Source organism: Coffea arabica, chromosome 2c (assembly GCF_036785885.1).
Source record: "Coffea arabica cultivar ET-39 chromosome 2c, Coffea Arabica ET-39 HiFi, whole genome shotgun sequence".
NCBI lineage: Eukaryota > Viridiplantae > Streptophyta > Magnoliopsida > Gentianales > Rubiaceae > Coffea > Coffea arabica.
The window spans coordinates 49,699,908-49,771,996 of record NC_092312.1 but is presented as its reverse complement, the minus strand read 5'-3'; the positions used below and the strand labels follow the sequence as shown (position 1 = coordinate 49,771,996).

The following is a 72,089-nucleotide window of genomic DNA, read 5'->3' as shown; positions in this document are numbered from 1 at the left end:
ACTTTATTTGATCCTATGTGCCCTATGCGACTCTATGTGCTTAATTGCATGACTTTTGAATGTTTTCATTTCATTTATTTATTCATTCGTTTTATTTGTTTTAATTTTGTATACTTATTTCAATGTAATTATTTGAAAGGCAATTAAATGCCAAAGTTGCAATAGTTAGGTTATTATTTTATTTCACATTCCCTCTTTTTAGATTGTAGTAAGCTTTCCCCGAATGTAATAGTTAGGGCTTTATTTGCCTTATGTGTGACTTGCATGTCTATGTGCTATGTGTTACCGCTTTCTTAGAGTCTTGCATCTAGATATCATGCTTATGTGTTATGTGCTATATGTGATTTATGTGTTTACATGCTTTTATTAGATCTTATATGATTTATTTGATTGTAACTGATGCGTGACATCACAACACTAGTCCAATACTAGTTGTGGTCAATTTCTTGAATTCACACTAGTCCAACGCTAGTTGTGGCCCTTTGTTCCGACTTTTCTCACTAGTCCAATGCTAGTGGGAAATTGTAGACATGGGTTAGTCCAACGCTAGACCCTTAGGAATCATCCACACATTAGATCATGATTGTGTGATAAAATCACTTCATTTCATGCATATTTTCACTTTTGAGGGTCTTTTATCATTTTTTACATGACATCCCTCCTAATACGTATATCACTTCCCCCATATTTTCCCTTATATGTATATTACTTACCCCTTTGTATGAAACATGAAATTAGACTTGCATTTCATCTAAGCATTAGACCTAGGTTAGTACATTTGCTTGGTTAGACTAGGAAAACTCCCTTGGATATGGGATATGGACGAGTTTGGCTTTTCTAGTTTTAGCACGCTCGTATTCCCTCTATTAAAGGGAACATTGAAAGTCACGAGTATAAGTCCCTGCATCCATTATGATGCATTCCTTTAGGTCATACACATTTGTATATTATTATTTTCTTTACTTTTTTCTTTCTTTCGAGTCTCATGACTTGCATTATTCGTGACTTCTTCGAAAAATCTTTATTGGGCGTCACAATTAATGTGATTGGTACCAAGTAAGGTTTGAAGATACATTTCGACCCCCCGACACCCTCCTAGGTCTAGGGTATGCATTCATATAGTACATCCAAATGTGATAAATTTTTAGGTTAAAATAAGAAAATCTTTGACTGAATCACGTAACTAGCCTTGGTTAGGTTGAAAGGGTGTCTTGGATTCTTATCCTTGCCTTCCCTTTCTTCAAATGTGACTCCCGAATCTTTTTCTCTGATTTTCGTAGACTTGGAGTCGTTTAAAAAGGGTTTTCTACTTTTTTAAAAAAAAAATTCATTTTTAGATGACTTGGTACACTTTAACTCTGTACCAAGTGGCGACTCCGATTTTTCATTCAAAAAACCCTTTTTAAACTATATTTTGATCAAATCGTCGCATTTTCAAGTCCCATTTAGACCCATGTTTTCATTTTCTCTTTAAATCAAAAAAATCATTTTTTCAATCAAAAATTGAATCAAAAGTCATTTTTCTAAACTCGTCTTTTATTTATTTTTCTTATTAAAAATGGGGCGCGACAAAAAGAGGTCACTCAAAAGACCCAATGAGATACCTTTTTCCTCCTTCACTGTACAATTCATATTTTGTCCATTCTAGTACCCCCAAAATAAAATCAGTCACATTGATTGATAAATTGTAAATTGGGGCAATCTTTGCCTGAAAATGCCCGCTGTGTCTAAATAGATTCAACTCACATCTCAGTGAAAACAAAAATGTGCATTATTCTTGTTTGTTTTGAAAATTTGGAATGATACTCCAAGCGTTCGTTTCTCTACCCATATAGCTTTTATCATTTGCTCTCCCATTTGAACCTTTAAAAGAATAATTTCATTTCAACTAAGCGCCTTGATGATCACTACCTTACCTTGAAAAATTTTCAAATATCAAAAAGGGAATAGATTTTCAATGAGCATTTCGTTACTTTGGTTGTCATGAAGCGTAAGAATGATGCTTTGGCCATCGTTTCTACAATCTAAACACTATTTACCCCTTGCATCCTCATTTGAGTTAAAAGGGGTGGTTCTTTTCAAAGGCACCTATGATCGCACCCCACATTGGGGAAGGAGATTGAAAAATTTTGCGGGGGAAAGAGAGAAAAGAGAAAAAAGCAAAAAAAAAAAGCTAAAATTAAAAGAAAAGAGGGAATTGCAAATTGTGGAAAATTGATTCTATCTGGGCTTCCATTTTGAAAAAAGAAAGAAAGAAGAAAAAATGAGAGTATTGTCCGACGGATCACCTATATGGAGTATTCCTCAGTCAATTAATTCAGATATATGTAAGAAATTTCACATTAATGAAAGTTTCCTTTCAGAGTTAATGTAAGGAACAGAATAAAAGTCAGGCCTTCTTCTTTTCCAATCAAACATTCCATCTCTAGTTATCTCTTTTGAGCCTTCAGAATAAAATACTTCGTTTGGCAACCCCTGAGGATCGCAAACCCCACACTGAGGCAAGTTTGAGTTGCAAAGGAAAGAAAAGTCTCAAGAGTTGAAAAGTGATAAAGCAACAAAAACAAAAAGAAAAAAAAAGAAGAAGAAGAAGAAGAAGAAAAGAGAATCTCGCTTAAGCATAAACTGAGACAAATTTTGAAAAATTTCAAAGAATGGCAGAAGGCCAAAAAAAAAAAAGAGAACAAAATGAAAGAGAAAAGAGTTTCAATTGAGAATAAACCGGGGCAAGTTCTGATTTAACCCTAAAAGATGGTTGATACAATAATGCGATCTCAGATCATTTAAACCACTTTTGAAAAATCCGCTTTCAAACCTTAACTTTTCTAAGCACCCCACCAGACCCCATTACAAAAGCCCAAAACCCTGACTTCTGTTCTTCACAATATCTCTGTCAAGAAATTTTCTAATTGGCAAGTGATGCTCATATATTAATTCCAAGGAAATTTTTTAAATGTATTTCTGAATTGATTAGCTGTGAAATTGACACTGCTCTTCATGTGAAAATCCGCGAGGGCACCTTTGAAAAAAGAAGAGAAGAAAAAAGGAAAAGGAAAAGCGAGCGAAATAAAGGCAAAGAAATGCAAAAAGATTCGATGCTGAAAGTTCCTGTGAGTAATGATAATAGTCAAGCAAAATTCAGGATCTTCGAGTTCAAAATAGGGACAATTTTGGAAAAATGCGATCTTCGGTGCAATGTCCTTGAAAGTCTTATTCTTTAACTATCGTTTTCAAGCCACATTACAAACTCATAAAGTCCATCGCTGACTTATCCCTCATGACAACTCGAAGTAAGGATTATACTTCTGAGGAATCCATCAATCATTTGTGATCATAAGGGTATAACCAGTTTTCACATGTTTAGCTATCGTTTCTACCCATATGTTGTAAGCTTAAAGCTTATATGTTGACTAAATTTTCTTAAGAAATAGGGGTGACATACTATTTGCTTTCACTAAGATGTGATATTGAATGGATTACATACAATTTGGGTACAAGAATAAGACAGATCCCAACCTCTCATTTTTCCTTGGCCATCTCAAAAGCAGAAATAACACTCACTTGATTGGTCTTGAAAGATGAGTTAACAAGGAGTGGTGACCCATTACCCTAAGCATTGATGCTAAAATGGGGAAGGAATCTTTTGTAATTTGGTATTATTTTGAGAAATTTATTATGAAATTTGCTATATGAGTTTAGGCAAGACTTTTTATTTTTTCACATTATAGGTGGGTGTATGATTACTTCCTAAGATTCTAGGAAACACAGTTTCTTACTTTGATAAATGGAGAGTCATCCAAACAAATTTTTACAATTAAATGGGCCCACACTGGGGCAAATTTTTTGTAATACATTTGAGGATGACAAACCAATCACGCTGCTCTTTTCATGATTAGTAGTTGTGTTAATTTTTAAAATAAGAAATTTAAGTGCATGTTATACTTTGATGAACCCCTTGTGCAGGTATTCATGGTTCAAAATGATGAAAAAACATCAATTGAGGTGGAAGGCCGATGCCGGAAAAGGGAAGAAAGAAAGAATGAAAAAGGGCCTGACACTGGGGCAGATTTTGTTGAAAAGATTTTCTCATTCAAAAATAAAAAATCAAGTTTAATTTCTTGTTTCCTGACAAATCAAAATTAATTTCTTGTTTGTTTTTTAAATATCACGTTGGGCCTGGACTTTGTGCCGCCAACATCTCGTTAGGACCGGATTTTATCCCATCAACCTCGGCAGGACCGGGTTTTATCTCGCTAACCGTTTATACCTCGGCAGGTTCGGGTGTTCATCCCACTGACCAAATGAAGAATGAAGGCAGGCTCGGATATTCATCCCACTGGCCAAATGACAGATGAAGGCAGGCTCGGGTTCTATCCCACTGACCGACCGATCATCAAGGTAGGCTTTGGTGTTATCCCACTGACCGACCGATCATCAAGGCAGGTTCGGGTATTCATCCCACTGACCGACCAATCATCAAGGTAAACTCGGGTTCTATCCCACTGACCGACCAATCATCAAGGCAGGCTCGAGTGCTATCCCACTGACCGAGGCTCGGGTGCTATCCCACTAACCGACCGATCATCAAAGCAGGCTCGGGTGCTATCCCACTGATCGACCGATCATCAAGGCAGGCTCGGGCGCTATCTCACTGACCGACCGATTATCAAGGTAGGCTCGGGTTCTATTCCACTGATCGACCAATAATTTCGGCAGGTTTGGGTTGTATCCCACTGATCGTTTTATCTTGTTAAATTTTATTAGTCTCATTAAACATGGTTCAGTCTCACTAGTGAGTATTTCATTTTCATTGTCGCTAAATATGGATCAGTCCCGCTAGCGTGCATTTCATATTTATTGCCACTAAACATGGGTCAGTCCCACTAGTGTGCATTCCGTTTAAATTTCCTGTTCGGTTCAGTCCCGTTTACATTTCCTGTTCAGGTCAGTCCCATTTTAAATTTCTTGTGCGGGTCAGTCCCGTTTTAAATTTCTCGTTTGAGTCAGTTCCATTTTAAAATTTTTGATAAAGAGGTCAGTCCTCAGTCATTCAAATGGTTTGCAGCAGAATAGATACAGATAAGTATTTGGTGTCTACGTTTTTGTCTCGAGTTTATTCGAAACTCAGACAAAGAGGGGCAAACTGTAGACACCAAAATTTTAGCTTTTATTTATTTATTTAGGTGATTTTTGTTTATTTTTGTTTTATTTATTTATTTTTATTTTATCTTATTTTTATTGTTTGTTAAGAGAATTGCTTATTATTATTTAATTCATTGAAAAAATAAAAAAAAAATCAAAGGGACAAGAACAAGACACATAAGCCTACTTTGGGGTTTGAAATCTTGACCTTTCATCTTAGGTTTAGTTTTTTGGAGTGCCTTTAAAATGCAAACAGCCGCAAGCCCAAAAAAAAGAAAAAAAAAAGAAATAACAAAAAGATGGGGAGCCAAGGGAGAGGGGGCAGAAGGTTTTGGGACGGCAAAAGAAAGAAACCAGAGAAAGGAGTGATGGCTGGGGGTGGAGAGATAGACTGAGAGTAGGAGATAGAAACCAGAGATAGAAGGAGCAGAGGGGAAAAGAAAAGGGAGAGCGGCGAGCATGAGAAAAAAAGCTTCGAGAAAAGAAACCGAGGCTGGAGAGGTTTTTGGGGTGGCGGCTGATGAAGAAGGTTGGGAGAGAAATGAGAACCGAGGACAGAAAAGAATGAGAGGCGGCTAGGGTATGAGGAAGAGGAATTGAGGAGAGTCTGATAAGGGAAGAGAAAGACACGGTCAAAGGGAGGAACAACTGAGAGAGAGTTTCGTGGCAAAGCAAGAACGGAAAAAGAGAAAAACCAGACGAGAAAGAAGGTCTGGTGCTGTTCTTCGAGAATTGGGAGGAACCAAAGTTGGAATCACCCCAATCCACCATCACCCACGAATCCTTACTGAAAGAAAGCTTTGTGAGCTCTCCTTTCCCTTTAAATTGCAGTTTCCTTTTAAAGTTCAGATTTTTGAAGCTTTCTAAGCGTGTATTCCTTGAGTTTTCTTAGGACAACTGTTTTCGTTGCTTATTGTTCCTTCACTCCCGCTTCGTGTTTATCGAGAATTTGTTTTTTCGTTTGTAAAAAAAACCTATGAACTAAAAGCTGTGTTTCGGAATTTGTGTGGCTGAAGACTTGTGAACCAAAAAGCTATCAACTTCCGTGTTGTTTTCTTCCTATGAAACTGAATGCGTATGATTTGTGTGTGGTGAGTTGTGTTCTGAGTATCTTATTTGTTTTCATGGACAGGGCTGTAGCACGTTTTCTTGAATGTTTTAGTTTGATGGTGCAATCAGATGATAAGCATTTCTTTGCTGCATTTTTCTATTTTTTTTCCTTGTTTTTTTTTTACCCAAATTCTCTCTGTGGAAACCATTAAAGCTAGACAAACATGCTTGGGTTTTTTTAAAAAAATTGATGAATTGAGGATCATGTGAGTTTGGGCTGATGAAATAATAGATTTGGTTTGAGTTTCTGTATGGACATAATTGCATGGAATGAGTTGCAAAATTGGCAGCAGTAATTTGATTTAATGGCCCTCTCTGCTCTAGATTTCCTTGGTTTGCATGGTTAGTTTTTGTGTGTGATGAAGGTTTTATGCAAGCTAATGAATGTTGGGCTTCATAGCAGTGTTTAAAGTCTTTGCAAAATTTCCTGTAGTTGCTAATAAGCCGCAAAGTTGTAAAACCCAGACACCAGCAAATAAGAAAGTAAAGCTTCGACCATGCTGCGGTTTTTGATGTTGAATGATTATGGCTATGGATTGCTAAGTCCTATCTGCGTTTTGTTGAAAATGATAAGACAAGACATGTGAAATTAGACTAGATTTAGGTTCCTTAGCTAAGCTTGTTTGAGGTCTTTGTTGCATCTTCGTTGCTGCATTTTCTTTTCTCATGATTCACTGGTTTGTTCAATAGACTGTGTCTTCCAGTTGAGGTTTTGGATCTTTGTTAACATTTTGGACGATTTTGCTGGGATTTTTGAATGTGTCTTGATATGATTGTTTTGCCTTTTGTGGTGATAAGTTGGCAAATGTTTGGCTAGTTCAATGGAATAATGTAGCGAACTAAAGAAGACAGCAAACTTTGTTGCAGAAAATTTCTTCGTAACCTTGCATGAAGATTGCATGAAAAACTTTCTAAATTACAATCTAGCCTCCCCAAGTTTCTCCTTATGCCATTATGGCCCATAATATAGTAAAAGTTAATCAATTTTATCCTTTGAAATGTTTTCTTGCTTTGGTGTGTCCTCATTGTGATTGTTGGACAGAATATGCATGAGTTTTAGGATGAATTTGAAGGTTTAGTAACTTTTTCTAGATTTATGGTGTTAATTTGGATTTTAGTGGAATTTTGGAAATTTTGTTATTTAATCGTAACAAATTAGTTTTCATTTATTTTTTTTGTGAACTTTATCATTTGGTTTGGGATAGGTTTCACCTTAAGGCCTTAATTTTAATTTATTTCCTTTTAGACCCTTAATATTTGTAATTGTTGATCTTGATCCATATCTTTTGATGTTTACAAAACAAATGGACGATATTAATATTTTTTCAAGATATACTTTCAGTTTTGAAGTTATTTGATTCCATGAATAAGTGCAATAGAAAGGGGACAAAGTATGCTGAAGCTGTCGGACGCTCAAGAAGTCAGGATCGGACGTCCGATAATCGTTGCGTCACTTCGGACGCAGAAAACCAACCTACCGGACGTTCGAAAGAATTGAAGAAAATTTTTCAGTTTTACATCATACCTTCGGACGTAGAAAACCAACCTACCGAACGTCCGAAAGAATTGAAGAAAATTTCTCAAACTCACTGCCTGCTGTTGGACGCATAAAACAGGGCTATCGGACGTCCGATACTACCAATGGCTAGTTGACTGTTCAGCTACTTTCTATCCATTGGAAGCATTAATGAGGCACTTTCTTGGTCCTATATAAATAGTGGTTGGTCAGACACTTCAAACAATTTTGGCACACTGAAGATACAAAAGATCTAGAGAGATTTTAGTGAGAAAATACTCTTCAGAGAAGATTTGTAGTCTTAGTGGTGTGAGGTTCATTGTAAGCTTTTCATTTGTGAGTGAATACTTCATGAGTATAGCTCTGTGAGGGTTGTCCTGAGGGATAGTAAAACGTCCTGACTTGACCGAGTGGAGTTTGGGGCAACGAGGAGGTGAACCTTCCTTTGTACACTAGAGTGATTGTAATTTATCAATTTGAAAAAACTTGGTTGAATTAATCTACAAGCTCAAGAGGAGCTATGTGGTTAATTGGTTTGCAATTTCTTCCCTTTTATTTACTTACTGTTACATTTATGATCTTTGCATTGTTTGTCTCTTGGTTGTTTTCGATCCTTACAATTGGTATCAGAGCTTGGTCTCATAGAGATTAAGCTCAATCGGCTTGGGAATAAAAATGACAACCAATAATGCTATGTTTTTTTAAAGACATTCTGTGATTAGACCACCTATGTTTAATGGGTCAAATTATGTGAGTTGGAAAGAAAGAATGATTATTTTTTTTGCAATCTATTGATATTGAATTGTGATTTATTATTAGTGAAGATCCATATGGTGCCTCTCTTATAGATGAAAATACTCATAGATTTAGACCAAAAACAAGAAATGAACTGACTGCTATAGATAGAATTCATCTCACCTAAAATGCAAAAGCCATGAATGTGTTATATTGTGCTTTAGACTCAAATGAATCTATTAGAGTCAAAGGCTGCAAGTCAGCCAAGGAAATTTGGGATAAACTGAGAGAAATTCATAAAGGTAGTGAGAATGTTAGAGAACAAAAGAAATCCATTCTGCTTACCAAGTATGAATTGTTCAAGATAGAATCTCATGAAAACATTGATGAGATGTACTGTAGATTCAATGACCTCATTAAGGACTTAGAGGTGCTGGAAAAAGAATATTCTGTAGGTGAGAAAAATAAAAAAATCTTGAATGTCTTGTCCAATGATTGGAAAAATAAAGTGACTACTATTGAGGAGGCTAAAGATTTGAATACTATGCCTATTGAATCTCTTATTAATTTTCTAACCTCTTATGAGCTGAAACTTAAATCCAAAGTGCAAGAGGAGGAGGATGTGAAAGTAAGAAAGAATATTGCTCTGAAGGTTTCACAAGATGAAGATGATCCAGCCTCCGTGAGTGAAGATGACATGGAAGGTGATGATAATGATATTGCACTCATCACACGAGACTTCAAAAGAATACTCAACAAGAGAAGATTCAGAAAAGATGGATCTAGCAACTCCTTCCCGAATCAGTCCAACAACTTGAGAAACAAAGAGAAGCTAGAGTTCAACAAAAAGAAATCTGATAAGTGCATTGAATGCGACCAACCTGGACACTATTCAAGTGAATGTCCAGTGATGAAGAAGAAAGAAGGAAGAAAACTAAGATTCAACAAATTTCAATTCACATGGAATGAGTGCAACTCCGATGGTGAAATTGAAGAGGATGAAGAATCTGCTCAATTGGCTTTTATGGCCATTGGAGATGATGAGATAACATCTTGTAACTCTCAAGGTAAAAGTGATGATGAAACTGATGATGATCTTGAATCTTTCATTATAAAATTGCATGATAGTTTGAAAGAATCTTATGCTAGAAACAAGGAATTAAAATAGAAAATTAGTTTTTTGCTTCGAGATAATGCAAATCTTTTTCAACAAAATAAAAAGTTGAAAACTGAAAATGATTACTTCAAAAAAAGTGAGACTGCTTTACATTTTGAACTTGATAGAAAAACAAAACTTTATGAATTGTTCAAAAAAGAACAAGGTGATTTGAAAATAAGAATGAATGGTCTAAATGAGTTGCTTAAACATAAGAAACAAGTCTGTTTTCAAAAGAATATGTTGAATTCTAATTTCAACGAATTTGCTATCCATAGGAAAAGGCAAGTCAGATTTGTTAAACCCGTTTATGTGAATAACTCTTTAGTTATGTGTAATTTTTGTTATCAAAAAGGTCACATGCAAAGTGATTGCTATGTGAGAAACAATATAAAAAAAGGCATGAAATGCATGTGGATAGTTAGACATGATGCTAACTCTAACAAGTATGAGATTTTGTTAATCATTGCTATGATTCTTGTTCATAATATTTTTTTTGATATTTCTGATACTTTGATCTAAGTTTTTGAATTTTACTGAATCTGTATGATATCAAAAGGGAAAGAAAAGAACAATTCTGATCTAAAGATGGTTTGCTTTGTCAAAACTCTCTGTCATATGTTGATTCTTCTTTTGATATCAAATTTTCTGTGATATGTTGGTGATTGCTGTCATTTTTCTGTTTTTATACTCTGTTATTGTTGTTGAATTATGATAATTGATTTTTTACTCTCATTTTATGATGACAAAAAGGGGGAAAAATGCATGCTATGTGTAAAGCGGAGTTTTTCTGAAATTATAAGTTTTGGATGCGATGATTGAGGGGAAGCTTATACTTATTTTTGTTTCTTTCCATCCATTGTTTTGTCATCATCAAAAAGGGGGAGAATGTTGATCTAGATCCCTATGTTTTGATGTTTACAAAACAAATGGATGATACTAATATTTTTTCAAGAAATACTTTCTGTTTTGAAGTTATTTGACTCCATGAATAAGTGCAATTGAAAGGGGACAAAATATGCTGAAGCTATCGGACGCTCAAGAAGTCAGAATCAAACGTCCGATAATCATTGCGTCACTTCGGACGCAGAAAACCAACCTATCGGACGTCTGAAAGAATTGAAGAAAATTTTCAGTTTTACATCATACCTTCGGACACAGAAAACAACCTACCGGACGTCCGAAAGAATTGAAGAAAATCTCTCAAACTCACTGCGTGCTGTCGGACGCATAAAATAGGGCTATTGGATGTACGACACTACCAACGGCTAGTTGACTGTTCAGCTACTTTCTATCCATTGGAAGCATTAATGAGGCACTTTCTTGGTCCTATATAAATAGTGGTTGGTCAGACACTTCAAACAACTTTGGCACACTGAAGATACAAAAGATTTAGAGAGATTTTAGTGAGAAAATACTCTTCAAAGAAAATTTGCAGTCTTAGTGGTATGAGGTTCATTGTAAGCTTTTCATTTGTGAGTGAATCTTTCATGAGTGTAGCTCTGTGAGGGTTGTCCTGAGGGATAGTAAAACGTCCTGGCTTGACCGAGTAGAGTTCGGGGCAAGGAGGAGGTGAACCTTCCTTTGTACACAAGAGTGATTGTAATTCATCAATTTGAAATAGTTTGTTTGAATTAATCTACAAACTCAAGAGGAGATGTGTGGTTAATTGGTTTGCAATTCCTTTTTTTTTATTTACTTACTGTTACGTTTATGATCTTTGCATTGTTTTTCTCTTGGTTGTTTTCGATCCTAACAATTGGTATCAGAGTTTGGTCTCCTAGAGATTAAGCTCAATCGGCTTGGGAGTAAAAATGACAACCAATAATGCTATGTTTTTTGAAGGACATTCTGTGATTAGACCACCTATGTTTAATGGGTCAAATTATGTGAGTTGGAAAGAAAGAATGATTATTTTTTTACAATCTATTGATATTGAATTGTGGTTTATTAGTAAAGATCCATATGATGCCTCTCTTATACATGAAAATACTCATAGATCTAGACCAAAAATAAGAAGTGAACTGACTACTATAGACGAACTCATCTCACCTTAAATGCTAAAGCCATGAATGTGTTATATTATGCTTTAGATTCAAATGAATCTATTAGAGTCAAAGGCTGCAAGTCAGCCAAGGAAATTTGGGATAAACTGAGAGAAATTCATGAAGGTAGTGAGAATGTTAGAGAACAAAAGAAATCCATTCTACTTACCAAGTATGAATCGTTCAAGATGGAACCTCATGAAAACATTGATGAGATGTACAGTAGATTCAATGACCTCATTAACGACTTAGAGGTACTGGAAAAATAATATTCTGTAGGTAAGAAAAATAGAAAAATCTTGAATGCCTTGTCCAATGATTGGGAAAATAAAGTGACTGCTATTGAGGAGGCTAAAGATTTGAATACTATGTCTATTGAATCTTTTATTAATTCTCTAATCTCTTATGAGTTGAAACTTAAATCCAAAGTGCAAGAGGAGGAGGATGCGAAAGTAAGGAAGAATTTTGCTCTGAAGGTTTCACAAGATGAAGATGATCCAGCCTCCGTGAGTGAAGATGACATGGGAGGTGATGATAATGATATTGCACTCATCACACGAGACTTCAAAAGAATACTCAACAAGCGAAAATTCAGAAAAGGTGGACCTAGCAACTCCTTCCCGAATCAGTCCAACAACTTGAGAAACAAAGAGAAGCTAGAGTTCAACGAAAAGAAAACTAATAAGTGCATTGAATGCGGCCAACCTGGACACTATGCAAGTGAATGTCCAGTGATGAAGAAGAAAGAAGGAAGAAAATCAAGATTCAACAAATTTCAATTCACATGGAATGAGTGCAACTCCGATGGTGAAATTGAAGAGGATGAAGAATCTGTTCAATTGGCTTTTATGGCCATTGGAGATGATGAGGTAACATCTTGTAACTCTCAATTTGAAAGTGATGATGAAACTGATGATGATCTTGAATCTTTCATTATAAAATTGCATGATAGCTTGAAAAAATTCTATGTTAGAAACAAACAGTTAAAACAGAAAATTAGTTTTTTGTTTCGAAATAATGCAAATTTTTTCAACAAAATAAAAAGTTGAAAGCTGAAAATGATTACTTCAAAAAGAGTGAGACTGCTTTACACTTTGAGTTTGATAGAAAAACAAAGTTTTGTGAATTGTTCAAAAAGGAACAAAGTGATTTAAAAAGAAGAATGGATGATCTAAATGAGTTGCTTAAACACAAGAAACAAATCTGTTTTCAAAAGAATATGTTGAATTCTATTTCCAACAAATTTGCTATCCATAGGAAAAGGCAAGTCAGATTTATTAAACCCGTTCATATGAATAACTCTTTGGTTATGTGTAATTTTTGTTGTAAAAAATGTCTCATGAAAAGTGATTGTTATGTGAGAAAGAATATAAAAAAAGGCATGAAATGCATGTGGATAGTTAGACATGATGCCAACTCTAACAAGTAGGAGATTTTGTTAATCATTGCTGTGATTCTTGTTCATAATATTTTTTTTTGATATTTTTGATACTTTGATCTGAGTTTTTAAATTTTATTGAATCTGTATGATATCAAAAGGGAAAGAAAAGAACAATTCTGATCTAAAGATGGTTTGCTTTGTCAAAACTCTCTGTCATGTGTTGATACTTCTTTTGATATCAAATTCTCTGTGATATGTTGGTGATTGCTGTCATTTTTCTATTTTTATGCTCTGTTATTGTTGTTGGATTATGATAGTTAATTTTTTACTCTCATCTTATGATGACAAAAAGGGGAAGAGATGGATGCTATGTGTAAGGGGGAGTTTTTCTGAAATTATAGGTTTTGGATGCGATGATTGAGGGGGAGCTTATACTTATTTTTGTTTCTTTCCGTCCATTGTTTTGTTATCATAAAAAAGGGGGAGAATGTTGATCTTGATCCCTATTTTTTGATATTTACAAAACAAATGGATGATACTAATATTTCTTCAAGATATACTTTCAGTTTTGAAACTATTTGATTCCATGAACAAGTGCAATTGAAAGGGGACAAAGTATGCTGAAGCTGTCGGACGCTCAAGAAGTCAGGATCGGACGTCCGATAATCGTTGCGTCACTTCGGACACAGAAAACCAACCTACCGGACGTCCGAAAGAATTGAAGAAAATTTCTCAAACTCACTGCCTGCTGTCGGACGCATAAAACAGGGCCATCGGACGTCCGACACTACCAACGGCTAGTTGACTATTCAGCTACTTTCTATCCATTAGAAACATTAATGAGGCACTTTCTTGGTCCTATATAAATAGTGATTGGTCAGACACTTCAAACAACTCTGGCACACTGAAGATACAAAAGATCTAGAGAGATTTTAGTGAGAAAATACTCTTCAAAGAAGATTTGTAGTCTTAGTGGTGTGAGGTTCATTGTAAACTTTTCATTTGTGAATGAATCTTTCATGAGTGTAGCTCTGTGAGGGTTGTCCTGAGGGATAGTAAAACGTCCTAATTTGACCGAGTAGAGTTCGGGGCAAGGAGGAGGTGAACCTTCCTTTGTACACAAGAGTGATTGTAATTCATCAACTTGAAGTAGTTTGTTTGAATTAATCTACAAGCTCAAGAGGAACTGTGTGGTTAATTGGTTTGCAATTCCTTCCTTTTTATTTACTTATTGTTACGTTTATGATCTTTGCATTGTTTGTCTCTTGGTTGTTTCGATCCTAACAATATTTTTATAAGTAAGTCAAGCTTTTAAATCATTTTCTTGGTATAAGTTAGTACACGTTAAGTTTGAAGTGTATTATGGATGTGGGATCTGCTAGTGCAATAAGTGCAGTAAATTTTTGACGATTAGGTGGAATTTTGTATGAAGGGATATTGTTTATAAGGTGCTAATGGATAATTAGAGATTAGCTAGATATTTAGCCTTTGGAAGACAATAAGATAAGGGTTAATCTTGGCTAAACATTTGTCTTAAAATTATTGGACTTTTGACCTTGACCAAGGACTTTCTTACCTTTTTAGTCAAATCAAATTTTGGCCACAATTCCTTCTATTTTGCTCCTAGCTTGGCCGAACCTTTGAAAGGGAAAAAAAGAAAGGAAACTTCATCTTCAACCACCAATTTCTTGCCTAAATCTTGAGTTCCAACCATAGATTTTGCAAACCACTCCATAAAAGTTGTTCACTAGGGACGATTAACGGCTTAAGTGGAGAGATTTTTGGTGGAAAAGCACTAAGCTTCTATCTTTCTTGGAGGTTCAAGGTAACTTGGCAAGACACTTCCCTCTACTTCAAATATTTGCTAATTAGTGGCTTATGGTTGCAAAATTGGTAGTTTTATGAGAAAGTTTCATGGTTTGAAGTGATGTTGTGAAAATTTCAGCTTTATAGTGTTAATTTGCAAGACTTGACTTGAGAGTTATGGCCATGATTAACCTTGATATGTTGTGTTTAAGCTGTGGTATGAAGTTGATGATGATTATTGAGGCTTTAGTAGGTGATTTCTTGTTGTTTTGCATGAAGTTGTTTAATGTGACCAAAACTGGTACGAAACAGGGTAGCTAGAGTAGTGTTGGGAAATCTGTTGTATCTTGGTGTAAGAAGATCAAAATTGAGTTCTGTTTAATGTGACTAAAACTAGATTCATAGGGCTATAAACCATGAAAATTTCAGACTCTAGTTCTGTCTGTGTGATTTATGGTGATTTTTCAAAATTTGATAAATTTTGAGATTGTTCTGCCTTAGTTTTGTAGTTGCTGTATTGTATAGTTAAAATCTGACTAGTTTGTGGTCCGAATCTTGTAAAGTGACCTTCTAGATATATATAGCTCTTCAAATTTACTTTCTTGTGTCAAAATTTGGTGATTTTTGGACTTACAAAATCCCTGTTTTGATTTTTCCAAAGTTAGTTGCTGGAGTTGAAAACTTTATATTCAGAGAGGTTTAAGAGTCATTTGAGCAGCGAATTTGTCCATCGTTTAGGCCAAACCAGCTCTTACTCAAAACATGAAAGTTGTAGAGTATTGAGCCAGCTTTCTACCTAGAAAAGTTCAGATCAATCAGATCATCGTAGCCTCTGCAATGACCAGAACTCCTTGCTTGCAGTGAAAACCCTGATTTGCTGTAATCGTTTTCCTTATACTTCTGAAATATTCATTTTTGACCCTGAAGACGTCTGATTTTGAACCAGATGTCTTCATAAGAAATGGAGCCCTGTGTCTTAACTTCGAAATAATATAGAAATGATGTCAATATGATATATATAGCCTTAGTTATGATCAGAATACCAACACATGACAAAGCTGTCACCTATACATTTTCTCTTTTGTATTTCCTTTCTTCACTTTTCTTGATTCCATTCATTTTTCTTAGTTCAAATTAACATTTGTACTCCATATTACACTAAAACCCTTGTACTTGATGTTTTCTTGGATTTAAATGAGAAACCTTAATATTCTTTATTATACTTAATTCTTGACCCAGAACTTGATTTCTCATGGTTTCATTCTTACTTTTGAACTTTGAATTTGAAAAGACTTGATTCAAGGCTATTATGATTCGTTTTATTCTTTAGTATTCATTTGAGAATCATACACCAACCTCTTGTTTCTTCACTTCTTAAGTGTAAACACCTTAAGGTTTTGTTTTTCACTTTCATCTAAACTTGTTGGTTCTTACCTCAGGACTTGAGGGTAATCAAGGGTGTTATCCAGGAACCGAGACATATCGCACGTAACAGTGAGTGTTCCTTGCATGTGTATGTGGCTTGAATAGTTTTGCTACATGTTTACTTCATATTTATCGTGTGTTTAAGTGTTAAGTGCTCCCTATAATTGTTCCTATATAACTTTCCACCGTTTTAAGGCGAGTGTGTACTTTATCACACTCGACCTACTAAAATAACAAATTTCTACCGTTTAACCGTAAATTTCTACCATTTATCGGTTTATTTAATTATTTGCGCATGTTGTAAACTCTTTGTTGAACTGGACCCTATCCTTGGTTGTTAACCTACTCGAGCCAGGATTGGGCTCGGTCGAGTAGGTTGGAACCCTAGGTCACTGTTTTGGTATACTCAAGTATTATAACTGGAGGAATGAGGCGATGACCAGACGAACTGAGGGAATTATTGGAGTTATAAGGTGAAGCTGACTGAAATAGTTTCACTTAAATACCGTATCCCTTTAATATGTGTTTATTTCCGTAAAATAATAAATGTCTCATTTTAATATGCCAAGGTGAAATCTTGAATCATATGTGCGTTATGCTTAATTTACTTGATTTGTTAGAATTACTTGTGTGTTTTGGAACCTCACTGGGCTGTTTAGTTCATTTCACTCCTTTTGTTTTCTTCAGCATGGTTCAAGACCGAGAGTGCTTACGAATAGTACTGTGACGCCTCCACTTCTCCCTAAGGCAAACCAAAGGGTATCCGCAGAACGCCTGCCCAACTCTCGCCAAAACTCAAGCAATTTCTGTTCAAACTTATAGCGGTGCTAGATGTCAACAACCAGATAATATAAGTACAATTAGTGCGGAAGCGTTCAAGTTTAACAATATTTAACAATTACCCAATCCTTACATTGGGTTTCCATAATACAGCCCAAAATATATAATGGCCAAATGTCTAGTCAAAAGAATTGGAACCCTATTACAAGAGTACACAAAAGGGAATTTTCTCCGAATCTCATTCCAAGCCAAAATCCTGTTAAGGAAAACAAATCTACAGGGTGAGCAAAATGCTCGTGAGTCCAAGAACACATATGCAAGCACATTGTTCAAATAACACACCAAAATTTACAAATCGAGCAATAATATATCAATAATTAACGATTCACTGAAAAGTAAACAGAAACAATTCAAGGATACTGGAGCTCTCAGGAGCTATATCCTACTGGCACGATCAGGAACCTTCACGAATTGACATTCCGTCAATCGGGTAGGTTTAGTCCGTAGAACTCCACATAACCTGTCCCCTTTCACCTTACATACCCCTGTGTCAGGCCCGTCTGTTATTTGTTTAAGGCAATACTACTCTAGTATGCCAAGCGAGATCTCTTACTAGATCAAGTTTTATATTTTTTTTCCATGGTTTACCAAGGAGCCCGACCAAATCCATACCGGCTCGAGTCCAAGGATGACCAATGAGATTTAGGCGTCCCCCAAGCATATTCAGGTGTCGAGGAGATTCACTCCAGCGACGTATGCAGCCATAGCATACTATTTCAAGTCATACAAGCATGTGACATATTCAAGCAATTGAGATATTCAAACATTTCAAGTACGAGTTATTTATTTCAAGCGAGAACGAGTGCGATAAAGTACACCCTCATCTCAAATTTCAAAATCTCAAGTATTAATAACAAGTAAACATGTATCAAGTTCACAAGAGTTCAAGTAAACATGCACTTAACACTCACCAAGTAAACAAGAAAAAAAGGGCATTTGAAGTTCAAGCGCCCACCATGGGATCCTCTTGAAGGTCCTCGTGCGAGCCTGAGTAATTAATAATGAATAATCACTTGTAAATCCCAATTATTAAGAAAGATTGCACACTTGTACGATTTCAGAAAATTTCACGAAAATGATCCTTAATTATTCATAAATCGAGACTCAAAAGTGGGGTTTTAAAAACACAAGTGAAATCTGATTTTCATCTTTGAAATCGAGTGTAAAACGATCAAGTGATATCAAAGGAAAAGAGAGAGTTTGGAAAAACTCCATTTCCTTTAAGTTATGAATTTTCAGATTTATTACACTCACTTTGCAAAATCGTATCTCACTCTCTACAAGTCCAAAATTGGAAAATTTGGTTCCGTTGGAAACTACTTCCAAAGTACTAAAAGTTCTTAGAATACACTTTTCCATGATTCCAAACGGAAGATATTCAAAATTTGGTTCAAAGTTTCTGTTCTAGACTATCGAGGCAGTTTCGAGGTTGATTTTTTGCCAACTTTGGAAATTCGGCAAAATTCACAGAATTGGAACTAGCCTCTCAAATTTGAAACTCAACTAGAGTAGCAATCAAAGTTTAAAACACAATAAGCGGAACAAGAATCGGAGTTTTGAGCACCAAGATATAGTAGCTCAAAATTGCTGGACATTTGAGACAATTATGAAATTTCCAGGTTTAAAGTACCAACTTTGGGATTTTGTTCGAGTATCAAAATGAACTCAGAATGGCACCAAAATTAGCAGTATTACACTACCATATAAGGGTTATTCCTCTACCAAATTTCATAGATAAATAAGCACGAAAAATTGGTTAACCAAATCTCCAAAGTTCCAAAATTTCCAAGGCAAATCTGCATTGTGAGTTCTGTTTTCCGTTTTCAAAACGTTTGCCTTACAAAGTACCTCAAACACAGTCCATTTGTATAGAAAATATCTAAGAGGCATCCAAGACAAAATTTATGGGTGATTAACACCAAGAATTTCGAGTACAAGTCCCAAACCAAGATTAGTTAAGGATTTAGCCCAAAATGAGGAATTTCCTCATTGTGTCAGTTTCAAACTTTGGCCACAATTCACTTAATTTAACTAGGAATTGAGCATGGTTGCTGGCGTTGGAAAATACATCCACAAAGCTACAATTTTTCAGAAGAAACTATTTTCAAAATCTGTCCACAATTAGTCCACATTTGAGCCTCAAGTTATAGTTCATGTTCTGCCTTCCAGGGAACTAATGAGACAGGACAGCAATTTTTAAACGAATGGTTTGGCTCACTCAAGTGGAATCAGGACATGTATTTTATACCAATAGAAAGCTAGGAATGTCTAGTTTCCAGTGCCACAAACGGTACTCGATTTCGACATCGGAGTAAAAAGTTATAACCAAAACAAGATGACTGCCTGGGCAATCCGGGAAAATTTTTCAGTTCTGCCAAACTTTGGAAATCAACATATTTGACCAACCAAATCACGTTATTTTTCAATGAAACTTTCTACACCATCCATATAACATGTATACATTATAATCAAGCCATTAGAATCTCAAAAATTCACACCAAAGGTCATGAACATGGCAGGGGTAAAATGGTCACTTTTGCTCATTGCACCATCCTTGAGTTTCTATCAATAACCCAACATTATTCCACTAATATAAGCACTAAACCAATATTAATTTCATCATCATTCACCAAATCAGTCCATCCAATCAAAGTGGGAGTTCATACAGCCCACACAACAATTTTTCAATATAACCAAGCTACCCATATGCATGCATGATTTTAAATGCGCACTACTACTTCCATAAATCAAGTTTCTAAGGTTTGATCATCACTTACTTGCTTTGATGTTCAAGACAGAAATTTTCGGCCCTCCTTGCTCAAGAAAACCCGCGGATTGCAGCTTCTTTTCTTGGCTAGATGCAATCTCCAAGTTTTAAACTAAGTGTAGGTGAAATTTGAAGTGAATTGGAGGAAGTTTGATGAAGGAATTTGAAGAACTCTTGAGCTGTTTTTCAAGCTTGATGCCCGGCTGTCTTAGTGAGGAGAGAGAGAGTGTTTGATCAAAAGTGAGGCTTCCTTGAGAAGCTTTAATGTGTGGCCCAGGTTTACCCAAAAGTCAACTCTCCTTAGCGCGTGCGCGCGCGCGTTTTGTGCTCAATTTCTCTCGAGTTTATTTCACTAGTGCATTAAACCTCTAATGCACTTATTTTCATGTAAATATTATTCACTATTAATTGTCGAGCCCCTTTTTTTAATAAGAAAAATAAAAGACGAGTTTAGAAAAATGGTTTTTAATTCAATTTTTGATTGAAAAATGAATTTTTGATTTAAAAAGAAAATGAAAAATATGGGTCTAAATGGGACTTGAAAATGCGACGATTTGACCCAAAATATAATTTAAAAAGGGTTTTTTGAATGAAAAATGGAGTCGCCACTTGGTATAGAGTTAAGGTATACCAAGTCATCTAAAAATGAATTTTTAAAGAAAAAAGTTGAAAACACTTTTTAAACGACTTCAAGTCTACGAAAATCAGAGAAAAAGATTCGGGAGTCACATTTGAAGAAAGGGAAGGCAAGGATAAGAATCCAAGGCACCCTTTCAACCTAGCCAAGGTTAGTTGTGCGATTTAGTCAAAGATTTTCTTAATTTAACCTAAAAATTTATCACATTTGGATATACTATATGGGTGCAAACCCTAGACCTAATGATGAATCGAAAGGGGGCAAATATCTCTTAGAGGCTCGATCGGACTAAATCACATGAGTTGTGATAGCCAAGGATAATCCCTTAAGAGGTCACGAATAATGCTAATGACGTAAGAATGAGTAGGATGAATGTATGCAATGTGAAAGCATAAGCTTGTGTGAAGTGAAAAACAATAATACAAGATAATAGTGTGTAAAGTGTCAGTGTACAAATGGATGTACAAAGTAAGGTGGGTAAAGTGATAGTATGAAGTGCATATGTGCAAGTGATAGTATATAAAGTGCGAGTGGTAGAGTGAAAATGTGCAAAATGGGAGTTGTGTGAAGTGAAAATGTGGAAAAAGGGATGGAATATGAGGTGAGAGTGCAAAGTGATAGCGGATAAATGAAATACATGAACCCTAGAGGAATGCAAGTAAGATGGGTACGGGAAGACCCTAAATCGTGACTTTTGATTTGCCTTTTGGTTAGAAAAAGAATGAGCGTGCTAAGGCTATATGTAGCCACACTCGTCCATTCCCCTTACCAGAAGGGTGACTCCCTAACCTATGCAAGCAAATGAGCTAGCTTAAAAATAGGAATGCAGCCCTAAATGTGTAAGAGAAAGGTTAGGGGGGCATGCAGAAATGAGAAATGAAAATGAAATTGTAACGAAGCATGCAGATATGACACTAGCGGAAAGGGGGACGGCCCTATTGGGTCTAGCATTGGACTAGCCCTTTACTAACGCTCTCTCACAAACATTGGACTTGTGAGGGATTTGTGAGGGCTTTGTGAGGGCTCGAGGGGAAGACCATGACTAGCATTGGACTAGCCACGGTAACGTGCATTCCATCCACATAATCAGATATAGTACTAAAAGCAAGTAGATATGCAAGGCACATATTTTCACGTAACACATAGGCATGCTCATCTAGATGCAGAAGCCTAGGGAAAGCGGTAACACATAATACATAGGCATGCAAACCACACACAAAGCAAAATGAAGCAAATGAACCCCTAACTATTACACTTGGGGAGGCCCTACTACAATCTAAAGGGAAAAGGATAAAATAAACAAAATAAAATAATTAAATCCCTAACTATTACAACTTTGGCATTCAAGTGCTTTTCGAATGATCAAAATTAAAAAATAAATACACAAAAATAAAACAAATAAAGTGCATAAATAAATAAATAAATGAAATGAAAACATTCAAAAGACATGCAATTAAGCACATAAATCACGTAGGGCAAGTAGGGTCAAATAAAGTGAGAAATAAGGGATAAGATGTACCTCTCTTGAATTGGGGCCCTGATGAAATGAAACCACTTATTTGCCCTCCAAAATACAAAGAAAAGGTCAAGGTATCATTTTAATTAACGAATAATCACAAAGGATACAAATGAATCGTGAAATTGAATCAATTAAATCATATAAACAACCCACATTCAAGAAGTCAACAGAATAAAAGACTTGATTGCAAACATTAACAAAGTTTTGAGGTCCAAAATAAAAGAAAAATAAAGTTTAGGAACCTATTTGCAATAAAACCAAGGACCCAATTGAAAGAAATTAAAATCTTTAGGATCATGACATAAATATTCAGAAGCACAGGGACTGATTTGCAAATTCATTTTCTGGTTCTCAACCAAATATGCCATTGGGCCATTTTATTTATTTCTTGGGCTAAGGACTCCCTAAGCCCGATCAAAACCCAAGGAAACAGACGGACTAGCCTTCACTTCTTAACAAAACAAACACAACCAAGAGAGTGGGCTTTACCACCTAAGGCCAAACCAGAAACCCAAACAAAATAAATTAAATCCACTTTTACAAATCCAAGCAAATATTATTATTCACAACCTAAACCAAAACTATACCCAACAAGATTAGCAAATCAACTAAAATTATCAAGCCACAATTATGATCTAAAATCAAAAACTAATCCACCCAAAAGACTACTTAACAATATAAAAAAATTGATTAAAATCTAAAAGGGTGAAATTGGCTCAACTTTCCCAATTTTTGGGCCATATCAGAATAAGGGAAAACGTGAGAGGTTCAAACACAACAAAAGTAGGGACCTAATTGAAGGACTTATGAAGGTTTTGGGGGTCACAATTTGAAGCTCTGGAACTCTGGGGCTAAATTACAAAATAAAAAGCAAATGGAAGGACTGAAATTGTGATTTTAGACCAACGGTCTTCTTCTCCAACAGAACAAACATCAATCCACCATTTTTGTCCTTCTTACAACCAGAGCAAATCCGAAAAACTAGTTTTAATTCTACCCCTTTCTAATCAACACGAAAGTCACACAAACTTGTTCTCATACCATTTCAATTCGAGTTCATTCAATCCGGAAACATGAGAAACAGAGAAATGGAAGACAGCAATGCATCGAAATTTCTTAAGCGTAAAGAAACGAATCGGCCAACTCAACCGGTTTCTTCACACGAAAAATGTAAACAAAACATCTTTCAATAAAAAATTTTCAGCTCAGGCATTTCGTCGAACAGATTAGGAGCATTAAATTTCACCGACTTCCTTTGCTCAATTAAGATTATTATCAGTCCCAAAATTGTCAGAGAAGCAAGGGATTTCAGTCCAATTAAACCATAAAGCATGTGTGATAAAAAACAAATGACGGACAATCAATCAAGAAAATCGCAATGACCAATTCACCGAAGCATGCTTGGGGTTGGGGATTTCCAGAGTTTGCCCTTGAAGAAGTAAAATTGCAATTTAAGGGGAGAAAAACAGCTTACAATGTTCCTGGTGAAGCTTCGCAGGCGGCAATGGCAAGTTGCGGTGGCGGTGGTGAATTCCGGTAGCAGCAGCGGCAACAGCAACTCCTTGCCGATAGACGATGCTTGGTCTTTCCTTTGCTCTGAAGCTTTTCGCAGCCTTGCTCCTCTGCTCTTCTCCGCCACCGCGGCTTCCTCCCTGAACAGGTTCCCCATCTGGGCTAGTGACATCGACGGCCTTGGTATGGCCATCACCACCTTGCTCCGCCTCAAACCCGACGGCTTCCCTCTTGCTGGTCCGCTGTCTCCTTTTCCTTATCCGCTGTTTTGCTCAGCCGCCAATCTTTTCCTCCTCTGCCCTCTCTTTTTTTTCTCTGATTTTTCTCAAGCTCCGCCGCAACTCTCTTGTCTCTTTTCTGTTTTTTCCTTTCCCCCAGCTCGCCATAGCTTTTCTTTCTTCCTCTTTTTTTCCGATTTTCCTGTTCTCAGCTGAAGCCTTCCCTCATTTTTTCTCTCTATTCTTTTTCCTTTTTTCTTTCTTCCCCAACCGACTGTAATTCTTTTTCTTCTTTTTTTCTTGATTTTTTTTTGTTTTTCAAAATTCCTTAAGCCCCCAAGTGTCAAGACACCTAATCCTCTTAGGTGTTGTGTTGTCCAAAATACAAGGGGACACTTGTCCCAATGCATGCCCCCCACTTGCCATTTTTTTATTATTTTTCTCTTTTTTGTTCCTTTTTGTTCCTTTTTCTCTTTTTTTCTTTTTTTTTTTGAAAATTTAGTGCAACAAAAATTATTAACTCAATTAAAATAAAACAAGAGACACGAAACAAAACAAAATAAAATGAAATAAAACAAAACAAAAAACCTAAAATCGAAACAAATAAAATAAAAATTGAATTAATTAAATAAATAAAGTTCAAAACCAAAAATTTGGTGTCTACATTAATTGTTCCAAAATAAGGGTCTAAAGTCCCTCAATTAGATCGCGTGTGTGAAAACGCGTATTTCCAATTTAAGCGCTATAAAGTGAAATCTCTAAGAAATTCTTATAACGATGATACTAATAACTATCACTTGAATATTTAAGCATAAAATACCTATTTTAAGACCATTGTACAAGCCTCTAATTTTTCAAGTTTATTGTATTCTCGAATCGATTATTGATTCCAATTACTTATTCACTATTTTCACTTAACGAGCTTCCAAAAATTAAAGTTTGAAACAAGTCACTTTAAAAATATAACGAAACTATAGACCCATGTAATTAGGTCTAAAGAGGTTAGAAAATAATATTCGGGACAAACGGGCCATTAATTATTTAAATAAGCTCGAAATGAAATTTAAAATAATAAACTTTTGTGAGTCCTCACAAGTATTAAATTATTTTCTTTTGGAAACTTTAAGTTGTATTATAATAAATGACTGTAGTACATATTCTTTTGGGTTGTATTTAAGTTTGAAGGTTAATTAATTTTAAGTATGAAATGTTTTGGAGTACTTTAAATGTATATTAAAAATATTTGAAGTATTTCTAACTTTTGAATTATGGATGGTAGTGAGCCACGACAAGAGTTGGGCAGGCAATTCGCTGACTCCTCTGATTCGCCTTTGAGAAAAGTGGAGTTGTCACAGCTTACCAGTAAGCCCCCACCAACACACACGTGTGTTTCTACATATATATATATATATATATATATATATATATATATATATATATATATACACACACACACACACGCATGTGGGGTAGTGGGAGGGGTAGAATATATAAAAGGAATTTTGAAAGAATCTGCTGTGACGACCCCACTTCTCCCTAAGGCGAACCAGAGGGTTGGCGGGTCGCCTGCCTAACTCTCGCCAGGACTCATGCAAGGAAACCGACTAAACCCTTTCCACGTATAATTTCAACCAAAACAAAATTCGTCACCCGAACAATCCAAACCTTTGAACGACTAGAATATTAAGAACACATTAACTACATTTATACACTACAACTACAAAATGAAATTATAAAAGTCAAATACATCCATACAAGCCAAAATTTAGGGTTTGCACTTTTCCAGCTTCAAGTGGCAACCCAAAACAAAAGATACATAGTCCGATTCAAAACAACATTTACAAAGGCTAAAGGTAGACTTCAAGTCTCTCGAATGCCAAAACCTGTTCAGGAAAACAAATAACGTGGGGTGAGCTAAAGCTCAGTGGTACCCCAAACATGCAACCATATATACAAGTCGCAAATAATAACTTCAAACTAAATTCAACAAGTAGGAAAGCGTTTAACAACACAGAGTAGGATACAGGGGCTCTCAGGAGCCATTTTCCACGTACTTGATCAAAATTAACCGCAGTTGACCCTCCGTCAACTCTCACTATCTAAAGTTCATGTAGATTCATTATTTTTTCCTTAACACGCTCCAACCAACATACTCCCACTGGCCCCGTTCTTCTCACGAGAGAGTTTGGTATTACTCGAGTATACCTTTTTATATACTAGTCGAGGGATTCACCCAACGACGTCACAACACGTTTTTACCAAGTCAGGATAAGAGGCCCTCCCACCCTAAGGTGCGGTACATTCCCCTGCTTGATGGTTTAGTTGACGAGTCCACGCTCCAGTCAATAATTGCAAAATTTTGGTACTTGAGTTAGGATAAGAGGCCTCCCACCCTCAGGTGTGGTACATTCCCCCACTCAGTACTTAACTAGTGCAAGCAAGATATTCGAGAAAACATTTCAAGCAAGTCACCACTCAAAAGGGCTAGTGCGATAAAGTACACACTGCCCACTTCGATGGATCAGGAAAATCACTTTCCAATTATCACGTAACAAGTCAAGAAAGCACTTTAACAAGTTAATCATAGAACAAGCACGGACACTCACAAAAAATGAGGCTCAAAAGTCAAGCTGGAAATCGAAGTCCACGTCCTCGCTAAACCCTAGAAATTCAAGTTTTAAAAACTATAAGTTGTACTATACAAACCCTTGGTTTATATATAAAAGATTATCTGGTATAAAACTAGTTTATTTTCTCGGAGTAAATTAATAATTCTCTTAGAATTAAAACTAGTAATAGTGATAAAATATTTCGTATGGTTTCTTTAAAGATATTTCTTTTCTAGAGGGCAAACTAGAACCAAATTAATTCAAACAAGTTTTCTTGGCGAACAAGTTTTTAAATGCCTTTCATTTAAAATTATTAAAATCTAGTGTTTTTAACAATTTTCCTCTAAAACGACTAGCCAGGGATAATTTTAAGAAAAACTTAAAGTTTGGAAGTTAAAGCAACTATCTCCTAAAAGTAAGAAAACTAGCTTAAGCAAAGAAAAGAATTAACTAATTAGCAAGGTTTTAAAAGTCCCGACACTCGAATTTGAGCATAAACGTACTATACTCAATTTCTATAACTCGATACTAGGACAAAATATTTCCATAAAGCTTGATCAAAAGTACTTGAATTCAAAGGACCAAAACGGACTTCACGATTCCAATTTACTTATACATTATATTCCAAGTTGCCAATATAGCAAAATCACAATTCAAACATCAATTTCATTAGGGTTTCATCAATCATTAGCCCTAGATCTCAACAGATTCAATTCTAATCAAAATTAAACAAATGAAGTCCAAGATATCAAAACAATTCCAAATCACAGTTCATGGCCTTCCAAGTACATTTCGGCCAAACAACTTAAACAATTCCACCAAGAATTTAACTCTTGCAAAAATTACTCAAATGGCCAAGAGCTTCATCAATCATTAGCCCTTGACGACAAACAATCATTCCTTACAACAATCAACCAGAAATTTAACTCAAAACATCAAAGGAAGTCACGGCTAGCTTACTCATAAGCAACTCTAGAAATTCAGATTTTCCCCTTGTTTCGACAACCCAGAAATACTCCAGCAATGTCAATTCAAGATGTCCATCAAAACTCCATCTTTTACTTGCTTGAAACATTAAACACATAACTCATAATCTGTCCAACCTAAACCAAAACAAATAACACACAATTCCAGAAAATAAATTCCAAGGTAAATGTATAAGTTATAAATGATCATTTATTATTCTTTTATTTAAACCTATTAAAATCAAGTTTGACCTTCAAAATACACTTTCAGTTTCTATTCATCATTTTACTTTCGAAGCTTATTAACTTTATTATTATTATTATCATTATTATTATCCTCAAACCTACCTATCTTCAAGTTTATAACTTGTACAACATTCCAGTTAATATACTTTCTGAATCCAATATTAATTATAACTTATAAATACTCCACTCCCTTTTTAAACTAACTAAACTTTAAGTTATTTGTAAATTAACTTAGTCCACAACCTTCACCTCACAATTTATAGTTTTCGAATTACTAAGAAAGCCAATTTTAAGCGATTAGAAGTCATTTCATGAATACGGCTATAACAAATTACTTTAGAGTTTCGAAAATATCAAATAAGTTTTAACTCATTGCCATACAACCTATCTACATAAATTCAGCAACAAAACTTCAAGCTTTCATCCAATAACCTCATTTTTCACTTGATTAAATCACCCGCTACTTAACTTACATTTAATCTAACATGTATTTGGATAAGGAACATTTAATTGTAACCAATGGTTTATTCAAACTATGCACACAAATCAGTCTTAACTATCACAGCTTTTAAGCAATCCCTTAGTTATGTGTATATATATCGGCCCAATGTTTGCCTTTTCACTCAAGTTCCTCCTTCCAAGTTTTTAGCCCAATTAGACATGTTAACCACGTTTATTAAACTACAAATGAGCCTTGTACAGCACACAAAAAATTGTTCAGCTCACTTAGAGGAAAAGAAAACTGATCAGTCTATTTTTTTCTTCTCACTCGGCTGTGAAGTAAGGAACTACGCATTTCATAGCTTTTCCTCCCTAATTCCTTCAGTTTAAACCCAATTCATTGAGTTAATATACTGATTAGACTACAGAGTATCATCAAATGTCAGATCAGAGAGTTCACAGAATTGAAATTGGAAAGGAAAAATGGTTCTCACTTAATTCCCTCCCTCTCGGCTATCCTTCTCTCTCTCAACAAATTGCTTCATTTTTGTTCGTTAAAATCCACATGTAAGAATTGGTTGCTAAACTACAGAGTACCCTCAGCAAACACACAAGATGGCAGCCAAGGACAAATCAGAACAACATTGGTTCATCTCTCAGTTTTCCTCCCTCGGCATTTTTTTCCAGAATTATAGCAGCAATCTTAACACAATTTTTTTCTCTTTAATAATCTCTTCAGTTCATGCTCAAATCTTTCATGCATGTTCAGACCAAGCTCTTATATATCATATATTACAGTTTAACATAGATAATCAAGACCAAAAATCATGAAAACACAATTATAGCAGCAATCTTAACACAATTTTTCTCTCTAATAATCTCTTCAGTTCATGCTCAAATCTTTCATGCATGTTCAGACCAAGCTCTTATATATCATATATTACAGTTTAACATAGATAATCAAGACCAAAAATCATGAAAACAGCTAGGAATCTGTCCATTTTCTCTCTCGGATAAGCTGGAAAATTTTGTAGCAGAAAACTTCCCTTGGTTTCCATCCAAAATCCAACTTTTCCCCAAGTTTTCTTCAACTAAACCTCTCAAACAACAGAGACCAACATATTACATGCAAAATCTACCATTAGTTTCCAGTTTTACACTAATCACAGGCTGCAACATTAGATAATAACTCCCGGTTCTTGCACTTCAATCCTGTTCCAAGTTTTCCTCTTTAACAGATTTTTCCTTCGGTTAAAACTTGTTATTCCCTTGCTAAACTAACATGCATTCAATCTACTCTCTGATATCTAGTAAATAAGAGGTGATTACAGAATTTCTTTACCTTTTTTTTTTCTTAAATTCGATAATGGCAGATTACTCCAACTTCCTCTGTTTCGGTTCCTCTAGCTCTTGCTCCAACTATTTTCCTCACAGTTGCAGCTAATATCTGAAGTTGCAAGCTGGTTTCTCCTCTTTCACTCACTTAGCTCTCAGTTTAGGATGATAAAAGGTTGAAGAAATGGTGAAGCCTGCTGTCGGTTCTCATTCCTTCTCTCGGTGATCACTCCAGACTTCCTCCTCTTATCACTCACTCGGTTGTGGCTGGAAGGCACCAGAATTGCTCCTTCACTCTCACTCTTTCGCACAGCTTCGGAAATGAAGATGAGAAAGAAGTTTCAGTCGCTCTCACTTCTCTTCTTTTGTTCCTCTCAGTCGATAATAACTAAGTGACTGATCACACAAAGCTTCATCAGTCGGTGATTGCTAATACCGAAGCTCTCCACTCAGTCTTGCTTCAAATAATCTGATAGCTAATGGTCGCATGGTAGTTTCCCACAACTCTAGGTTAGTTTAGTCTTTTAACATTATCTCATCTATTTTACCAATCTGCAATTTTTCCTTAATTCACTCGTTAGTTCCTAATCTTATTTGTATCTCCTTAATCTCATAAATTCTCACACATTTAATTTTTAAGAAATTAACTAAACAAGTAGCTTAGCACTAAAATATGTTTAATTCATACCAATTATGGTATACACCATGTTTTTGTTTGGTTTGTACAGTTTATTTTATAAGTTTTAAATTTAAACGTTTAATTAATCTATGAACTGGTATATACTAATTCTAATGGCGAAAATGGAAATAATACATGCATGGTTTACACAAAAATTTTCTAGGGCGTTCACATACTTCCCCCCTTAAACATGTATTGTAATAAATAAAAGAAAATGGAACATGTATTAAATTTTAAATAAGGAATAAAATTTTCAAGCTCCTACACTCTCTTCCCCTTACACCATTATTCTTAAGTAAATCAGGATATTTTTAAATTCTCAATTTTTATAAAAATTCAATTAGACATTTAATTTAACCACTTTTTCATTATATGTAATATTTCTAATATCAAGGCAAATAAAATAAAATAAATGCAAAGCACACATATGATTTTGTCGAGTTCTCACATCTGCAATGCTCACAAGCCCAATGATACAGTTGAGATTACATTACCCTTTCACTCCAGTCCCAGGGGTGTTAGCGGGTTGGGTTTGGATCTGAAATTTTCAATATCCAACCTATATATCCGACGGGTTTTGATCTTAGAGTTTCAGAACCGGATCGATAGGTCTGGATCTAAAAGGTCCATATTTAAATATTCCAAAATTAAATCCAAAACCAATCACAAATCCAATCTCCAACTTAAAGAAATCAAATTACAAAACTAAATAACAAATAACTCACAATAGTCAATTCAAAATTAACCATAAATCAATTTACAAAGCCATTACTAAATTGTTAATTGAGTAAAAGAATGTATTTAAAAATATTTATATTTTATAATTATTAATATATTGGTCGGATGCGGGTCGAATACGGGTAGGAATCTTATATTCCGTATCTAACCCATTTTTGTTAGAGTAAATAGGTCCGAATTTGAGTTCGAGTATCGAAATTATTTTTCAATTCAAAGTCAAAAAATTTTTATCTAATTCAGGTGGAGTCCGAATCCGAACCCGACCCGTTGACACTTCTGCCAGTCCCACTCGCAGAAGTAGACAGGAAAATAATAAAATAAAGTAAAGAAATCGCAAGAAGCGAAAAGAAATGTGAAAATCCCATTCACAACTTAAATCCAATTAATTCAGCTCAAAATTCACAGCCAAAAAAAAAAAAACCCAGTTTCTCTTCCTCACTTCGAGAAATTTCACTCCAATCCTAGTCAAATCTGCTGTTTCTTCATCGCCGGGCGGTTAATCAAAATCGAAAGCAAAGCAAAAGTGAAGTTACTGGTGCAGCAGTTCTCTTCAGCTCGACCAATTCAATTTTGAGATGGAAGAGTACGTAAAGCCGGCGTAATTCATTTGTTTATGTGCTTTAATGGCGGTGATTAATGTAAAATAATAGTAAGATTTGCTTCGACTGTTGTGATGAGGAGACAATGCAGCTGAACTTCTATTGCACTGGTTTTCTTTACTTGTGTATTGCATTATTGAGCTATTAAATTCCTCTCATTATCATTATTACTACTGTTAATATTATTGGTGTTATTGGTAATGTTGCTGATTAGTTGGAAGGAAGTTTTGATGTTTTAATTAAACAGAGAAACAGATTATTGTTTCTCTTGAGAATGTGGTATGAGTTGTTTAAGATTTATGGATGTATCTGGCAAAATTTTGGTGTTAAATTATGGTGAGGGATAGAACTTAGGTTTAATGAGTGATCCATTATGAGAAAGTTGACTTTTGATCGCTATTTTTGTTGAAATCTGAGTAGGGAGGGTGTGGTTGGAGTTCTGCAGCGATATAGGCGGGACAGGAGAGTGCTGCTGAGTTTCATTTTATCTGGTAGCTTAATCAAGAAGGTGGTAATGCCCCCAGGAGCAGTTTCGCTGGATGATGTGGATCTGGATCAAGTCAGTGTTGACCATATTTTGAATTGTGCCAAGAAAGGTCCTGAAATGTTTAATTAGTATTCTTAAAAATATTGTTCCCTGATTTTCATTGGGAGGACTGGAATTAAGCAAGCTGTTTAAATTAATGCAGGAGAAATGCTTGACCTCTCAGAAGCTATTAGAGTGTATCATGACAGTACTTTGTTCCCAAATATGGTAAAGCTTGAAATTTTAAACTCTTCATACTCTTTTTGGAGTGTTTTTCATTTTGATTTGAGCTGCTTACGGTTGTAGCCTAATATGGAGTTCTATATTTATTGTTTTTTCTTTGAGTAAGAATAAAGCAGGTCCTGCCGATGAATTCTTTTTGGTTACGGATCCTATTTCTTCAGGTTCACCTCCAAGAAGGGAACCTCCTCTTCTCCACAGTATTATGCCATCCCCCATTTTGCCAAGTCTAGCAACTCCAAAGACTCTTGATTCTGCAGAAGATGAAAATTTGTTAAATCTATCAAAGTCCCAGTCTCTTAACTCCACACAAGTTCAAGAGTTGACTATCGATGACATTGATGATTTTGATGATGATGAAGATTTGGAAGAAGTTGATAGTCAGCGATACTCTAGACGAGTTCTGAATGATGCTGCTGATCTGGAGCTTGGATTGCCTTCATTTGCCACAGGTTAATGATTTATGAATGTTCTTGAAAACTTGTCAGTATAGTTTAGTCAATACTTGTCTTCAGCTGAAGTTGGTTAGTGCTGATTGAACACAAAATTAAAGTGCATGGTGGAGAGATGAAAGTACAAGAATCCGCCAAGAGCTTTGTGCCTATTGATGTTAAATAAACAAATATCTCGTCTGTTCATGGTAGCCAATGCTGCATATTTTACTTTTAAAAAATCAATTTTGATATCTGCATTTCTCCCCGTGTTAAAAGATGTTTGGTATTGTCTTAATCAGTCTCTGCAGTGCTAAATTAAAAGCAGCATCTTTTTAGTTGAAAGAGTTTTTTGATATTGGTGGTTTTGGCTGTTTTCTAAATGGTTGGTTTAGAACTGAAGCTTGATAAATGTTAGTTTAGTTGTTCTCTTGTGCAGCTATTAAGCTGGAAGGGATGTTTTTGACTGAAAGCGTTTTCAAAACTACATAAGATATATCTGTTTTCCGCTTGATATATTACCTGGGACTTTAAAAAGTCTGGCGCTATGCGATTTGGAGGTTAAATGTTACTAAAGTTTGCACCTTTGAGTTTTGAGCATGGTAGGAACAAAATTTATAACATTCCTGCAAAACTTTTTAGAAGGAATTTGTTCTGTGTAGTTGTGTTCATAACTGTGAAAAATAAATTATTGCTGTGGCTTTATTTGGATTGTTCAAAGTGATCACCGCTGCTGTCTTAAATTATCTGAATCATTCAACTTTTATCTATTTCAACAAATGAAGTTGCCTGGCACAAGGTCTCAATTTGAGTTTCCGTGTAATTGTCATGTTGGGTATGAATTTGAAGAGTGCAGTATCAGTGATTTTTTTCTGGTCAATATGCAAAAAGAGGAATGGCAGAAGTTTTGCTTTCCGAACCTGTTCTCAAAATAGACTCGAATAATGTTGATTATACTGTTAAAAGTGCCGACCTGTTTGCACCGTATGTTGTTTGAGAGGAAAGTATGGTAATCATTTTATTTGATTCAATCATATTCAGGGGATGGTGGATCTGTGATAAGTACAGTTCTTTAGCTAAGGAAAAGAACAAATTTGTGATGGATAATTTAAATAGTTTTATTGTACGGCTGGTGTAGGAGTAGCTTTATCATGCCACAGACAACAACGAAAACTACTTGCTGTGGGGATAGTGCCAAATTCAGGGCCAAAAGGTGGGATGATGGGAAAAGGAGCCCCTGGAGGGGTGTGTTAATTGGGAAGAAGGTATTAGGTTGAAACTATTGTTAAACTGGGGCTTCTAGTAAGTACTTAGATGGGACATCTTTGGCCTTTATATGGAGTTTGGTGCTTTCTGGTTGTGTTTTTCTTGGAAATGATTGCTAAATGGAGCTGCTTACTGAGATTAATGGGAGTGCACATCTTTGGTTTTTTTATGTTGTTTGGTGGCTTGTGGTTGGGCTTTTAATAGGAAAAAGATTAAGCTTCGTAGGTGAGGAAGTGAGGTAATGTTTTAGAAATTCTGCCATGTCCTTCCCTTTTCTTCTTCTTTAGAAATTCCTCTGAGGTTTTCTTAGGAATATGTCAATTACTCCCAAAGGATCAGCAAATCAAGGAAGATATGCACTGCGAGCTAATTCCTCAATAGTACCTAGCTTGTACTATGGGCTTGTTTTAGGTTTGATGGATGAGAGAAAGGACAGAAGAGACTGGACCAATATTATCTTAGCCGTATTACTGTCTTTAGGATCAGTTTGTTGTGATAAGTGCTTTTGACAAATTGATAGAAACTTGATTCCCTTGACCTGGTCTTGAATTGCTAGAGCACTTTGTAATGTATGGATTCCAAGACATAGATAAGTGTAAATTAGAAGCATATGACTGTTGACATGAAATGCATTTTGGAATACTTTTGAAGTCTAAATAACCACATTATATGGCAGCATATGCTATATCCGATTCATTGCCATTCAATTGCAAAACTAAGTCATAACCCTAATCTTAAAAAAGTATTTGGGTTTGTTAGCTGTTGGTTGTGCTATTTCAAAACTGATTATCAGAAAATAATTATTGAAAAGTCTTGCAAAAATGAAAACCCCTTTTTGTTTTAGATGCTTTGAAAAGCTCAAAGCCATTTCCAAAAGCATTTCTAGGCCACTTTGCAGAATCAGCTTATATCAGCTTAAAATTTGCCAAATATGCTAAAAGCAGAAACTAAAACCAAAAGAAACACACCCTGGATGGATATGATGTTATATGCTATCTTATACTTAGAAAATTTGCATAAGATCCTTGTCCATGTAAAATCATGAAAGTGTCTAATGAAGAACTGGAGCTTTTCAAAATCAATCGGCAATAAGTCGAGTGGTCCAAGATACATGTTAACGAATCTATAATTCCTTGGGAAGCTGACGGGGGATTTTGTCCATTGTTCCTTGACCAGGTCCCTTCTCTTGTGCCTTGTGCATCAAAGTCGTTAGAAGTCATAATTCATGTCTCCTTGTATAATATGATTAAGTTTTACGGGCCAAAAAACCCTCATGTTGTAAACAATTGAGGATTTAAGTATTGTGCTGTTGACAAAAGTGATTCAGATATGGGGGATTTAGTATCAGAATTGTGAAGAACTTGCTTTTGGTCACTTTTATGCTGTTAAACAAGAAATAAAAAAAAATTGGCTATGATTGCTGCTGTCAATATAAACTGCTTTGCAATGCTTTTCAGGTATTATGGATGATGATCTTCGTGAAACTGCATATGAGATTCTCTTGGCTTCTGCTGGAGCTTCAGGGTACTTTGTTTCCAGTAATTCAATTTGATGTGATAGTTATGTTTGATGGGTTGGCTTCATATGTGGAACATTTATTGAACAGGGGCCTCATTGTTCCTGTCAAAGAAAAAAAGAAAGATAAAAAATCAAGATTGATGAGGAAGTTGGGACGCAGTAAGGGTGAACATGTTGCGACACAAAATCAGCAGACATCTGGTTTAGTTAGTCTTTTGGAGACAATGCGTGTCCAAATGGAGGTAAAGATTAACTGCTTCACTCAAACATCTTGTGAACTTTTGAGGCTTACTTTCACCCTGTTGGATAAGTACATTCCCCATCCATAAATGTAGCTGTTGTTTGGGCATTTCAATATTACTGAGCATTCTTTGTATTAGCCATCTTCTGATATGAAAGAAGCCGGATAAAAGAATGTGTAAAAATCTCCTGTTCTTGCTAAAAGTTACTCATTAAAGTACCTAATAATTCTGTAATTGTGATAATGTTGAGTTGCTCCTGTGAAAGAAGTTTGGTTAGACAGCTACAAAGAACACAGACTTATAGTTGGCACTTCCTAGATAAATAATGTGTAATGAAGTCATATATTGTGTTAAAGACTGATCAAAGAGCTAACACTTCTCATCTATTATTCCCCCTTGGGAATTTTAGAAGCTGCTTAATTGAACAGTGCATGTATGAGTGCTGTTGACATCAAAAGCTTTGCCTTTATAGTTAATGGGATGATGTTTATCAAAGATCCATAATGTGTTTTCATAGTCTAAAAATTAAACAAAAGGCAGTGCAACCCCTATCGATGTCTGGTTTACTCTTAAACAGTTTAAATCTCTTTGTATTGCTTTGATTAAATGGTTCAATATTCTCATTTTCTTTAGTCCTCTTAGAGAAAGTCTTCAATTTTTGAAATGATTGTTTGGAAAGGTCTTCAATTTGTAAAATTGTTGTGTTTTAGTGCCTAATTCTTCATCTAGGCAAATATGTCATTATCTGCTTCACATAGTTCCTGTCCTTTGTGGACATATAGTGCACATGATTACGCCTCTCTTTGCATTCGGAAGTCGAAATCTCAATTGCGATGTTGAACATGTTTGCAAGGGGCTCCTGTAAAATAAAAAGTTTGTTGAAATTTGTGTTTGATTTGACCTACAAGTGTATACGCTCAGTATGGTTGGAGTAAGCACTTGCAAACATTTGGAAAAGGTGGACTTATAAGTACTGAATAGCTAAAAAGTCTTGAATCTGGGAACAAAGTTGGGGAAGTTAGAATGACCAGTTATTTGTTGTCATCAAAGTTTCTGTTAGTATGCTGTTTCATCAGTCTCGCTACATTAAGATACTAAGATATGCCCATGCAATGTAAAGATTGACGTCTAGGAATATAGTCTAGTTCAAGCATGCTCTAGAAGACAATCTAGTTGTTCCATAGGCTTCAGCTTTTTATTTTTGTGATGGAGGTGGGTTTACAAGATTAAGCTTTGCACTTGGTGATCAAAGTAAGTAGTTTTCATTAGATTATTCTCAAACTCCTCACTTGATGTTTAATCTTTGTTTCGCTTGATGGGTGGTGAGGGCCCATATTGATCTCAAACATGTTATGCAGGAGAAGCTGAAAATATGGGGCTTGCAATCAACTGTTGTTAAATCTCTTTTTATATGTGAAATTGCTATGGAATACAAGTTCGTTAACCACCTAAAACGTCATTGATGTGGTATATTTATGTCAGCTTTTGAAATTCTACATCTTGTTTCTAGTCGAACAAATGTTGTTAGGAATATATCTTTCTTGGCTATCTTAGAACTTCGTTGCTGCAAAATATCGAACCAATTTTTAAAGATTCAAGCTTTGTCTTCTAATCAAGCAAATACTATTCAAAAGTTATGTTTGTGACTCAAACTGCATAACAATCATATTAACATTACTTTCTGTGTGGCCATCTGTATCAGAGGCAACTTTCATGAGATTTCTGCTATTTCAGATGTTTTCTTTTTTTATCCATTTTCATGACATTTACAGATTACTGAGGCAATGGATGTTAGAACAAGAATTGGCCTTCTGAATGCAATGGTGGGAAAAGTTGGGAAAAGAATGGATGCTCTTTTGATTCCACTGGAATTGCTGTGTTGTATATCACGTACAGAGTTTTCTGACAAGAAGTCATATATCAAATGGCAAAAAAGACAAGTAATCTCTCTCTCTCCCTCTCTCTCTCTCTCCCTATCTCGCTCCCCCTCTCTCTCTCACGCATCCTGTCTAATTCTGGATATAGCTCAATTACATGTGCAGAGATCCAGTTCAAATCAGTTTATTTAGTTGGCGCAAGTTGTGATGTTCAAATTATTTAACATCAAGATTTTGTTATTTTCAATTTTGTGTCAGTTCAGCTAAATGTGATGGAGGAAGGCCTTATCAATCATCCTGCTGTAGGATTTGGAGAATCTGGCCGAAAAGCAAGTGAGTTAAGGGTGCTGTTGGCAAAGATTGAGGAATCTGAGGTACGCATTTAGTGTTCAATGGCAGAAAAATTTTACTCTATTTTGTTTGTTTGTTTGTTTTGGTTACTCTCTTTTGTCATGAGAAAAGTTGTTATTGAGTGGGCTTTATACTTAGTTCTATTTTAAACATTCTTTTGCTACTACTAATGGTACCTGCATCCGCTTAAGTTAGTTTCTTAAACAAAACAAGACCATTCTTTATGTTCCCATTTTCAAAACTTGAATGCTCCACGTGTGCAATAGTTGTCTGACCTTCTGTCTAAAGATTAGTTTCTTGATCATCAAGTATTAGTCCACCTAAATATTGGATATGTTGGTTAGCCATTACCATGAGGTCTTGTATCTTCAACATCAAATGTCTTCTTATTAAAACTCTTCATATGATCCATTTATGACTCATCAACTTCCCTCAGCCTAACCCCAAGAGTTATAGCTTTCAGGTTATCTGCATGCAGAGGGAAAGTCTTTTCTTCATGCTACCTGCTTACATTCAACTGTGAAAGTAGAACCCTGTTTTTAAATTAAAGGCGATTTCCATCCAATTCTTTGAAAAACACAAGTAGTTGTCTGTCTATACTTGTAGCTAGCTACATGAATAAATTAACATAATGAATCACCGGCGTATGCCTCAGTATTCAACTCTAGTGTATTTCCTTTGTATCAGATGCTTACACCCTCTGCTGGTGAGCTTCAGCGGACAGAATGTTTAAGATGTCTGAGAGATGTTGCTACTCCCCTTGCAGAGAGGCCTGCTCGAGGTGACTTAACTGGTGAAATATGCCATTGGGCAGATGGTTATCACTTAAATGTTAGATTATATGAAAAACTGCTTCTCAGCGTATTTGACATTCTTGACGAAGGAAAACTTACAGAGGTAAATGGATTCTTTAAAAGCCAGAAACTGTACAATTTTCGACGTCTCCTTTTCAGTCATATATACTTCTTACATTAGCTGAACTTATGTTCCTATATCTAGTTATAATTGATTTGTGGAAATTTAGGTTATGGTGACGATGCAGTCAACAAGCAGCTCCAGGATATATAAAATTAAAATTTTTTTTTCCCTCTTTAAAGCTTCAACTATGCATCTCTTGAAGATAAGCAGCCTAATTAGGAGCAAAAATGCAAAATGTTTTTGTTTAGGTTCATTGTAGTTTCATTTTCTTGAGATTTAGTACTTTATAAAATTTCAGGTTTCAAGGAGTATTTTAGTCTGTTACTTGTTTGCAGGAAATTTGCAGCAATTGTGTCTTTGAGTCTTTTTTAGTTGCTTATTACATCAGGAAACTAATTGGAGTAGGTAGCAGTTAAGGGAAATTTAAAAACTAGTTTGCTTTTCTATTTATAACGAGAAATGGAAGTTCCACATCTTTAGGAACGTTTACAGCTTTTTGATATTTATACGTTATTGTAGGCAGAGACAATGATGGTACAGAATGAATTATTTGTTTATTAGTTTTTTCGTTCTTCTTCCTCAAAATCCAAAACCCCATCTTACCCTTTTTGTCCTACTGTTCATGGGTATCGTTTACAGCCCTAAAATAGTCCCAAGACTCTCTCATTCTTCTGCTAGCGCTAGTAGGCTAGATCACACCTTTCTTGTCCTACATTAGGTGGATGCAAGTTGCTTATCTGTAGTTTCCTAGAATGACTTTGAAGATTAATTTGATTATGCATTATCTTGTCTTCAGGAAGTGGAAGAAATCTTGGAGCTTTTGAAGTCCACTTGGCGAATTCTGGGAATCACAGAAACCATCCATTATACTTGCTATGCATGGGTGTTGTTTCGTCAGGTTTTTAAACTAAGCATTCTTTCCTTAGTGCAAGGCCTTGAATAGTCATTTGCATCTTGGCAAATGGTTAACCACTAATTTTTTGTCCATCAAATTGTTGATCATGCATAAGATGGATTTAGCTCTTTCTTTCCTGTTTTGCTAGTGAAGTACAAAAGCAGTTGTTGGGCCGTTGTCATCTATGAGCTTTCACAATGCAAGTTATTTTGCAAATCATTTAATGCATGATAAAAACAGGATTATATTGTTGAATATATCATTAACTTCTTATGACAAGTTTGTAGGAATTCCTTTTTCTTTTTGTTAATCATTTCCGCTTTTGTACATCAGTGCTTTTTATTACCCTTGATTGATTGGTCCTGACACCCTCCTGAAAAGATGTTGCTTAGTAACTTGTAAAAGTGTTTTGTTTCCATAATGTCTAAAACACCTCATTGTGCATTACAGTTTGTTCTCACGGGCGAGCGAGGGTTGTTGCAACATTCTATTGAACAATTGAAGAAAATCCCTTTGAAGGAGCAGCGAGGATCACAGGAGAGGTTGCACTTGAAAAGTTTGCTTGGAAGAGTTGAAAGCGAGAATGGAGTTCAAGAGATGACATTTTTACAATCTTTCTTACTACCAATCCAGAAATGGACTGATAAGCATCTCGGAGATTACCATCATCATTATACTGAGGTGTGCTAATAAATCATTTGATCCTTCACATCATTCTTTTTCTTTTTTGTTTGTGTAACCAATGTGCCTATTCATCTATTCATATTGTCAAAAAAGTTCTAAATGACAAGTTGGCATAAACGATTAATCTTTATTTTATATTTTTTCTTCTCTATGTTTTTGCAGAAGCTTCAGGGTCTGGAACATTTGCTAGTATACAGTTTTCTTTTAATGACTGTACACCTTCAAAGTAGGTTTAAAATAATTTGATAGATGCAAAAAGCAGTAAAGCAGCATGCCTCTTTTAATTGCAGAAGAGAGGGGGTGGGGGAGAAGGCTTTTGATGGGATTTAGAAGATCTGGTTCTAAGTGAAATTGAAGCAAGTATCATGCCTCATTTATGGCATATACTGGTTGAAAAGTTAATCTATAATTTCTTTTGATGATTAATTTTAGTTGTATCTCTTTCATATTTAAGAATACAATGACAAATTGGATTTCAGATTTAATACCAGCTGTCAGGAACGTGATAAGAAAAATTTGATAGTTCTGATATCTTTGTTTCATCAGCAATTATCAACATTATGTTTGTATGCTTTGTGATAGTTGTTGCTTGAGCAGGTGCTTTTACTGTGTGAAGCATTAGCAACTAAACAATTCTTCTGGGTTTTCTGACTGGTTCTTAAAATGTGGTTGGTCTTTTAATCCAATTTTGGAATTTCATTTAGGACTATAAAAAAAACATGAGACTCGCTACCTTCTTCCATACTGTAGAAAGAAAAGAGGAAAATAATATATCAAGAGCAGACAAGTTGTTTTCGGAGTATTAGTTACCACCTATTGAAGCTGAAGCACTGATTGACCATTTTTATTTTCTATTCAGAAAAACATTTAACGTTCAACGTAAACAAAGTGTGATCATTGTCAATTTGAAATGATTTACATTCAATGGAGAAAAAGTGACAGCTTTTTAGGACTAAATTCTCTATCTCCTATCTTAACTCTTTATTCCAGGTCTGATGCATGTATTGACATTTCTCGTTAATCTTATTCAATCACAATTAGACTTTTAGACTGTTTGTTCTTGTTGTATTTAATTTCTAATCTTCTTTTTGGAAAAGTGCTTTTCTTTCTCTATGCATTTTCAGATGCTCTTATTTTCACTGCTGAAAAAAAAACTTGCATTTGTATTCTACCTTTTAGGCCACAGCAATGATGGAGAGTGTATTAGTTGCAGCAATGGTTGTTCGAAGACTTCTTTGTGAAGAACCTGAAATGGTATTTGTCCACGATGTTTCTCGAAGATTGAGTTCAAAATTAATCAGCTGAAGAACAGTTTTATGTTGCAAATACAACCTGTTGGATCTAGAAGCACTTGACAATTTTTTGGCACTTCCTGCAGGCAATGTACACTGGACCTGTCGCAGATACCGAGCAGATAGAATCATATGTTTTGTCATCCATTAAAAGTGCATATGTGAGGGTGAGTTGTTCAATTTTCAGCTGAAATATGTCTGGTTTCTTCAGTCGGGGTTGTTTTCTTTATTTCCTTTCTTTTTTGGGAGATGGGATTAATGGGTGGGTTTTGGCCATCCTAAAGTTAAGGACCCTGGTCGTTTGTATGGTTCCCTTCTGTATCCTGTTTGAGGCCACAATGGGATGATAGGTTAAAGCAGAAAATCAGTTAGGCTAGTACTAGGATGTTGCTTCAGATTGCTTGAAAGAAGGGAACACACTGGCCGACTTCCGAACAAGGAAGTTATTACACCTGAAAGTCTAAAGAATGGAAATTTATGGAAATCATTGCTTTGCACGTTCTACATTTGTCGATAAGTGAAAATTGGAGGCATGTTTAAAGAGAAAATAGAGGCATGTTTCAAGAGAAATTTATGAATTTAAGAGATGCCAATACCCATTGGTGTTTCACCAGCGTAGTGTTTCACTCTTTCATTTTTTGGTTTCAACACTTGATGAGTGATCAAACAGCCTTTGAGTCAGGTTTATTTGCACATCACTTTTATATGACAGTCTGGCTTTGTTTGGAATCAGAATGCCCTCTAATTGGCTAGTACCAAAACAAAAAAAAATTGTCAACGTCACTTTTTATGCAGATAATTAAGGATGTTGAGACGATGTCTGATGTAACACACGAGCATCCGTTGGCATCACTTGCAGAGCAAACAAAGAAACTTTTGAAAAAAGATGCAACTATGTATATGCCTATCCTATCTCAGAGGCACCCAAATGCAACTGCTGTTTCTGCCTCTCTCATTCACAAGCTTTTTGGAATCAAATTGGTAAGCTGATGCATAGTTAGTATATGAATGTTCTATGGTAGCATATATCTTTATGCATCTGGAACCACAGAGGCTTAACAATTACTTTCTTCAGAAACCATTTCTCGATAGTGTTGAACATCTCACTGAAGATACTGTAGCTGTATTTCCTGCTGCTAATAGCCTTGAGCAGTATGTAATAGAAGTCATCATGTCTAACTGCAACGAAGAAACTGGAGAAATGTATTGCAAGAAACTAAATTTATACGAGGTAAGTATGTTTTTTCAGCGAAGTAGTAGTAGAATTCTTCTGGTTTGATTAGTATTTTGGTGTTTTACTATCTGATAGGATTTTGTTTCCATACTAAAAGAACTCAAGATGTAGTCTTGAGCTAAAAGCCAAAACCTTTAAGTGGACAAGTTTGATTACTGTTGCTCTTAAGTTCTCATTTCTGAAGTTTTGAAAGGCAGCTTCATAGAGTTGTAGTACTTTTTCAGGGTTTAAATACTCGCAATTAGTAGCTCAGCCTTTGAATGCTTGGTATGAGGCAGAGGTACCTTTTCTTTTGTGGTGTGAGGGTGGGAGGGCACTAGTCATGGATTTTCACTTTTCAAACTTAATATATTGTTGCCTGTAGAATTGGAAATTTCTCGTTATATATTTGTAAAATGTAAGCTATGTTCCGAAAATTTTATTCACTAAATGCCCCCCCCTCCCACCCAGCCCAAAAAAAATAAAACACCCACATTCCCAAACGCAGCCCCAAATTCCTCCAAAAAAAAAAACAAACAAGAAGAAGAAAGAGTATATCTTTACAAGTCATGCCCTTCAACCTTGCGCACTAAAGTGGACAAGCTTTCCTATCCTAGCAAACAGTTGGGAAACAAGGGGGCCAATTACTTTTTGGACAAAGCCCTTTCATATTCAGTATATTCCTACCACATTCGATCTAAACGGGAGTCCCACTGCAGTAAAGATTTCATCTGGATAAGATAATTCATAGTGCTATTTAAATATGAAGTGGATAACCAAATACTCCTTTAATCACAATTCCAGAAATATGTAATTCTATTGTTGGAGGCACTTGCTACTAGGTAAAGCAACTGAAGATTGCTTTAATTGAACAAATTAAACCCTTTGCTGACTTCATATTATTAAAAGCATCAATTCCACTTAAAGTTTAAGTACATCATTCAAAAATCTTCTTGTTTTATATTAAAAATTAGAAACACCCTCTTACCTTCATAATTAAAAAGAAAAATGAAAATTAATTGATAAAGGACACATGCATTCATTGTGCACTGAAGTAGCAATGCTTGTTCTCTAAAACATTCTTCTCCCTCTGTTCCATTTCATTAGCTATGGTTTTTATTTTGGTGATGTACCAAATTATTTGTCATGGTCTGAAAAGGAAATAAAGAAGGACCAGCTTTCCCCTGTTACCTTTTGTACCTTTTCTTAAAAGAGCACTGATGTCATGTTTTATTAATACTCTAACAAAGCTTTCTAAAATTTAAAAGTCAAAAGCAAAAATTTTTAAAATGAGCATTAGAATCAAATTCCAACATTTAATACTCTAATAGTTAAAAAATTCAGAAGAAACTAATAAAGTTTGAATATAAATCTAGGTGCTATCATGGAAAGAGTGTATTGCTAGTTGGTCAAGCATCAAATGTCTTGAACTGTGTACAAAGTTGACCGTGACAAATAAGACAAGATGGAGAGAGTAACAATAACCTTTTGAGATCTGAACAAAAAATTGTAAAGTCTGAGTATGTAATTCAGAGTCACGTGACTTGTCTAGTTGTCCAAAATTTTGGTAATATATGCTGATAAACATAATTCTATTTGGATAGCATCTCAGGCAACTCAAGGACTTTGATGCTTCTGTTTGGTTGGCTCTTTGTTTTGCTATTGGTATGCAAAAACTGTAGGTCAGATGATATGATTTCAGATGAGTGATTGCTGTAAATCACACAAATGCTCTCTGTTGAATGCAATGGGCAATTTAGAAAATGATGTCCACATCTATTGTAGTTAAATGTTGGAATTTAGACTAAGGAATTCAGATGAGTCGGGAGATTGCTGTTTCCTGGTACAGGTTCCTGAGTACTCTGTGTGTTGCTATTGTTGTTTTCCATTCACATTGTTACTTTCTATAAAAATATGGTATTCTGTATAAAAAATAAGTGTTCTATGTTGTGAAAGAGCTTGTATTGCAGCCTTTTCGTTTTCATCAAAACTATGCAGTAGGGTTTTCCAAACAATTGCTTTTGTGAATAAGGATAGCTAGTATGTAGTTAATGCCTATGTGCATGTCATGAACTGATGCTGAATTTGCTGCTAATGACTTGTCAGTATTCGAGGCATGATTTGATAGTCAACTGTGTAATATGATCTTCGGCTTATAGCATCATCTGTTCCTAATCAATTGTGCTTGACTACTTAGTCAAAAAAATTGGCTACTTCAGTTTTTAATTGCATACCGTATTTGCACAATTTTTTGAGCATATCCAGACATCAGTACATATAAAGGGAAAAAATGTACTTGTGGCCTTTTCTGTTCCCATTTGATGTTTATTCTGTGTTCTTAATGGTTGCTTGAAAGAATGTTGCTTCTGATGCTTTCCCATATGAGCAAACTTCTTTTCCATATTGTGGTTATTGATCTTCTGCAGTCTTGTCTTTTGACTGTTTGATATGGTTTCCTTTACTCTGTCCAGATCAAGACTATATCTGGGACACTGGTGCTGAGATGGGTGAATTCGCAACTTGGGAGAATTTTAAGTTGGGTTGAGCGTGCTATTGAACAAGAGGTGATCCATTTATAGTCTGTCTCCTTTTCTAAAAGATGCATTTGTTGGATTCATGCTGTCTACTTCATGTTTAGTCATAACTTGTAAGCTGGTAACGGGACAAAGTGTGATGTTTAAGCCAAATGTTTGGCTTTATCAAGTGTTGGTAGTTGATTTTGAAAAACTGTGGTTCTGGCTGATGCTTCTCCTTGGCCAGGGAAAAAATGGTGTTAATTTATGTCAATAAGGGCAATTAACATAGAGATGCAGATTTCCATTCTTGAAACTTTTATTGACATATGTCATGTGGGAGTTGTTATTTAGGTGCATTTTTATCAGTGTTACTAAACATATGATCAGCCCCTACCCCCATGTAAGGTTGGGAGTCCTCGCATTAACTTAAAAAAAAAGCCTAAAATTTTTTTTTCATCACCGAAAAGAGAAGATTCTTTCCTTTTCCTTTTTGTTGAAAGTTAAGGAAATAAGGAAATATTGGATTCAAGAGATAATGGTAATTTGTTTTGGATTCATGAGGTAATAGTAATTTGTTCTTCTATCTTTTTTTGGGCAAAGTTGGCAATAGAAAATCTTTGGTGAGAACTTTCTTTCCATATCTCAAGATTATGAGCGAAAAGCTTTGTAAGTGATCTGGAGGGAGTAGAGGAAAAGATCACAATTTGGTGTCTGAAGAGGGATTGGTGACAAGGAGGGAGGGGGACTCTGGAGGCTGTGATTTGGTCTAGCAGGGTACTTGGGAGGGGGAAGTTGGAGCTTGGAATGGGGTGGAAGAGAGGCTTTGACAAACTCGAGGGGAAGGTGGTTAGGGAGAAATAGCTGGACGTCTGGAGAGGTGCGATCAGAGGGGAGGGACTAGGTAGTCATAATGATCCTATTGGTTTGTATACATGCATACAGAAGGAAAATACAAAGTTCGTGAGAAAAAATTGGAGCAGGGATTTCATTGGGGATTAATTTCAATACTTGTGAAACAATCCCCCAATTAACAAACAATTTCATTCAATGCTTTAAGATGTTTGTCACTAAAATTTGGGGAAGGGATCTCATTGAAGACATTAAAATCAATGCTCAAGCAACAATCCCCTATTTATTTTGTTTTTCTTGGTTTTGTTCATAATGGTTCTTAAGCATTGACAGGGAAACCAAAGATAAATGTATCAAATACTCCCCTAAAGATTTGCTTTTGTTTATGAACTGTTTATTTCTGTTAGCCGCTTTCTTTTCCTGAAGTTTCTACTTTGTGTGGAGTAATTTTCTTTAAGTTTTCTGCAGAGATGGGTCCCTGTGTCACCTCAACAAAGGCATGGAAGTTCAATTGTTGAAGTCTACAGAATTGTGGAAGAGGTTCCCTCTTGTCATCCTTTATTTATGTAGATAGTCTCCTCTTGTCTACTCCTCCATTACCAATATGGAGCACTTTCCTGTTATTAGCTGGATTTTGTAGTTTGATATGATAAGAAATTGAGAACGGATACTATTGAGTTGTACTTGCCAGGCACAGAATGGACAACAGGGGATATGCTTTTTTCTTTCAATGTTAGGTTATACAAACCCTTTAACACGTTGACAAATTTACATTTATACACATCCTTTTTCCAGCATCAAGATAGCTGCAAGGCTCCTTCGCCGTTTTTCTTTGAGATCACTGCAATTTACAGTTTCCCGAGAGAATAGAAGCTTTAATTGGCTTCTGGTAAACAAAATGGCTTCATTTTGGCACTGCAGTTTAAGTTTGATTTTCCACAGTTTTTACTTTTCTTCATGGGTACTATACACGCAAGAAACACAAAGGCCTGATAATTTACGAATGAACAACAAAAGCACAAATGAAAAGCAACAAGGCCTGCAATAATCTACTCTTCAAATGATTAGAAAATTTTTATCTGTAGCAATTGCAAGTATAAAAAAGAAATTAGAAACAGCTGAAATTTGTTTAGTACACTGCATGAAATGAGTCATTGCCCAAACATAAAGCAAATTGCTAACTAGACTTGCTTTTCCATTGGAATAATAGATACAATTACTGTTTTCTTTGTCAAGACAAAGGTAGCCACTCTAGGCTCACAGTCTTAAACTTCTTTCAGCAATGTGCCTTGTTTAACCACAACTCTGATTGCTGTGCCTCATTGAACAAAAGTATGTGGTCATTTTAAGGCCCATAGAGCAGTAGAATTTGAAGATTTCAGCTATCTCAGACTTTCTCTCCCATTAGTCATTTAATATGCTTTACTACATACATCTATGGTTATATCCTAACAGATCAGATACTGAAAACCAATTACTTTCTTCTTGTATTGCAGACAGTTGATCAATTTTTTGCTCTTAAAGTCCCAATGAGGTCTAGTGAACTAAGCAGCCTCCTTCGTGGCATTGACAATGCATTTCAAGTGTATGCAAGGAGTGTGGTGAATCAACTAGGTATAATCCAACACATTGAAGTGGATGTACATATTTAAAGAGAATGTTTTGCACAGTTGTGCAGATTTTTTTGTCCTAATTCTTTCTTCCACAAATTGCAAATTTTAAATTGTTAAACATTTCTAGTTTTACAATAGCCTTAGGTATGAAAATCTATCCCTAATTCAGTAGCACCCAATACCACCCTAGTTACTGTTCCCTCTTTCTTCTCCAGGGTTTGGGTACCTCTAGAATCATACCTAATCTACATCAGTGCTGCTAATTATGACCTCACCACTGTTGGACACCCACCACTAGTTAGTTTCTTCTGCTGTTGCTGCTGTTGAAAGACAAAATGTCCCACATTGGTTTCCAAGGGTTTTCGGCTAAATTATTAAGATCCTAGGCAACTTCAGTCATCACCAATTGGTTTTGAGATGGATACCCAAGTTCTTTGTTACGGTTAGGGGTGGGCAAAAAACCCGCCGATTCGAAAACCCGATGAACCAGATCCAATCCGAAAAATAGGATATCCGATCCGATTTTTCTTAACGGGGCAGATGCGGGTCAAGTACCCGCAAAAAATGGATACGGATACGGATCAGGAAAATAAAAATCCGCAGGTACTCAACCTGCAGGGTATATTATATAAATATTAAAAAATTAGGGCTCATTATTGGCACACAGCCTCGTATTCTAATCCCATATGATCCGCCTCTCCTCATCTTGTCTAAAAAAAGCAAATATTCTTGGTGAAACCCCAATCAAATGAACAAAACAAAGAAAAATTTGTGAAACTCTATCATAAAAATTGTTTATCCCTTCGTCCTTTTTCATTTTTATTCTACCTCATTCGATCTTTCCTGCAAATTTTTCATCAATTCAATCAAAGATTTGTGTTTGGAGCTCCAATTTTCTATTAACTAGATAATTAAAACATTTGTGTCTTTCATTTATTTATTTATTTTATTGCAATTATGTCTCTTAAATTTGTCTCCTTTATTTTAGTGCAAGAAATTTATTTTTCTTTTTCATCACCTTTAATGCCATAAGGTCTATTCCAAAGATGTAGGCAAGTTGGGGAAAAATTTTCAAGATTATTTTGGTTATACTTTCTCCAAAAATTATTAGCTCTGTTCAATTCTTTTTCGAACTTGATTCCACAATTGACTCATTTGGGATACAGTCTTGTAGCATAACATCCTTAAGGAAGTTGGGAAAGTTGCCAAATACTTATTATCCTTGCGTTTGTTATGTTGTAGAAGGATGAAATGTGTGAGAATGGTGATGTACTCAAAATTATCATGAAACTTCATTTTGTCTATTAGATATTATAATTCTAATATGTACTAAATTTATGAGATCGGTTTGATTATTGGATGAAATGTGTGAGAATGGTGATGTATGGATTTTGATTACAATATCTTTACCAATATTAAGTGGAAAGCAATTTTTTTATTGGAAAATAGTTTTTTTTTTAGGGGCGGGTACCCTATGATTCGCCCCTTTTTTTCGGGTTCCCGAAGACATTAGGAGCGGGTTAGGGTTGCAAAATGACTGATCCGATATATCAGGGTCGCATCAGCCAAATCATGTTAGCGACGGGTACCCGACTCGTGCCCACCCCTAGTTATGGTATTTGAGGTAGGCTTTGAGGGATTTATTCATCAACCCTCTTATAGTTCAGCATGTCTCGATTCTTTCTTACAGGCCTAGAGGAGTTCTAGAGCTTCAATCACCCATACCCTCAAGCCCTATGTTGTCAACAATGTTTAATGAGCCCGCTTCAAATTTCAATGGCTGTGGCCAGTTCAAAGTCAAGTGTGAGAGAGGCTGTAAAGGGACAATATGCCTCACAATGGTTTCACAACGATTTCCAGCTAAATTAATTAGATCCTGGGCCGCTCCTTTTGTTGCCAATTGGCTTTAGTCGGAAGTTGAACTTTTTGATAGCTGCCAATTGGATCTTATATCAAAAAATGCATTGATTTTTGCCACCTAGACTGTAGTTGAAAGTTATTTCGTAACTACCTAAATTCAAGTTTCTCCTTTGTTGACATTTGTGACTATAACATTTGCAATACATTAGCGTCATAAGATAAGAGTTTTTGTTTTCAATATTAGATAACAATGTAGTGTCAAGAAGCTACTAAAACTATCTTGGCTTTTAAGTTATGATCGATTTCAGCAGACCAGGATGCCCTTTGTCCAATTGTTTACGCTGAAGATTATGGATTTGCATGTGCACAGAAGGATGGATTAAAAAAAGCCTCTGTAGTTGTCTCCAGCTGAATTGTTTGGGGATGAATTTACAGAAGATTTCCGGGCTATGACTTCCAATCACCCTTATTTCTGTTCATTGAACTGAAGCAAAATGATCTTTAAGCATGTTGCAATATTTTATCCATTTTTGCTCTGATTATTAAGCTTCTGAATTTAATGTTATATTATCCATACAATTCTTAAGACCAATTTTGTTATTCTTGTCTGTGTTTATATCTTTGCCATCATGGTTATTGTTACTATCTTGCCCTTGCAGCCAAGAAAGAAGATGTTATTCCTCCTGTGCCGATTCTTACACGTTACTCTAAAGAAGGTGGAATTAAGGCACTAGTAAAAAAGGAACTGAGGGATCCAAGGCAACCTGATGTGAAAAGGTCGACTGATTATAGTGCTTTGACAACACCAACGCTTTGTGTTCAGTTGAATACACTTTACGTGAGTTCCAGGAACACCTCTTCTTCTACCCTTGTTTTCCACTTTGTCATGTTCTTTGTTATCTTCTGGGATAAAACCTGCTGCAGTTTTTAATGGCCTACAAGACTCACATTTGGCTTATAATCTACACCCTGTCCTAAAAATTTTGTAATAGTCTATTTGTATCCTTCACCTTGATTATCAACTGCTATTACATTGTAATGTATATCTTTCCCTACATTGTACAGTAATTTATTGTTTCCTAGTAAAATTCCTCCAAGCAATCAATCCTTGGTTCTGCATGTTCTTGCTCTTGCTTCATATATTGAGTCTAATCCAAACCATGAATTGGTCTTGTTGCTTTGTGGAAATTTACATTAAAAGATAAATTTTGAATCTAGATCTTCTTTTCAAAAAATAAAAATTAAAAATTAAAAAGGAGTTTGCTTTGCAGAAAAGCCTAGAGATCTCCCGAAGTAAAATTTTTATACTCCTCGAAAACGATTCAAATTTACAATAATAATGGAAATAAGTGACAACTTGCGACATTGTCAAGAGGTTATAAGTCTCATCCCAAGGAGGTCTTGATATTGTTGTGAAGGGCAGCCAAGGTTGAGGTCCTTAGAGTACAAGGGTCAAATAGTTTGTGACATCATTTGAGTATGTCAAGATATTTTATACCGGAGTTCCCAGCCCAAAAGGTCTTAATCCAGTGATTTAAAGCTGCCAATTTTGAGGTTCAGGGAGTAAAAGGTCCTCGATTCAATTCTGACTAGAACTTCAGATTGTTCCATTTAATGATATGTGGCATGTTAGTCTAACTACATATCAGTTTTTGTCCAATTATTTGCAGAAAATTTTGTCCAATTATTTTCAAGTTTTGGTAAGCCATGGAACCAAGTAAAAGACAAGAAAACTCAGATCCCTTATTCCAAGACAGCCACATGCCATGTATCCATACTGGGGATTCCTTGCTAAGCAATTGCTCTCAACAGTTTTACCTGATTGCTCATGAGCAACAAACTTCTAAAATTAACCCCATCTCTCCTCATATATAGTCTACAAATTGTTATGAATTTGGTAATGTGACTCGATCAATACATTCTTGGTTTATAAGATGACAGGTAGCATCAATTTCAGTAACTTCATCAATACATCTTTGTCATTGAATGGGGGAAATTGATATGGGTGCAGTACGTTATTGAAACTCTTAACGGCACTGTTATTTAGTCCCCAATTAGTAGAGTTTAGTGTACGTCGGTAAAGCTTGTGAAATAAAAAACAATCTCTGCTAATTAAGTTCAACTTTTTTGTTTGGTTGTTTGGAAACAAACAAAAAAAAAAAAGGAAAAAATTGAGATTGGTAAACTTGCCAAGATGTCAACCTCAGATGAAGTAAAGCCATATGTTCAGAGCTGCGAGTTGTGTACATTTATGTCCTGATAAGATGCTTAGGCTTGCCACTGTTAAGACTTCAGAAAGCACCTGGTAAATACCTTTTGTAGATGATTTTTCATGAAGATCCAATCTAGCATGAGGAAACTGCTACCCAATTGGACATTTATTCCAAGTTTGTTTTCTGCTATTGCCTGTGCTGCTCTTATGCTTGTCCTATTAATTCTGATTTTGTTTTCCCTTACTCTCCAATAATCCTAATCAGTTACAGTATCTGATTTTTTCACTGTCCATAGTATGCAATTAGCCAACTGAATAAGTTGGAAGATAGCATTTGGGAGAGATGGACAAGGAAAAACTACCATGATAAGTCAATAAGTGAGTATTTCTTATTAGACTTCTCTTCGTACTTTTAATCAGTGGTATTATCAGATGACAGAATTGTTAGGTTTATTAAACAACCTTTCTGGCTTACAGACCTTGTTTATTCTGCAATTGCTACAAATGCATACTGCTGCTTCTGTTTTTCTTTTGCAATTTATGCTTATGTTTGGTTTGGCATGGTAGGGAGACCTACAGAAGAAAATTTAAGAAGTTCCACACGGAAAGAGACTTTTGATGGCAGTAGAAAAGATATAAATGCTGCTATTAACCGAGTTTGTGAGTTCACTGGTGAGCATCTTGGTGCTTTTGGTTATGACCCACACTTTGTAGACTGTAGTCTTATTTGTTGTTTCCTATTTTTGCAGGAACTAAAATAATTTTTTGGGACCTCAGAGAGTCTTTTATTGACAATCTTTATAAGCCAACTGTTTCTCAGTGTAGGTTTGAAACATTGATTGATCAACTGGATTTGGTATGCCCTTGTCTCTCTTGTGCTATTTCCTATTGATATGTAGGATCAGCAGATGAAAAGAAAATGGAAAAGGACCAATGAATGTTTGGCCATATGAGCTATTTGAAGAATTTGACCATCTCTCTGTGTCTCCTTTGATATAGCAATGGATTTTGCAAATTACCTTTCATCTCTTTGTGAGTCCTTCAATAGAACCCTTTTCCCATATAGCTTAGACTATTAAAAGAATGGCCATTTCATTGTGAATCCAACTTATCTTTTGTTGTGCCTAAACCAATAGTGTATGAACTGCAAAATATAGCTAGTCTAAAGGAACTTTTGAAAATCAGGCTAATTCCCGTCTTGATTGCTGAACTCGTGTTTAGTTGCCAGACTAAGTCATTCTAGTGTACGTAGTCTGTCTACTTGTGGTATTTGGACTGCAATGGAGTGATTTTTCTAGGCATACCCTGTTTTATGTAGAAATTTCTTGAGATATATGGATCTGTTCTCAACTTGGCCTGATATGTCTTTTAATTTCCCCACATGCAATGATATTCAAAACTATTCAAAGCCTTGTTTTATTATCTTGTCCTACTTCCAGTTGTATGGTGAAGCATGAATCTAAACATCTTTTTGTTGATAATTGCTGTCTGTCGTGACAATTTCTGCTCAGCCTTCAAACTTCAGTAATTTTTGACCTTCTCTGCACAGTAGAATGAAGTTTGTCATATTTGCAAGAAAATGTGTACGTAGTAGTACTTGTTTGTCATTAATAGATAATATAATTATGTCAAACATATGTGAATACATCTACTTTCCATCTGCAGGTACTCAATCAACTTTGTGATAAAATTGTGGAGCAACTCCGAGATCGTGTTGTAACAGGTCTCCTCCAAGCCTCACTGGTATGTGCTAAATCCTTTCACTTTCATCTTTAAATGCTGAAATTTTCTAATTTATTTTAAGTTTCCTTGCATCAGGATGGCTTACTCCGCGTCATTTTGGATGGAGGCCCATCACGCATTTTTACTCTTGCTGATGCTAAGTTATTGGAGGAAGATGTAGAGGTCTTAAAGGTGATAAAGGAAAATTTTGATTCAAATGGAGGAGAAGTTGTCTTTGGCTAATAAAAAAATGGACATATATGCGTTCACTTGTATTACAACATTTTCACTGTTTCAAGGATAGATAGGTGGAACATTTAATTGAGAAAAATAAGCAATTTTGGCTGCCTATTCTCCAACTGAGCTTATTTATCTTGTAGGAGTTTTTCATCTCTGGTGGAGATGGGCTTCCTCGTGGAGGAGTTGAAAATCAAGTAGCTGGCGTACGGCAGGTGATAAAGTTGCTTGGTTATGAGGTTAGCTCTAGCAGGACCTTGTGTAGTAAAGAATGCTGCTAAAATCCATTCAATTTTGTCAGTCATAATAAAGAATTATCTGATGTCTCCGTAATTAATCATAAAGCTTGTTGTGAAGTCAATGCACTAAGAGTAGGAAAAAGTAGCTACAAATTCATAAGATGAAATTTGATTTCCGTGTTGGTCAATTTTTATCAGTTTTCTATTTTTCCTGCGATTTGGAATTTTGCAAGATTCTTGGACTTCAAAGTACTATAGATAATATTGCTAATGGAAGTTCCTTGAATTGTCTATCATCTTCCAATACTTTAGCTATGTACCTTCTCAAAGATCATAAAATAAGAGACTTTTAGCACAAGAAATTTAACTTTTCAGTGTGTAAATTTCAAACAACTTTTCATTCATGCTGTCTGGGAACCAAGGTTTTGTGGGAATCCAAAATCACATAATCCATGGAGTTTCATAATGCGGAAGAATGGGTGTCACTTGATTCCTTGTTTTATGCTCTAGTGCATAATCTTTTCTTTATGTATCTCATTGAAATTCTTTTACAAGATATGTTGGGTTTTACAATAACAATCAGACATAAGATCCAGAGATTCTTTTTCCCTTAGTTAGTAGGAGACAGTTGCGTTCAATTGTTTGGACTAATAAGAAATTTAGGTCCTTTGATTGTCTAAAGACTGGAAGTTGGAATCTTGTGAAAAGAATATACCATTGCAAGGTCGACATGAATAATTCAACTACTTCGCTATGCTGTATGGTGTAAAAATAAAGTTTCCTTTTCTTAATGAAACTTATTCCTTTTCAAGGTTATTAGTGTTGAGTTCAAAAAATGAACTACAAGTGCTGTCTGCTCAAGCCAAATGTGGTTAAGTTCCCTCACCCAAAAAAAAAAAAAAAGGAAAAGTCAAGTTAGGCTATTTTATCAACTTCTTGCTGATTCTCCTTGTCTAATAGAATTCTGTGTTCATCATTTTCATGAATTGCAGACGCGGGAGTTGATCGAGGACTTAAAATCTGCAAGTGAATTAGAGCTGCAGGGTGGCAGGAGCAAATTGGGTGCAGATACGAAAACCCTCCTGAGGATTTTGTGTCATAGGGGTGATTCAGAAGCTTCTCAGTTCCTCAAGAAACATTACAAGATACCGAAATCTGCCACTTAGACAGATGCTATTTTTCTCAAAAATTTCAAGTGGAGTTAATAATTCTTTTTGTACCTTGTAGGCTTTGCTAAGAACTGTAGTATATCTAATTGTTCTACAGTATTAAATATTCTACCCCACAATCGCTCTTTCCTTCTGGCACCCTAGCTTCAACTCGTTTATTTAGTTGTTTAGTTGTTTTTTCTCTGCAGTTGTACTGTAGAAGAGTTCATGTAAAAGCGTAATGGGTATTTGTCTTAATCTATGTTTCAGCAACAAGACATGGTGATGTCTTGTACAATCCTATGACCCCCATTTTCTCTTTCCCTATTGCCCGTTATTAGGAATGCTTCATAAGCTTTCGAACTGTTCTGCATTTTAACTGTCAGCTGTCGTCAGCAGTACCAGGATCTTTACGTGTAATGCATGTGCTCTTGAAAAAATTTGTGATGGTTCTTCAATTGTCTAACGTTGATGCGGATGCTAAGTGAAATTTTTGTGTATTTTAATTTCGAGGACAGTCAACGAGGGTGGTCCTTGGAAATTGACTTAGATGGGAGGACCAATGACCTAAGGCATTACAGAGTCATGATCGAGTAACATTTTCTTAGCTGGCTGGTCGGGAAAGATCAAGTCAATTTGATCTCCATCCCAGTTCAAGCTCAAGGTACAAAGGCGAGTGGAATGTGAAACATTAATCTTTTCTATTGACATCATATCTATCCGTGGATCTTTGACTTTCGATGGTTTAGCTTTAGATTGTTTAGTGTCGGCCTTTTAAATGTTATCTTCACATGTATGAATGCAACAGTTTTTTCTTTTTTGTTTAATTAGTGTAAGTAGAAGGTTTTGAATTTGAAAACTCTTTTTTACACTTCTCCCTTCTCGTACCTAGGGGTGGTAATGGGCAGGGTTGGTGCGGGGGAAGGATCCCCCACCCCCATCCCGTCGTCATCGTCAAATAACTCCTCCTGTCCCCCGCTCAATCCTTCGCCCCGCTCCAACGCAATGTCTCCTGCAGTATTAACTTATCATAAATATTCTCTTATAATACAATTGTAAGCAACGTTAAATAAGATTAAAAAACTGTCAATATGGAAATAAAACAGAACAAATCAAGTTACATTCAGTGTCGAGAAAAAGGAACTGATCAAAATAATAAAGGGTTGGAAGCAAAACAGGTTGGAATTGGATAGCTTAGTCTTTGGGGGAGGGGGGGCCTTGGAAACAAATCAACAATAGTCCAAGAAATTTCTTCAGTTGTTGCGGTGATGTGGCAGTTAGCACTGACTAGCGTTGTACTTGTAAGTAAGGGTGCAACTTTGAGAAATTAGGGCTCTGATACCAGACTGGACGAGGGATTAGCCCCTTAAACCAAGAAAATAAATAAAATAAAGTAAAATGAAAGCATAAGAGTTAGGAAGTGGGTCGTTGTCAGATTGCCACTAGTTAGTATAGGCAGTTGAACCAGTCATGTATGAACAAAATGTAAATGAAATGTAAAAACAAGTTAGTTTGTTAGCTCAGGCGGTATAACTGGCCATGAATAGTTAGCATAATCAAAACAAATAAAAACAAATGGTGGTATGCTCATATCCTATATATATGTAGACACCAAATTTTTGTCAGTTTCATTTTTAACTTTATTTTATTTTTTTAGTTTAATTTCTTGCTTTATTATTAGCATTCGTTCTTATTTATTTAATTTTGTTTGTTTAAGAAAAAAAAACAACAAAAACAAAAAAAAAAAAGAAAAAAAGGACAAAACACAAAAACAAAAAAAAAGAAAAATAAGTGGAAGTGTGCATACTACACAAGTGGGGATCATGCATAGGGACAAGTGTCCCCTTTTGTATTTGACAACACCTGAGGTGTCTAGACACTTGTAGGATAGGATTTGTTTGGAAAATAAGGAATGGGCGGCTAAGTGAAAAGGAGGTTGGAGGGACAAAAAGGAAAAGGAGGAACAAAAAAGAAAGGGGAAAAAGGGAGATAGAGGGAGCTGGAGGAAGAGGCTTCGGCTGAGAAAACAGAGGAAGAAAAGAGAAACGGGGGGGGGGGGGGGAGTGAGCTAAGGGTGAGGTGCGGCGGTTAGAAAGAAAAAGAGAGAGCCAGCCGAAGAGAAACGAAGGAGAGAATCCAAGTGGGCGGCTGAAGACATAATCGAGAGAGCTCTAGATAGAAGACAGCGGAGAAGAGGAGTTAACGGCTAGGGCTAGAGAGTTGAGAGCCGAGGGAGTGAGAAAGGAGGAACGGAAAAAGGGTTTGAGAGGGAAGAATCTGATGACGGCTGAAGAAAAGCTAAGCTAGAAGGGTTTCGACTGTGCAGAAAGAAGGAGGAAAAGAACGGGCAACAGGGAGAGAGAAAGGACGGCCGATGAACCAGCTATGAAGGGATAAAAGTCTAGGAAACAAGACTGTTATTCTTGGTTTTGATGATCACAAAAGTTCGTTGAAATGTTTATACAGACCAAGAAAGTGAACACTTTGATCAGACCTGATGGAACAAGGAAAGCATATGTTTGATTGACTCCAGTCTACGATGCTTTGGATGTGTCAAACAAGATTGGAATAATATAAACAAATTTAGTTATTGTTTTGTTCCGATCAAAGATACCGTCTTTTAAGTGTGACAATTTTGTTATAATGATCACAAAATACTTTGAATTGTTTATCTAACCTTCTTCAAATATAAGTGTTGTTGCTTACCAAAGAATCAGGTACGAATATGACATGAGATGCAAATCAACCAAAAGAAGAAGCAAAAACAGGACACTCATGTTGGACGTCCGGAAGGATTCTGTCGGACGTCCGAAAGGATAAAGAACATCAAGAAGGAAGCTCTGTCGGACGCTCGTAAGGAAGCATCAGACGTCCGGAAGGATCGGACGCTTGCCATCGGACGCACATCAACCGCATCGGACGTCCGAAAAATTCCAAGATGACTTGCCAACTCTCTGCCAACGATCGGACGCTGTGCTGTCGGACGAAACAAACGCATCTGACGTCCGAACTTCAACTTGGCTGTCATCGGACGATTGGTTCGGACGATGATTTGATCGTCGGACGTCCGACAGCCCCAACGGCTAGTTGACTCTTCAGCTGCCTTCTATCTGTTGGAAGCATTGATGAAACCCATTTCTGGTTCCCTTTAAAATCAAACTGGTCTGAACCAAGCAGGGACTTTTGCACACTTGGTTTACAAGATCTCAAGTGTGAGGCCCCAGTTCGTTCTACGTTGATATATTCATTAATTGGGCGGTAACGTTTGGTTTTGGGAGTATTTCGAAAACCCTAAGTAGGGATTAAGATTTAAACCCTAAGTTCCGGTTAAGATTGAAAACCCGTTTTTTCTACATTTTCTTTATTAGAAAATTCCCCAAATAATTTTTATGAGTAAATATAGTTTTTAGATGATTTTTCTAGTATTGGTTAGATTTTGAGAAATTAAGAACGTATATCGGACGTGGGTGTGACGACCCCACTTCTCCCAAGGGCGAAGCCAAGGGTATCGGCGGGCCGCCTGCCTAGCTCGCGCCAGGACTCAAAACTTAAAGCAATAAAACTAGATAAATCGAAAGAGCACTATATACAATATATACAATCCCAAAAGTTATATTGACATCTTCAAAAGTCTCGAGTCAAACCACTCTAATACACTATAACCACAACCAGCAAAAGATAGACCCTAAGAAGGGTTCTTATACAAACCACCAAAACAAAAACAAACATGCTAGATGTCTCACTATTACAAACAACCTAACTATACTAGCGGCAGAGTCCCAAAGTTCCCCGCGTCGTCCCCTGCTAAGGAAAACAAAGGAAACGGGGTAAGCTAGAAGCTTAGTAAGTAAACAGGGGGTAAAAGCATAAATTCACGTAGCAACAATTACACATTTAGAGTAAAGCAAAAGCAGAAAAGAACAACATCATATAATAAGGATACGGGTGGCTCCAAAGCCAATTCATGTGTCATGTATGATCTCCTGCCGACACTCCGTCGACCACACTCAATGGTCCGTAGAACTTCACTTGTACACCCACCGACACCTTATCACCCTCACTGGCCAGTCACCTCACAAACTTGCCCGGGCGAACGAAATTGAACTTGCTGCGCAAGCTCGGTTCACAAACTTGGTCACCTTCTCGGTGAACCGGATTCACAAAATTGGTTCATAACATGAACCTACAAACTTGGTGATCTCAGACTAAGTTGGACTGACTTCGACCAAGCCCTAACCGGCTCGAATAGTCCATCTAGGTCATGAGATCGGGCCCCAAACTCACAAACTTCACAAAATTTATTCAAAAGTCACCCCGAGCCACAAGCTCAAGGGGTTTAGTTCCAAAATGATTCATATACATATGTCATGTACAAATAGGTGCGAAAATTAGGGTTTAGGTCGAGTGCGATAAAGTACACCCTCGCCTAGGTACCCTTTTCATACATATCGAAACACATAACAACTAACACATAAGCGCGGCCTGAATACTTACTCAAAATACCAAAAGTAGTACAAAGGCGGAATTCACTTTGTGTGTTGGCTAGTAGTGGGCCCCACCGGCTCCGCCTAGCTCACCACTGTCTGAAATCGAAGATTATGTCACAATATATCACAAACGGCAACTAACGTACTTAAAACAAGCAAAACGGCAAAATTGGCACGCGCAAGTGCGGAAACGACAAAAATGGCACACGCGCGCGCGGAACGGCAAACGGGACGGCCAAATCTGCCATCTCAAACCGTTTTAGTCAAAAGTTAGGCTAGGAGTGTCGGATCAAGGTACATGAGGTACCGTTGCGAAGCTAAGAGGAAGGGCTACAACTTCCCTTTAGACATCTCAACCCAGATCTCAATAGATATAGGTCAAAAATGCACGAAATTGTGCCAGCTGTTTCATTGCGAGTTACCAAACAGGCCCTGTTTACAAGGCCGTAAGTCATGGCTCAGAAATCGAAATCAAGAAATTCCAAAGGCGTTAGAAAGCTGGGACATAAGGCTAAAACTTTCATGTTTTGGCCAAGACCTGAATCCATTCAGAACAGAACGAAAATCGAGTGCCAAAATACCCGTCAGAACTGTCCAAATACCGGGCAGTTCTGACGATCGATATTGTTTTGATCAAAACCGGAGCTACGGAACTCAGATTTCAACGTACTTTATACCGTTTCGAAGCTGAGACCACGATCTAAATTTCTTATGAAGGAGTTGACACCCAAATCGTACTGTATCAAAACCGAAAGATCACGGGCAGAAGCTAAACTAAAAGACGTACCAAATCTGATGTTCAAAACAGGCTTGAGCATTTCATCTATAACTCATGATACACTAATCCGTTTAACCTGAGATTTTACAGGCATACACAGGACTCAAGGGGCTACAATGTTGAAGAAGGCTACTCAATCTAGTTTCGAGTGCAACCAGGTCGAAAGTGCAATATACTATACCAGAATCGCAAAAACAGATTCACAAAACGTATTCTAGTGCAAACATCATAACTCAGCCTACACAAGTCCAAATCCAGAAATTCCAAAGGCATATGGTAGCTAATACATCAAGCTACATTTCATTAGAAGACCATAACAACTAATTCTGAAGCAATACCAGCCAAAACAACCAATTACAAGTGCAGTTTTCACATTCTGATCAACCCAGAACAGCAACAGTAAAATCGACATATCTCACTCTACACTACTCCAAATGACCTGAAATTTTACAGGCACCTCAAACACATCAATGCCTACAACTTTCATGTTTTAAGCAAAGGCCAATTCGGCCTCTAAGTAGGAGATACAAAACCGGACAGAAAAGGGGGTGGTGAAACCCTAAGTTGCTGAAATTTCCTCCAAATCCAAAATTACTTGCAATTATCACTCATTTGCACTTACTAGAGTCATTACCCCTCATTTCCAATCATCATACATAGCCACATCATAGTGATCATATGCAACCAGCAAAAATTCCAAATAAATAGAAAACTTCATCAATCTTAACTAAAATCAAGAAATAGTCCACAAAATCACACTCATAACAACCACAAGTCATTTATTAAGCATCTTTAGATAGAAGAGAGGGGTTCCATAGTCACTTACCTTAGAACCAAAGAAGAGAGACCACTTAGCACCTTAAGCTTCCAAACAACTCCACACAACACCTTACAAGCACTAAACTAAGAGGTTTTATGGAAGGAATTCAAGATTAAACGGTTAAGTTGTTGATTTGGGCAAGATTAGAGCAAGGAATTGAGAGAGGTTTTCTTCCTTCTTGCAAGAGAGAGGGCCGGCCAAAGGTAAGAGAAAAATGGTGATTTTTGGTTAATTTTAAGATATTTAACCAATTGGGTCAAAAGTCAAAAAATGGAATAGTAAATCTTATTGTAAGAGTTAATCTTATGGTGACACTTGTCACCTTTTATGAAATATCTACCTAACTTTTCTCTCTCATATCAATCCAAATTGCAATCTCTACTTATCTCTTAACACCCGGTAAATTAAACCCAATATTCGAAACTTAACCTAATTGGCCGAAATTTTCCGAACTTTTCGCACTCGTGGGTCCCACGTTCGATATACGTTGTTAATTTCTCAAAAACCAACTAATACTAGAAAAATCATCTAAAAACTCCATTTACTCAATAAAAATTATCTGGGGAATTTTTCTAATACAGAAAAATGTAGAAAAGACGAGTTTCCAATCTTAACCGGAAATTAGGATTTTTGTTCACTTCGGGTTTCTAACCTTCTTAAACTTAATTAATCTATACAAAATGGATTAAATCCTATACTTACCCACACTAAAACACACATTAACATAACTAACTTTAATCACCACTCAAACTTGTTCGAATACAAAACTAGGGTTTAAATCTTACTCCCTACTTAGGGTTTTCGAAATACTCACAAAACCAAACGTTACCGCCTAACTAATGAATATATCAACGTAGAACGGACTGGGGCCTCACAATCTCCCCCACTTAGGACAATTTCGTCCTCGAAATTCCAACTTGCACTAATCAGATCAAATAATCCTCAAAAGCAGTCAAGTACACAACAGGCAATGCCTCAAAAGTTCAACCACTCGGACCATTGAGTGTGGTCGACGGAGTGTCGGCAGGAGATCACGCATGGCACATGAGTTGGCTTTGGAGCCACCTGTATCCTTATTATGTGATGTTACTTTTCTGCTTTTGCTTTACTCTTATTGTGTAACTGTTACATGAAATTTATGCTTTCGCCCCTGTTTACTTACTAAGCATATAGCTTACCCCATTCCTTTTGTTTTCCTTAGCAGGGGCCGACGCGGGGACTTTTGGCTCGTATACTAGTTTAGTTAGTTTGGCTTGTAATAGTTGAATAGTTAGAATGTTTGTTTTTGTTTCGGTGGTTTGTATAAGGACCCTTCTTAGGGTCTATCTTCTGCTAGTTGTGATTGTAGTATATTAGAGTGGTTTGACTCGAGACTTTTGAAGATGTGAATATAACTTTTGGGATTGTATATATTGTATTTAGTGCTCTTTTGAACTTTAAGTTTTGAGTCCTGGCGCGAGCTAGGCAGGCGGCCCGCCGATACCCTTGGGTTCGCCCTTGGGAGAAGTGGGGTCGTCACAGTGGGACCCACTAGTGCGAAAAGTTTGGAAAAATTCGGCCAATTAGGTTAAATTCCGGATACTGTGTAAAATTTATCGGGTGTTAAGAGATAAGTAGAGAGTGAGATATGATTGATGTGAGAGAGAAAAGAAAGGATAGGAATGCATTAATGGTGGTGACAAGTGTCACCATTTCATTGGAGAAGACTTAAGAATTACTATTCACTTTCTTGACTTTTTTGACCAAAAGATTAAATATCCAAAAATTGCTCAAAAATCACCATTTTCTTCCTTGTGTTGGCTGGCCCTTTCTCTCTCAAAGAAGAAGGAAATTCTTCAACTTTCAAGCTTCCAATTGGACCAAAATCCACCAAATCAAGAGTTTAAGTTAGTTTTACTCCATACAATCTTTCCTTTTGGTGATATTGGTTGGTTTATTGAAGCTTTTTGGAAGAGCTAAGGTGTCCATCATCTTCCTCTCTCTTGTTATTAGGTGTGTGATGCTTCAACCTTTCCCCTATACTTAATGATGGTTTTTTTGTGCTTAATGGTGGCTTGAGTGATGGAATATATGATTTATTTCTTGATTTGAAGAGTTTTGGTGAAGTTTTTATTTTATTGGGAATTTTTCTGGTTTAATATGAATGGGATGTTGTGGCCTTGTATGATGAATGGTAATGGACTATAATGACTCTAGTGGGTGTGAATTGTGGATAAATGCAACCAATTATGGATTTGGATTGGAAAATGAAAAGCTAGGGTTCATAAAACCCCAATTCTGTCCGGTTTTGGATCATAGGGTTAGAGGCCGAATTTGACTTTGTTCAAAACATGAAAGTTGTAGGTATTGATGTGTTTGAGGTTCCTGTAAAATTTCAGGTCATTTGGATTGATGTAGAATGAGATATGATGAAATTACTGTAGCTGTTCTGCTTTGGACAGAATGCGAAAACTGTACTGGTAATTGGCCATTTTGACTGGAATTGGTTTGGGTTTTGATGTTGGTGTCTTCTGATGAAATGTAGCTGGACGTCTTAGATACCATATGCCTTTGGAATTTTGGCATTTGGACTTGTATAGACTAAGTTATAGTCATTACAGTTTTATGTGATTTGCAAACCTGTTTTGGTAATTCTGGATTTGTATTTTGCATATTTGACCTAGTTGTGCTAGGATTTGGACTGAGTGACCTTCTACATTGTTGTACCCCTGTTTCTTAGCTTCGAAACGGTGGGTCTTACACCCCCATCCGATAATCGTAGTGAATTTGTGCCATTACCGCATATTGAGGTCAAATACGGTTTGTGATTCTGGTACGTTTTTGGAAAGTTTATGGCTGGAACTTTGGCTTCACATTTGACTGAGTTACAAGCTGTTTGGGCTTCCGACCAAAACACCAAACTTATAGCCCTATATCAGAGCTTTCTAACGCCCTTGGAATTTCATGAATCGGATTTATAAAACCTGAGATATAGCCGAGCAAACAAGGCCTGCCCGTGAAAATGACCAGAAATCTGTTTTGGTCCTGATGACCAATTTCCGTTCCGAATTTGGATTGCCGACCTTCATGAAAGTTGTTCCATTTGGAATGAACTATCTAACTGCCAATTTTTAGCTCTTTTGACCATGTGTAGCATAGAAAACAGTTTGCACTCAAAACTGACCATTTGTGCATTGGCCAGATTTCGTAAGTGATTGTGTTTGGTTCATTTGGGACTAAAGCCTCCAGTTTCAGTTCTGGATGTCTTCATAACAGTTGTTGTTCATCCTTTAAGCTTCGATATGGCATCTCATCCGCCTTAATCCGATATTCGAAGCTCAACTTATGGGTGAACTAGAAATGAGTATCAAATCTGCCGTTTCCGTTTCCGTCTGTCATATTTACGTGCGCGCGTGTTGTTTTGCCGTTTTGCTTGTTTTGGGCATGTTAGTGGCCGTTTGTGATAAAATCTTCTATTTCAGACAGCGGTGAGCTAGGCGGAGCCGGTGGGGCCCACTACTAGCGAACGCGCGAAGCGATTTTGCTTTCGTACTACTTTTGGTATTTTGGGTAAGTATTCAGGCCAGTTTGATGTGTTTTCTTTGCTATGTGTTTGAGATATGTGAAAAGGGTACTTAGGCGAGGGTGTACTTTATCGCACTCGACCTAAACCCTAATTTGAATGTATAATTGTTCTTGGCATATGTATATGAACCTTTTGGAACCAAAACCCTTGAGCTTGTGGCTCGGGGCGACTTTCGAATAAAGTTTGTGAAGTCTGCAAAGTTTGTGATTTTGAATAATTTTGTGAAATTTGTGAGTTTGGGGCGAGCTCTTGACCTGGTTGGACTATTCGAGCCGGTTAGGGCTTGGTCGAAGGCAGTCCAACTTAGTCAGAGGTCACCAAGTTTGTAGGTTCATGTTATGAACCAATTTTGTGAATCCGGTTCACCGAGAAAGTGACCAAGTTTGTGACCCGAGCTTGTGACTCAAGCTCAAGTTTGTGATTTCGTTCGCCCGGGCAAGTTTGTGAGGTGACTGGCCAGTGAGGGTGAAAAGGTGTCGGTGGGTGTACAAGTGAAGTTCTACGGACTATTATTTGCGGTCGACGGAGTGTCGGCAGGAGATCATGCATGGCACATGAATTGGCTTTGGAGCCACCTGTATCCTTATTATATGATGTTGTTCTTTTCTGCTTTTGCTTTACTCTTATTGTGTAATTGTTGCTACATGAATTTACGCTTTCGCCCCTGTTTACTTACTAAGCATATAGCTTATCCCATTCCTTTTGTTTTCCTTAGCAGGGGCCGACGCGGGGACTTTTGGCTCGTATACTAGTATAGTAAGATTGGCTTGTAATAGTTAAACAGTTAGGATGTTTGTTTTTGTTTTGGTGGTTTGACTCGATACTTTTGGAGAATGTAATTATAACTCTTTTGGGGTTGTATATAGTACTCTTTTGAATTTTCTGGCTTTGATTGTTTTAAGTTTTGAGTCCTGGCGCGAGCTAGGCAGGCGGCCCGCCGATACCCTTGGGTTCGCCCTTGGGAGAAGTGGGGTCGTCACATCAAGAGATATTTTAGCTAGAAAATAGTCTCCAAAGTTAGATTTGTTCTCTAAGTGGTGTGAATTTCTGGTGAGCTTTTCTCTTGTGGTTGAAAGTTTCATTAGTGTAGCTTTGTTGAGGGTTATCTGAGTGTTTGTAAAACTTCTTAGCTTGACTAAGTGAGGCTTAGGGCAAGGAGGAAGTGCTCCCTCCATTGTACATCTAGTTGATCATCTTTCATCAAAGAGAAGTTGCTCAACCTTGTGATTGGTCTTCAAGTTTGAGGAGAGCTTGGTAGACAATTGGTTTGATTTCCTATTTTACTTTTTGTTTAATAAAATTCTCATTGCTTATCTATACTTGTTTTTTTTCTGATCAATATTGCCTTCGTCTTCTAATCTATTTGGTTGATCATTACTAGAAAAGAAGGTAAATTTTTATTAAAGAAAAAGTGCATAAATTAGACTAATATTTTAATCAACCTAATTCACCCCCCTCTTAGGTTGTCTTTGGACCTTACAATTGGTATCAGAGCTTGGTCTCCTTGAGATTAAGCTCTAACGGCTTGGAGTAAAGATGACAACCAGTCATGCTATGTTTGTTGAGGGGCAATCTGTTACTAGGCCTCCCATGTTTAGTGGCTCTAACTATGTTAGCTGGAAAGAACGGATGATTATCTTTTTGCAATCTATTGATATTGAACTATGGTTTATTGTGAGTGAAGGACCGCATGAAGCTAACTTTCTTGATGCAGATACAGGGTTGCTTCGGCCAAAAACGAGAGCTGAAATGAATGCTCAAGACAGGACTAACCTCACATTGAATGCCAAGGCCATGAACGTTTTTTATAGTGCCTTAGATTCAAATGAATCAATTAGAGTAAAAGGCTGTAAATCGGCCAAAGAAATGTGGGATAAGCTAAGAGAAATCCATGAGGGTGGTGATAATGTGAGAGAGCAGAAAAAGGCTATCTTGGTCACAAAGTATGAATCATTTAAAATTGAACCTCTTGAGGATATTGACAAAATGTATTGCAGGTTCAATGACTTGATCAAAGATCTCGAGGTGTTGGGCAAAGAGTACACCTTGGGAGAGAAGAACAGGAAAATTCTCAATGCATTGGGCAAAGAATGGGAAAATAAAGTGACTGCAATAGAGGAGGCTAAGGATTTAAATTCTGTGCCTATTGAATCTCTCATTAACTCACTAACCTCTTATGAATTGAAATTGAAATCCAAAGTGCAGGAGGAAGAGGATGCTAGAGCAAAGAGGAATATTGCTCTAAAGACTACTCAAGGTGAGGATGATCCAGCTCACTTGGATGATGAAGACTCGGATGGTGATGATAATGATCTTGCTCTCATCACAAGAGGCTTCAAGAGAATCTTGAATAAAAGGAAGTTTAGAAAGGGAGGACCTAGCAATCAATTTCAAAATTATTCATCAAATGCGAGGAACAAAGGAAAACAAGAATTCAACAAGAAGCAAGTGAACAAATGCTATGAATGTGGACAGGCTGGACACTATGCAAACGAATGCCCCATGAAGAAGATGAAAGATGGGAAAGCTGATCGAAAGCCAAGATTCAACAACTTCCAGATTACGTGGAATGAATGCAACTCCGAAGGAGAAGTTGAAGAAGAGGATGAATCAGCTCAAATGGCTTTCATGGCTAGTGGAAATAATGAGGTAACTTCCACACACTCTCAATCTGAAAGTGATGATGAGGAAGATGATGATCTTGAATCCTTTGTTGAAAAACTGCATAATGCCTTGAAGGAATCTTATGATAAAAACAAGCAGTTAAAACAGAAAATGGCTTTTCTCATTCAAGAAAATGCAAGTTTTTTTCAACAAAATAAACAACTAAATACCGACAATGAAAGTCTTGTAAGAGCCGGATGTAATGTTCAAAATGAGCTTGATAGAAAGACAAATATTTGTGAAATGCTGAAGGAAAGACATGGTGATTTGAAAAAAAGGATGGACAACTTGGATGAGACTTTGAAAGCAAGAAAGCAGGAGTTTATCAAAAGGAACATGTCATCTACCCATCCTACTACTTTTCAAAGAACATTTGCACACAACAAAAATGCACATGGTTTCACAACATATAGAAGAGGTGGATTGAGATATGTCAAACCAGTACATGTTAAGGACTCTTCCATTATGTGTGGTTTTTGTTGTCAAAGAGGGCATTTGAAAGGTGATTGCTATGTGAAAAGAAATCTGAACAAAGGGATGAAATGCATGTGGTTAGTTAGATACAATGCTAACTATTGCGGACCCAAAAATTAAAATGGGTACCAAACACTTTCTCTTTTCAGGAAAAATGCTCAAACAAATCCAAATGGTTTATTGATAGCGGTTGCTCAAGGCATATGACCGGTGATCCCTCTTTGTTCATAAAGCTGAAATCAAAATCAAGTGGAAAAGTGACATTTGGTGATGATGTGAAAGGTAAGACAATTGGAATATGTGATGTTGGTAAGGATGGTGAAACTTTTGTTCATAATGTGCTCTTAGTTGATAACTTAAGTTATAACTTGCTTAGTGTTAGTCAATTATGTGATAAAGACTTGAATGTGTTGTTTAAAAAGCATGAATGCATTGTGCTTGATTCCAAATATAATGTTGTGTTCAAAGGTAAGAGGTTCAACGACATATATATTGTGGTTCTTGATAAAATTGATTCTTCTAGCTTAAAATGTCTTAAAGCTTCAAATGAAGATCCTTGGTTGTGGCATAGAAGACTTTGTCATTTTAACATGGATTTACTAAAGGAAATTTCGAAAAAGGAGCTAGTTAGAGGCTTGCCAAAAATCAGTTTTGAAAAGGATAAATATGTGATGCATGTCAATTTGGAAAGCAAACAAAAGTTTCTTTTAAACCAAAGAAGTGTGTATCTACTTCCAAACCTTTAGAACTATTGCATCTTGACTTATTTGGTCCTACTCAAATCACTAGTTTGGGAGGTAAGAAATACTGCTTTGTGATTGTGGATGATTATTCTAGATATACTTGGGTAATATTTCTTGCTCATAAGGATGATGCGTTCAAGAATTTCACTTCATTGTTTGCTAAAGTGCAAAATCTGCTTGGATTAAAAATTGTTAGAATTAGAAGTGATAATGGAACAGAATTCAAGTATTGTGGTTTTTCAGAATTTTGTGATTATAATGGCATAACTCATGAGTTTTCTATTGCAAGAACTCCACAGCAAAATGGTGTTGTAGAAAGGAAAAATAGGACTCTACAAGAGGCTGCTAGAACCATGTTAAGTGAATGTAGTCTGCCAAAGTACCTTTGGGCTGAAGCGGTAAACACTGCATGTTATATGATGAATAGAATCCTATTGAGACCCATTTTGAATAAAACATCTTATGAACTGATTTTTGACAAGAAACCTACAGTTGGATATTTCAAGGTCTTTGGTTGTAAATGTTTTATTTTAAATTTAAAAGAACACCTTGGTAAGTTTGAGAAAAAATCTGATGAAGAAATATTTTTGGGATATTGCGAGAATAAAAGAGGATATAGAGTCTTTAATAGAAGGACTCTTGTGATAGAAGAAGCCATACACATAACATTTGATGAAACTAATGATGACAATTCCAAACGTTCGTATGAGGATGATGATGTAGGTGTTCGCGAAGGAATGGAAAAGTTAAAAATTGGAGATGGAGAAAATTCTGAACCGGAAGCAAAGGAAGTGGAGAATGAAGCTCATGAAGATCAAGAAAGGGAAGATGAGGACAGAAATGATGATCCATTCAAAGATCTTCCCAAGGCTTGGAGATTTAGTCAAAATCATCCGAAAGAACTTATAATTGGTGATCCATCCGAGAAGGTAAAGACTCGTTCCTCTTCTAGAAAATTGATTGACAATTTTGCTTTAGTTTCTCTTTTTGAGCCCAAAAACATAAATGATGCTTTAAAGGATGAAAACTGGATTTTGGCAATGCAAGAGGAATTAAATCAATTTGAGAGAAATAGGGTTTGGACACTTGTTGATAGACCTCAAAATCAACCTATCATTGGCACAAAGTGGATATTTAGAAATAAGTTGGATGATAAAGGTGTTGTTGTAAGAAAAAAAGCCAGATTAGTTGCTAAAGGATATGCACAAGAAGAAGGAATTGACTTTGATGAAACATTCGCTCCCGTAGCTAGATTAGAATCTATTAGAATGCTTCTTGCATTTGCTTGCTTCAAAGGCTTCAAATTATTTCAAATGGAAGTTAAAAGTGCCTTTTTAAATGATTTTATTGATCAAGAAGTATATGTGGATCAACCCCCCGGTTTTGAAAATACAAAATTTCCAAGTCATGTGTTTAAACTTTCTAAAGCTTTATATGGTTTAAAACAGGCTCCAAGAGCGTGGTATGAAAGATTAAGTGGTTTCTTAATTGAAAATGGTTTCAAAAGAGGTATTGTGGACACCACACTTTTTACTAAGTAAGTGTTAAATGATCTTCTTATTGTGCAAATATATGTAGATGATATTATTTTTGGTGCTACTAATGAGTATCTATGCAAGGATTTTTCCACCACTATGCAAAGTGAATTTGAAATGAGTATGATGGGAGAATTAAATTTCTTCCTTGGACTTCAAATACATCAAACTCTTGAGGGAATTTTTATAAATCAAGCCAAATATACCAAGGAATTGCTGAAAAGGTTTGGCATGGAGGACTCAAAGCAAGTTGGAACTCCAATGTGCACTTCTACAAAGCTTGACAAAGATGAAGAAGGTAATCATGTGGATGAAAAGCACTATAGAGGTATGATCGGAAGCCTACTCTATTTAACCGCAAGTAGACCTGATATTATGTTTGTTGTTTGCTTGTGTGCTAGATTTCAATCTTGTCCAAAAGAATCACATTTGAATGCTGTAAAAAGGATTTTTAGGTATTTGAAAGGTATATTAGACTATGGTCTTTGGTATGCTAGATCTAATGAGTTTGCACTATATGGTTATTCGGATGTTGATTTTGGAGGTTGTCGTGTGGATAGAAAGAGTACTAGTGGAACTTGTCATTTTCTTGGAAATTGTTTAGTCTATTGGTTTAGCAAGAAACAATGTGCAATCTCTTTGTCTACAACCGAAGCGGAATATATTGCCGCTAGTGCATGTTGTGCTCAACTTTTATGGATGAAGCACACTTTGAATGATTTTGGATTGTTGTATGACTGCATGCCTGTATTCTGTGATAATACTAGTGCTATAAATTTGATCAAAAATCCTATTCATCATTCTAGGACAAAGCATATAGATATAAAGCATCACTTTATTCGTGATCTTGTTCAAAAAGGTGAAATATGTGTAAATTATGTTTGTTCTAAAGATCAATTTGCTGATATTTTTACAAAAGCTTTGCCATTAGATCAGTTCATTCATCTAAGATCAAAATTAGGAATAATCGAAAAATCATCTTAATTTTTTTTGGGTCTTCGGACGTCCGAAAGAAGATGAACGGACGTCTGATGATGTTCTTCAGCCATTTTCCAGATTGCGCCTGTTCGGACGCAGCTGTCGGACGCACAACTTCGTTCGGCCGTCCGACAGTGCAACGGATCAATTTTTTAAACAACTTTCTTTCTCATTTGCTTCAGACTCTTCCTATTCTATTTCCTCTCGGACGAAAACTCTCTCTTCCCTCACTCTCAAATTCGTACCATTTTGAAGCTCTCATTCTCAAATTGACTCAAACAAAACTTTTTCTAACTGATTGCGATTCATTTCTCCTGATCATTTCACCGAATCGCATAACATTTCACAAATTCCCAAATTTTCCTCAAAACCCTACTCCTTCATAACTGCTCTGACAACTCTTGATCAAGGCCTTTTTGTCCCAAAATTTCTGTGCGATTCACTTCCCTACTGCTGTGTGCATCATTTGCATCCTTCATTCCACACATTTCGCACAATGGTGAATCTAAGGGGAGGAAAGGTTACTGCCGGACGCAAGCATCCACTCAGGGATGAGGATGAGGATCTTCCTACTGTCAAACGGACATCCAAACGCTTCAAAAGGGGAGCTATCAAGAGTCAAATGTCACGGCCTACACCACAACCCTCCTCTCAGCCTGAATCTGGACAGGGAACATCTTCTCAACCGCCTCCAAAATCAGCCCCTCCCCCTACATTCTTTGATGATACAGCAAGAGACAAACACTCCTTGATATCCCAGAAAGGTGTCATCCCT

At 36.3% G+C, this 72,089-nt stretch overlaps 1 protein-coding gene across 8 annotated transcripts; it reads left to right on the top strand.

The window, feature by feature from the left end:
* The first annotated feature begins 31,121 nt into the window (after window positions 1-31,121).
* LOC113732580 (protein unc-13 homolog) lies at window positions 31,122-55,568 on the top strand. 8 transcript variants are annotated; one of them, XM_072075962.1, is made up of 28 exons: window positions 31,122-31,405; window positions 31,842-32,017; window positions 32,111-32,175; window positions 32,297-32,639; window positions 35,342-35,408; window positions 35,491-35,644; window positions 37,417-37,584; window positions 37,785-37,895; window positions 38,560-38,769; window positions 39,587-39,688; window positions 40,136-40,366; window positions 41,549-41,623; window positions 41,748-41,828; window positions 42,457-42,642; window positions 42,737-42,892; window positions 45,346-45,438; window positions 46,708-46,779; window positions 47,736-47,853; window positions 50,372-50,550; window positions 52,221-52,302; window positions 52,492-52,596; window positions 52,674-52,780; window positions 52,924-52,956; window positions 53,590-53,667; window positions 53,743-53,838; window positions 54,027-54,122; window positions 54,935-54,993; window positions 55,115-55,276. In XM_072075962.1, exons 1-27 carry the CDS (start codon window positions 31,398-31,400, stop codon window positions 54,959-54,961), a joined length of 3,219 nt encoding a protein of 1,072 aa, XP_071932063.1. In that variant the 5' UTR covers window positions 31,122-31,397; the 3' UTR covers window positions 54,962-54,993; window positions 55,115-55,276. The 8 variants fall into 8 exon arrangements, with proteins under 8 accessions (XP_071932063.1, XP_071932061.1, XP_027114261.1 ...); XM_072075960.1 differs by lacking the exon at window positions 54,935-54,993 and having other exon boundaries at window positions 53,590-53,647; window positions 53,729-53,838; window positions 55,115-55,431; XM_027258460.2 differs by lacking the exon at window positions 54,935-54,993 and having other exon boundaries at window positions 55,115-55,431.
* The last annotated feature ends 16,521 nt before the right edge of the window (window positions 55,569-72,089 follow it).

Excerpts from the sequence above, each read along its gene's own strand:
- LOC113732580 (XM_027258460.2), top strand. Across the intron at positions 35,645-37,416 it reads CAATGCGTGTCCAAATGGAG|ATTACTGAGGCAATGGATGT; the intron begins GTAAAGATTAAC and ends TGACATTTACAG. Across the intron at positions 37,896-38,559 it reads CAAAGATTGAGGAATCTGAG|ATGCTTACACCCTCTGCTGG; the intron begins GTACGCATTTAG and ends CCTTTGTATCAG.